Source organism: Macaca nemestrina, chromosome 4 (genome assembly GCF_043159975.1).
Source record: "Macaca nemestrina isolate mMacNem1 chromosome 4, mMacNem.hap1, whole genome shotgun sequence".
Lineage (NCBI taxonomy): Eukaryota > Metazoa > Chordata > Mammalia > Primates > Cercopithecidae > Macaca > Macaca nemestrina.
Window position 1 is genome coordinate 117,213,414 of NC_092128.1, and position 72,089 is coordinate 117,285,502.

General features: G+C 38.9%; 1 protein-coding gene across 2 annotated transcripts; it reads left to right on the forward strand.

The window, feature by feature from the left end:
- Positions 1–35,623: 35,623 nt before the first annotated feature.
- LOC105492342 (caspase-3-like) lies at positions 35,624–37,238 on the forward strand. Of its 2 annotated transcripts, XM_024796191.2 has the most exons (2): positions 35,787–36,364; positions 36,480–36,692. In XM_024796191.2, the coding sequence occupies exons 1-2, from the start codon at positions 35,882–35,884 to the stop codon at positions 36,549–36,551; spliced, it is 555 nt and encodes a 184-aa protein (XP_024651959.2). In that variant the 5' UTR covers positions 35,787–35,881; the 3' UTR covers positions 36,552–36,692. The 2 variants fall into 2 exon arrangements, with proteins under 2 accessions (XP_011757651.2, XP_024651959.2); XM_011759349.2 differs by having other exon boundaries at positions 35,624–37,238.
- The last annotated feature ends 34,851 nt before the right edge of the window (positions 37,239–72,089 follow it).

Below are 72,089 nucleotides of genomic sequence, written 5' to 3' on the forward strand. Positions count from 1 at the left end.
ACAACACTCAAGAGTTTCCTTGTCTCCATAATTTCACCAACACTCATTATCATTCCTCTATTTTATAAAAGCCATTCTAACATGTATGAGGTGATATCTCATTGTGATTTTATTTTGCATTTCTCTAAAGATTAATGATGTTGAATATTTTTTCATGCACCTGTTAGTCATTTAATGTCTTCTCTGAGAAATATCTGTTCAAGTCCTTTGCCCGTTTTTTAGTTGGATTGTTTGTTTTCTTGTTATTGAGTTGTTTCTTATACATTTTGGATTAACCCCTTATCCGATGTATGCTTTGCAAAAATTTTCTCCCACTATTGAGTTGTCTCTTTCCTTTGTTGTTTTCTTTGCTGTACAGAAACCTTTTAGTTTAATGTAATCCCATTTGTCCATTTTTGCTTTTCTTGCATGAGCTTTTGGGGTCACATCTAAAATGTTATTGAACAGACCAGTTTCATGAAGCTTTCCCCTATATTTGCTTCAGTAGTTTTACAGTTTCAGGTCTTACATTTAAGTTCTTAATTCATTTGAGTTGATTTTTGCATATGGTGTGAGATAAGGATTCAATATCATAACTCTGCATGCAGATAGCCAGTTTTCCTAACACAATTTATTGAAGAGATTGTTTTTTTTTTTCCCCACTGTGTGTTCTTGGCAACTTTATTGAAGACAAATTGACTATAAAAGCATAAGTTTTTTTCTGGGCTTTCTGTACAATCTTTTCCATTGATACAGAAAAAGTATCTGACAAAATTTAATACCATTTCCTGATAAAAATTCTCAACAGATTAGGTATAGAGTAAATGTACCTCAACACAATAAAGATTATATATGAAAACCTGTAGCTAACATGATATTCAACAGTGGAAAGTTGAAAGCTTTTCCTCTAAGATCAGGGACAAGATAAAGATTCCCACTCTCACTACTTCTTTTCTTTTTTTAATTTAATTATACTTTAAGTTCTGGGATACTTGTGCAGAATGTGCAGATTTGTTACATAGGTATACATATGCCATGGTGGTTTGCTGCAGCCATCACCCCTTCATCTACATTAGGTATTTCTCCTAATGCTATCCCTCCCTTTGTTCCCCCACCCCCGAAAGGCCCTGGTGATGTTCCACTCCCTGTGTCCATATGTTCTCATTGTTCGATTCCCACTTATGAGTGAGAACATATGGTATTTAGTTTTCTGTTCCTATGTTAGCTTGCTGAGAATGATGGTTTCCAGCTTCATCCATGTCCCGGCAAAGGACATGAACTCATTCTTTTTGATGGCTGCATAGTATTCCTTGGTGAATATGTGCCACATTTTCTTTATCCAGTCTATCATTGATGGGCATTTGGGTTGGTTCCAAGTCTCTGCTATTGTAAATAATGCTGCAATAAACATGTGTGTGCATGTATCTTTACAGTAGAATGATTTATAATCCTTTGGGTATATGCCAAGTAATGAGATTGCTGGGTCAAATGGTATTTCTGGTTCTAGATCCTTGAGGAATCACCATACTGTCTTCCACAATGATTGAACTAATTTACACTCCCACCAACAGTGTAAAAGCATTCCAATTTTTCCACATCCTTTCCGGCATCTGTTGTTTCCTGACTTTTTAATGATCACCATTCTAACTGGCATGAGATGGCATCTCATTGTGGTTTTGATTTGCATTTCTCTAATGACCAGTGATGATGAGCTTTTTTTCGTATGTCTGTTGGCCACATAAATGCCTTCTTTTGAGAAGTGTCGCTTCATATCCTTCACCCACTTTTTGATGGGGTTGTTTTTTTCCTGTAAATTTGTTTAAGTTCTTTATAGATTCTGGATATTAGCCCTTTGTCTGATCAATAGATTGCAAACATTTTCTCCCATTCTGTAGGTTGTCTGCTCACTCTGATGATAGTTTCTTTGGCTATGCAGAAGCTCTTTAGTTTAGTTACATCCCATTTGTCAATTTGGGCTTTTGTTGCCATTGCTTTTGGTGTTTTAGTCATGAAGTCTTTGCCCATGCCTATGTCCTGAACGGTATTGCCTAGGTTTTCTTTTAGGGTTTTTATGGTTTGAGGTCTTACATTTAAGTCTTTAACCCATCTTGAGTTAATTTTTGTGTAAGGTGTAAGGAAGGGATCCAGTTTCAGTTTTCTGCATATGGCTAGCCAGTTTTCCCAACACCATTTATTAAATAGGGAGCCCTTTCCCCATTGGTTGTTTTTGTCAGGTTAGTCAAAGAACAGTTTGTAGATGTGTGGTGTTATTTCTGAGGCCTCTGTTCTGTTCCGTTGTTCTATATATCTGTGTTGGTACCAGTAGCATGCTGTTTTGGTTACTGTAGCCTTGTAATATAGTTTGAAGTCAGGTAGCATGATGCCTCCAGCTTTGTTCTTTTTGCTTCGCACTGTCTTGGCTATACTAGCTCTTTTTTGGTTCCATAAGAAATTTAAAGTAACCTCCACTTCTTTTCAACATCATAAAAGAACTCTCACCTAGAGCAATTATCAAGAGAGGGAAATAAAAGACATCTTAATGAGAAAGAGAGAAGTACAATTGTTTCTGTTTGCTGATGACATACATGATACCTAGAAAGAAATCCTAGACTCCACCAAAGACTTGTCAGAACAGATAAAGTCAATAAAGTTGAAGGATACAAAATCAACATAAAATAACAGTAGTATTTCTATATACTAATAATGTACTATCCAAAAAGGAAATAAAGAAAACAATACCACTTACAATAGCAATAAATAAATTAAATAATGTAAATAAATGTAAATCTAACCACAGCGATTAAAGTTCTGTGTACTGAAAACTAATGAAATATTGATTACAGAAATTGTAGAAAACAAATTAATGAAACATAGCCCATGTTTATGGCTTGGAAGAATTAATATTGTTCAAATGTCCACACTGCCCAAAGGAAACCTACAGATTCAATGCAATTCCTGTCAAAATTCCAATGTAATTTTTCACAGAAATTTTTTTTAATCCTAAAATTTATATGCAACTACAAAAGACCCTGAATAGCCAAAACAATCGTGAGCAAAAGGAAGAAAGCTGGAGGCATCACATTCCTTCAAAATATATTATAAAGCTATAGTAATCAAAATGCTATGATACTGGCATAAAAACACACACATGGTTCAAACATATTTTAAATCTTTATCTCAAAAATCAAAATACTCAGTTTTATCACAAATGTAAAATTATAATCTAAAATGTAAAAATAATTCTACACATAGGGGAATAAAAGATAAAATGTAAAAAATAAAAATAATATTTGAAAACAGAGGGAGTTAGTTATCTTTCAATATTCTACTAATTAGTTTCATTATTATGCATTTTTCTCAATACGAAATGAAACTGTGCAACGGAAGGTGCCTAGGTAATATTTCTAATTGTGTAATAGAAACTTAAAGTGCTTTGTATTCATAGAAGAAAAGTACTATGACTGATAACAGCATTGAACACAAATGCTCTACAACATTAGAAAAATGGGACATGATTCAAACTATTGTCAGGCTAATCATTTAAATGTTATTCAAACTAATTTTTAAAGAACTATAAAGATCAGTATTATTATTTTAAATACATCTAAAATTGAGAAGTTAGTAAGCCAATTCAATATATACAGGCGCATCCCATATATTTAAGTTATGTGATTTGAAATCATGTGGTGAAAAATGTTTTCCGAGCCTCACTTCATGAAGAAAATTAGAAAAGAAAATGTAAATCCAAAGATACCTTATAGCAACAACCACATACTTTCAGGGAAGGGGCCATAAGTGACTTGTGAACTGTGTTTACACCATGGGCATGTGGCAGAACCAGTTAAGCTGGGAAAGAGATCTGTCTGTCATTCTTTGTACCTGAACCATGTTTAAGAGCTTCAGTGATGTGATGAACTATTATGCAATTATTTTAACGTATGCAGTACTTTGATTATAATATGAAGCCTAGGCCAAATGCAGCCTGACACTTGAATTTGCTTTTGTAAATAATTTTTATTTTTGGAGGACAGCTGTGCCCATATGTTTACAGATTGTCTATGGACACTTTTGTCCTACAATGTCAGAGTTCAGTATGATTGTATGGCTTGCATAACCTAAAATATTTACTATGTGACCCTGTACAGAAAAAGTTTGCCAACCCTTGTCCAATAGCAATGTATCCACTTGTTCTTAAACCTGCTAGACTATTGTTAACCCACTTATACTGGAGGTTGCAATATTTTTGTGTGAAAAATCAGACCGTGGCGATGACCTTGAGCAGTAGGGTATACATGACTCCCACAAGCTTAGTGTTCCAATAATGGAACACTAGGCATAAATGGGTTAATGCACAGCCCTAAGAAATCCATAACTTTGGAATGGAAGCTACATTAAGAAGGCCAACCATATCAAATAAAATATGTTGTTAACCTATAGACAACTATTCTGCATATATTAGAAATAATGCTGAGAAAATCTTAAAAAGAAAAATAGATTTTCTTGTCAAATTATACACGGCATACTGACATACATATAATTTGATTAAATGAATGGTTTTTAATAATCTAGGATTAAATTTCTTTGTTAAAGCTATTTCCTCTCCATGGAATTCATTCCCAACCTTCTCCACTTAGAGAGATCCATAAAGCATTCAGACTTAGCTCAGGTTTCCTGCCTGGAAGCCTTGTAACAGCCCATTATGGCCCAAACACAGATTCTAGTTTCCTCTTCTGACTCACTGCCCTATGAAGTGCTGCTTCCAACCCACTTCTGCCTGCTCCTCTGAGCCCTGGGAACCTCCACATGTGGATCCGGCATTTCTGTATAGGGTCATGATCTAGCTCAGTATCCAGTGTTTAGAGTATGCTAAGCATGAGTTGCCTAAATTAATTATTTTAATAATATTTCAAATTCCTAAGGGAACCATGTCCAAAAAGTGCCTTTTATTATTGCCGCATCAACAATGCAAATAATCTTAAAATATGAATCCTAACCATTGATTTGTCTTTTTTATGAGAATATTTAAATATTTTTACTTTTAAAAAAATCCACTTTGTAGTAAAACAGAATTTATTTCATTTTTTTTTTTTTGCAATTATTAAGAAAGTAATTGTGAGATATTTGGAAATGACAAAAAAATTTTAAAAATACATTATTTAAGTTTTACCATCCCAAATAAGTGGTGTTCACAGCTGACTATGCTATTAATAGGAATCTCCTATTCCCTCTTTAAAGTCTAATCATTTGCAGTCATGGACTTCAGAGTATTGCTAACAGAATATACCATGCTAGGAGTCACAATAGTAGCATTGCTATATTTATGTTAAACAGCAAATCTGCTTGATGTCTTTTTAATCAGACTAAGTGGTCATGTTGCATTTAGTCAAAAGCTGTCACTGATTGTCTTTCTCAAGATTTCTAAGCTTCAAGTTGCAGGTTTTCATTAGTCTGTTTTGATTTTCAGCGAAGTTGGTTAATGAGTTGCTATGATAGAGTAAGTCCTCAATGCCAATTTACCTAACGTGAACATTTTTGGGATGTGGGAGGGAACTGGAGTACACGAAGAAAACCCAGACATGAGGAGAACGTGCAATCTCCAAAGAGACAGTGGTCCTGGCCAGGAATCATTTATTTTTTCTTACCAATGTTATAACAAAACAACATTATTCAAGATCGTGCTGTATGCCATATACCCATAAAGGGAGCATTTACAGCTTTATTTTGTAATCTCGGATTATCTGATAACATTCTTTCTTGCATGTCACTCTTTTCTTCTGCCTAAAATGTCCCTCTTTAGAAAGTAATCCTTTAGAAGTTGATTTAGAGAGGGTTTGCTGGTGATAAGTATTGTTATTGTGTTTAAAATATTACTATTATTTTAAAAGGTTAATCTCCTGAAGAAGAGAGTTCCAGATGATCAGTTATAATCTCTTAGTTTCTTAAAAATATTTAAAGTAGAAAGTATACCAGAAATTGGAATTTATAAAAATGCATCCACTTTGCTGTTACTACTGATTTTGCAATTGGTATGCTTGTTTCTTTACAAGCAATGTTTATTTTATCTTCCATTGTTTTTGTGATCTTATCTTTGCCTGTGATATTCTGTGTGTTCAGCTGTGATTGTCTTTTCTTTTTTTTCTTTTTATTCATTCTCCTTGGAATTCACTATACTCTCTAAATCTGAAAATTTTTGTTCTTCATTAATGCTAGACAACTCTCAGCATTTAGCACTTTTACTATTGCCTCCTTTCATGCTCCTTACGTTTAAAGATCCAGTTAGATGAATATTTGCCCCCTTACTATTTTCTATATTTCTCCTTTATACTTCCATGTTTCCTCTTTTCTCTACATGTGTCCGATTCCTGGTAAATGTTTCAGGTCTATCTTCTAGTTACTGATTCTTTTTCATGTACCTCTTACCTGCCATTGAACACATCATTGGTGAAGTATTTAATTTTAATGATATTTTTTTTATTTTAGCTGTTACATTTGGTTATATTCTAGTCTTCCTAGCATATTTTGGAGCATATTTTTCTTTTTCATCTTGTATTTATTTGAAAAATCTAAATAATATTTTTTTGCACTCTATGATTCTATTACCTGAAGATCCTGGTTTCTGCTGCCTTTCTCGTGGTGGCTTGTTTCTTTATGTACTTGGTGATTTGGAAATGTGAGCTTATATTTCATGTTTTTCTGGGTTTTATTTGCTGGAATCCTGGAAAGCATGGGTTGAAGGAGCCAACCTTCAGAAAGTCAGAGCCAAATACAGTTTGTTTCTGCCAGGTACCCTAGGGCATTCTTACCCATGTGTGACTACATAATGTGAATTTCTAGGATTGGTATTCTCTGTGCCATGAAAGTAATGTAAATCTGAATTCCTGGGGACATCAGAAGCCTACGATTTAGAAGTTTTGAAGAGAGAGTATTATTTTTTCAATGAAAGCACAGATTAAGACAAACAAGGGCCGGTAGAGTCCAGGGCTGAGTCAATCCCAAAGCCCTCAGTGGAGTCAACTCCATCCAGCACTAATCCAGACGCTCTGCTGCACACAAGGAAGAGAGAGAGAGACACGAAGAAATCAGGCACAGACTCTAACCTTTAAGAACCCACTTAAAAATGAGGCTGATGGAAATGTATACCACTAGTAGTGACACAACGATTTAAGATTCACCCTCTGTGGAAGCATAAGCAAAAATCTACCCGTGGCTGATTAAGAAAGCAGTGAAGGAAAAATCTAAGCATGTAGTATTTGCACTGAACCCTGAAAAATGGCGACCGTATTCACAGGCCCCCCGGAAATGAAAAGGCGTTCTAGATATAGGAAAACATCAGCAAAGCGTGGACGGCGAGGTCATGCGGTGGATTTTAGAGGTGGAGCCTGAAGTAAAATGAGAGTTGCACAGGAATGTCATGAAAGCCAAGATCAGAGCAGTCTTGCGATTTACCCGCCATCTGAGGCATGTAGATTTCACTAAGTAAATAAAAGTGAGCCAACACAAATCTACAGCCAATGAACTTTCATGTCAAATCCTCCTACACATCCATAAACAGCACCATTCCACCCTGTTCCTTAACCTGAGCCTTAGTTGGTTTTAGATGATAACAAAACAAGTCGTTTGATAGAGGAATATTCAGAAAAGTAAACTTTTTAAAACATAAATATGATGTGAACAATTCAAATTGCATTGACATTTTTCCTGAGTTTCCATGTTTGGGGCAATCTTTAAGTAACCTACAAGTGTTTGATATTGTGACACATCCAGCCTATGTTTATATTAAATCAAAAGGGACAGGAGAGGAAAAAATGTAAGGATCCCAGTGTTTGATGAACCTGATGCAAATGATTTATGTCAATGTCATAACATTGTAAGTAGACCCTTCTATGAGCACTTTTCTACATTTCTGTGTATAGCCAGTCAGAATAGAGTGAGGGGTAGCTCTATCTACTAGGAGCATTTGCCCACTAATATCTTCAATAAGACATAAAAGACAGGTAAACAGAGGCCATAGAGCAAGGGCGTGTCAATAAAGGATTGTAAAGTCAGATTTTTAGAGATGTTAAGTGGATGAAAGAAAGGGCTGAAACTAGTGAGGCAGTGTTTCATGGGGTAAAAACATCTACCTTTGGTTCTCTCACTTCAACTAGACCCAAGCAGAAGGGAACTTATTTAAAAACCATCATAAGCTACATCATCAACTCAAAAATGGAATACCCATGAAAGCTCTGCCAAAACATCTAAACTCAATTTAGGCAGCTTTAATGTAAATGAATAGTAGAAGCCTAAGGATACGATGTTTCATTGCACTTGTCATTGGATTACTGTGCTTGACTTTGAGTCACTGCAAACTGCCATGTGTTTAGAGGTGATCTGGATGTTGCAGGGGTCCAGGACCCAGGAGATCCTGGGTATTTTACGTGGTAAGTAGCAGACTTCATGGGGACATTTATTGTAAGAAAGAGAAACTTACGTCCGACATGGTAGAATTTCAAATAGAAAAGTTTTAATGTGTCACAGCAAGAAGTAAAAAAGTATCACTTCAACTCAAGGAGGATTTCCTATCAATTTGAGCTCTTCTAGCTTAAACACAGATTTTGTAAAATAATGAGGTCTCCAGTGGAATTTAAGCAGGGACTATGCAACCACTTGATAGGATATTGGGAATATCTACATCGTCTGGACAAAAATATAAATGGTTCCTTGTGTGGCTTTGGAACCCGGATTCTCCTACATGATCATTCTATGGTACCATGAGGGCCAGACACTCACAACACTGCCCTTCTTGCTGAAAATATCAGTAATCTCCTTCAAACAGATAACTTGACTTCACCAGACTTTTTTCAGCACTTGGCAGCTCTATAAACTTTTTATTAGTCCCTTTATTGTTTATTTTGCACTGTTTTGTTTTAAGCACAAAGGGGTGAAGTCCTAAAATATGTTTAGGACCCATATCCCATTAAATCACAGATACTCAGTATGGTTGAGCAAATGTTTACTTCCCAGGGTCCGCCTAAACAAAACAAAAACAGCAGTTCCAAATATTTCCTTTGCAGAATAATCACAAAGGCTGTCTCTCCTGAAATCTTAATCCTAATCTTAAATATTTGCTGTCCTAAAATGAGGAAAGTCCTGTCAGTAATTGTATTATCTGTTCTTCTTCATGCTCATCATAAATGCCAAAGGGTAATTCTTCCTAAAAAAATCAATCTTCTGTGATAACACACAATGTGTTTTTAATTAATGAAGTTGCTTGGTGCTGGCAGACTGGAAGTATCTTATCATTACATGCTGGGGAATTCACACAGGGTCCTGTCTGTGCATGCCGATCCCTGGAGCCGAAGAAAAATCTCCTGTCATTAACTCCTCTGCTGAATTTAGCCTTCATACTAAATAGGCAGAGGACCACGCCAGCCATCATGCTGGATAAGCGTATCAAGATATAACGCATGCCAGAAGCTGATGAAATACTTTGGCTAGAACAGTGACCAGTTTTGTTATAATAAGTTGTGGTTTATCTCCAGTGTGGAGGGGAGAAAAGTCATTTATGATTGCTCAATATTCTTAAACAAAATATGACTGTCATCTGAATCCGCAGTAGAAGAGAGGATTTTTCTTTCTTTGTTTCTATGTTTATTTTGTTTTTAAGTGGAAAAACAGCTTCTCAGTTGATGGGCAGTGGGAACAACACTGGATTTGTGAAGACGGCTCACTGTGATTGAGCCACTTCAGTTTTTTCCTTGCTCCAATACTTGGTACAAGTCCCCTACCCTCCCCAAGACTCCCTTTCCTCCTTTCTAAAATGAGGACGAGAGCACCCACTTCAGGATGAACACACAAGTTAAAGCGTTGAAGCACATTGTTGGCTATACAGAAAAAGACATTGTTATTCTTTCTGGAAATCATAATTATTTGTTTCTTACAGACTCCACTAAAGTGAGAGTTGGAACTATATATTCTCCAACATTCCTTTTAAAATGTTATCAAATTATTATTATTTTTAATTCCAAAATTTTAGGTTTTAGTTTGTAGGCCTATTAACAAAAGCTACTTTTATTTACTTATTTATTTTTTTCCATGTGCAGCGAAAATTGAATGTAGGCATGAAATGCAGGGAATTTTTTGATAATGAGACAGAGAGGTATTGTTTCAGAAAGCACTTCCTAAAAACATTTATACCCAAAGAGCCAATAAAATGATCGGTTCAGAGATAAGTATACTGGAAGGAAATAATGACCATTGCAACACATGGCTAAACACCCTGGAATCATTCTTCCTTGTATTATTAAGCATAATTTTTACGTTAATACAAAGAGTCAAAATAAAAGTTCCCTGCTGTGCTTACACAATACTCTGCAGCTGAGCAATGAGAACTTCGAGTGAAGTAAGGAGCAATTAGAGCAAAAGACAACTCAAGCTAGTCATTTTTAATCATATACGTATAGCTTAGATTGATTCATCTGTAAAACGGGGTAATTTCCTAGGTATTGGATACTCTCTAAATGTTTGAAAGATTAAATTGACGCTTCTGTTATAAGCTATTATGAGTATTGGAACCAAACAAGCATGGAATACAATGGGGATAAATCAAATAATGTAACTACAGATAATAATATAATAGAAGTATAATATTATTATTACAATATTATGACAATTATATCTACAGATCAAGAAATTTTGCAAAGATAATTGAGACAAACCAGATGGAAAAAACTTATAAAGATGCTAAAAAAACAAACAAAAAATATATTGTCCTTGCTTACTTTCTTGGGCCCAGTATAGAAAAGACTAACTTCTGTATAATTTCCACCTTAGTTTCTAGGTGGAATGGTTGAACTACTGACCTCTGTGTAATTATTTCATAATCTGCTTCCTCTCATGAAATGTTTAGTACCAATCTTTGTATGACCAAGCTTTTCCCATCTTCCAAAGCCCAGATGAAACAGGTCATCCACAGAATCCCATGTTCCTCTACGCCACCATATTTCTCTCTCCTGCAAAGGAGCCCTCTCTAGCATTGACCTTACAGTGGTCTATTCCATGAGGGCCAAATCTAAAGCATACAGTCATGCACCACACAATGGTGTTTCCATCAATGACAGGCTGTGTATGTGCCCTTTTAAAATATATTTTATACTGTATTTTTACTTTATCTTGTTGATGTTTAGATATCTTTAGATACCAAAGTATGGAACCGTTGTGTATATTCGTCTACCGTATCAAGTTCAGTGATGTGTTGCACAGGTTTGCAGCCTAGGAGAAACAGGCTATACATGTAGCCTAGCTGTGTGGTAGGCGCTACCATCTGGGTTTGGCTAAGTACAGTCTATGATGTTCACACAAAGACAAAATTGCCTAATAATGCAATTTTAATTTCTCAGAATGTATCCCCATTGTCAAGCAATGCCTGACTGTATTCACACTCCTGGTATCTTCCAACAGTGCTTACTCATGTCTGGTGTGGCCCACATAAAATTGATCAAATGACAAAAGAGTGATACTCTTGAGATAATGTAAGTGGGTGTGCCTTGCAGGATGTGGAAGAGGAAATGTAAATGGTATTGACCATTCAATGTAGGAAAATTTGATTTGGGACACCGTCAAGATACTACTCTCCCTTAATAAGAGTTGGCAGACCAAACAAGAACAGATAGGAAAATGATCTTCAGGACTAACTGATATTTTGCAGTGTATTACATAAAAAATAACTTCCTTATACAGAATAAGAGACAAATCATATTTAGAAATTGAATTTATAATTCACAATAAACTGAAAGAGTAATTTACACTTTGCAAAAGGACACAGGCTTAAAAAAAGCATAGACACCCAGGACCATGTCAGAACCCAACAGGCACAGGCTCAAAAGAACCCCATCTGCTTTAGAACACAGACCTCTTCTTACTTAAGGCTTCTCACCAACATTCTGCTGAGAAGGGAAGGAGAATGTAACAGGAAAACTGTGCTATGTTATGTATGTAATTTTCTGTGAATTAAAATGAAAAACTCTAGTAAAAGGCAAGTAATTATCATTTCATTTTATGGGTTTGATAAATCTTTATTAAAAGTTGTAGTGAACCAAGTTAAAAAAAAAAAACTTCTTTAGATATTATCCATTTACTCTTACATTCATTCATTTATTCAGTGTAGGACTGTTGAGTGCACACCATTGGATGATGTCAGGGATACAGAAAGGAAAGAAAAACAAATATCCCTATCCACAGTTAAATGAATTCCATAAAGGTGAAGGATATTAATCAAATGTTCACATTACTCGTGTATGTTTTTGGAGGAGTAATCTTAATGAAGGAAGATAATATGGTTTGACTGTGTCCCCACCCAAATCTCATCTTGAATTGTAGCTCCCATAATTCCCACGTTATGGGGGCCACTCAGTGGGAGATAATTGAATTCTGGGGGTGGTTTCCCCCATACTGTTCTCATGGTTCTCATCTCTCATAAGATCTGATGATTTTATGAGAGGTTTCCCCTTTCACTTGGTTCTCTCATTCTCCCCTGCCTGCCGCCATGTAAGACATGCCTTTCACCTTCTGCCATGATTGTGAGGCCGCCCAGCCACGTGGAACTGTGAGTCCATTAAATCTATTTTCTTCATACGTTAACAAGTCTCAGGTATACCTTTATCAGCAGTGTGAAAACGAACTGATAGAGAAGATAACCTTATTCAGCTACACAGTGTAAGTGTATTAACCATTAGTAGGTCATGGAAACAGGAGTTGAGGATATGATGGAGTGTGGGATGGAGAAACAGGTGTTTTGCTTGGAGATGGTCCTGTCCCCCATTCCCACTACACTACCCACCACATTTAGAGAACATTAAGCCGTAGGTATGAAGTAGTATATTTTTGATACCAGATACAGCATAAAAGAGGAAACTGGAGCTTTTAACAGCCAGAAGCCATGTTACCCAAGAAATCAGAAACCAATGCTTGATGTTGTGCTCCACCCCACCACCCCCAAAATCATACCCTCCCCTTCCATCCCAGAAGCAGCAGAAAGTGTGCTCACTCACAGATGATCAGTGATTTCTCTTATGCTGTAGAATTTCACTCACATGGCCTCCTCAAACTAATTTCCTATATCCAAATAAAAAGAAAAAAAATCAAGAATCAACCTAAAAGCGTTAAATAAAGAAAATCAACTCAACCAGTAAAACTTTGTGAAATATTTAAGTAAATAATAGATTAATAAATGTATTCATAGAAGCCTAAAATACTTCAATAGACAGATTCAAGAGGGTATATTTATTCTATAATCTTTAATAAAAAGTATCAGTAATTATAAATATAAATATAATTAGTGAAATTGAAAAGGACAAAAATAAACAAGCAAAAACCTTCAACAAATGACCAAAATAGCCACATCAACTCCTTATAAATTGGTTAAGAAATATAAATTATGTGAAATGAGTAATAAAACGAGTAATTAAATAATAAAGCTAAATAAAGTGTCATGTGTGATGAATGTGACAGAGATTAAAACCATGTAAAAAACTTTAAGAGATAAGGAGTAGCTCCTCTTGGGACATGATCTTGGAGCCTGTAGCCACAATGTAAGTCCAGCTACACAGAGGCTGTGATGTGTAAAGATCACATGGAGAGAGACAAAGATAGAGCTGGGGAGAGGGGGCAGGAGACACAGAAAGAGGGACAGACCAGGAGAAAGCTCAAGCTCAAGGAAGCCCAGAGTTCCAGCTTCTAGATGCGTGATGTGCCCCAGTCCAGACACCAGACATGGGAATGAAGAAGCCTGAAAGATAGCCCTAGCCGCCATCTCACTACAAAAGCACGAGAGACCCCAAGTGAGAACCACCTGGCTGAGCCCCACTGATCTGCAGATTCTAAGCAAGATACACAATGATCATTGTTTGAAGCCCCTGCATGTGGGTTGCTTGTCACAGAGCTGAAGACAGCCAGAGCAGACTTGCACACCTGGGAGAGGAGTGCTAATTCACAAGGCCCAAGTCTTGTGAGTGAGATGGTGGCTCTGTGAGCAGGTGGCAGGTCAAGGTTGGAAGAACCCTGACAGTGACAGGGGGATAAGGGCTGGGAGGAAAGTGAGGGAAATGTTGGAAGGTGAAGGAAAGGAAAGGGCACCCTGTTAGGTAGTGGCAGAAACTCAAGCAATATGGCCCCACACAGTGACACAGAAAAGAGTAAATGTAATAAATAATCTGGGGAAAATCTGGGAGACTTGTCGAAAGTGACAATTGGTGTATTTTGGCTATGTATGATTAAATAAGGATAAAGAGAGGAGTTGAAAAAAAAAGGGGGGCCACTTAATTTTCATGCAAAATCTATAGGAAAGACAAATAAGCTGCCAGGTCTCAGAAGTTTGAAAATAAAGCTCAGGGCCAGGCGCGGTGGCTCAAAGCTACAATCCCAACACTTTGGGAGGCCAAGGCAGGCAGCTCACTTGAGGTCAGGCGTTCAGGACCAGCCTGGTCAACATGGTGAAACCCCGTCTCTACTAAAAATACAAAAATTAGCCAGGTGTGGTGGCGCAGGTCTGTAGTCCCGGCTACTTAGGAGGTTGGAGAATCGCTTGAATCCAGGAGGCAGAGATTATAGTGAGCCGAGATCACACCACTGCACCCAGCCTGGGTGACAGAGTGAGACTCCATCCCAAAATAAAAATAGAGAAAATAAAGCGCAGTGATTCTTAGCATGTCCAGATGGCAAACAATGCTAACATGAAGAAAGAACCTAAAATCCAGTGTCAGAGATGACCTGTTAAGACCTCAGGAGGATCTAAGGTGGGGCTCATAGATGCTTTCAGAGGGAGAGAAGAACTTCTGAGGCTTGAAAGTCCGGACCTCTCAGATTCTGTTAGAAATAGGGCTTCTCAGAAGCTTAAGATCACAATCTTACTGGGAGGCTCAAGTAGAGATGGGCTTATCTCAGAGATGTGTGGTTGCAGCCTTTGCATAGTGGAAGGCACCCTCATCTCACAGGAGCTCCCCAAAGTTCTCAAGAGAATTATTCTATGGAAACATGACCCACTTGGGCGAAAAGGAACAAAGATAGACACAATAAAATGATAACTATGGACCCCTAAACTGCCAGGAGTGGTGTGGTGGGCAGAATTTGAAGATGGATGCCAAATCTCTGGGGAAAACACACAAACCTCCAGTTATTCATCCAATGCTAATCTAGGGACCGCTGTGAAGGGATTATGTGAATGTAATTAAGGTCCTGAATCATCTGAACTTGAGATGGGTAGATGATCAGGTGAGCCTGATTTGATCACACGAGTCTCTTAAAAGCAGGAGGTTCTCTCCAGCTGATGGCAGAAGAGGAAGTTGGAGGGATGCGCTCTGGTGAGCCTGGCAGAACACCCACATCTGTGCTGCAAACTTCCCTCCAGGGCCGCTTGACAAGGAACCGTGGGCGTCCTCAAGGAGCTGAGAGCTAATGGAAGAATAGGCACTTGAAACAGTCCCACACCCACACGGAGATGAATTCTGCCAGCAACATTGCACTTGGAAGAGGACCCTGATTCCCCAGGAGAACCTGGCCCTGGCCCCATGAGTCCCTGTGCAGAGAACCTGTCAGCCTGGGCCTGGACTCAGGACCCAAGGAGACTGTGAGATAATAAATAGGTGCTGTTCTAAGTCACTAATGTGTAATTTGTTCCAAAGCAGAGATAGGGCTGAGGACACTATTCAGCTCCAGAAATGGGTCACTCCTTATGGAAAAAGAAGGGTTACTCAGAGCCCAGAGGGTGAAGCCAGAAGCCATGGAGACCTTGCCCGGGCCGTAGTCTGTGGACCGTGAGTGTCTGATGCATCTCCACGTGATATGGACCAGGAACTGCTGTGCCCACTCCCCCATTTCTCCCTTCTTCAGCTTGAGAGTTTATTGTGGCTGTCTTATATCTGCCCTGCAGTTGTAAGTCAAGTGAGTGAGGGACAGAGACACTGCCTCTTCTGTGGTTTTTGTTTCTCTCCAGATGGAGAGAAACTAGATCTGAAGAACCTCAAGCCAGAAACCTCACCTGTATTGCAAACTGATTCAGGCAATAATGAGGCTTTTGGGGAATTTGGCAGGGGTGGATACCGTTTTCATGTTGGAGGAACGTACATGATTTGTGGCCAGATGTCTGACTCTGTGGCTTAAAATCCTGTCTGCAGATTCTCTAACATCCCACCCATTATGAGGTGGTCTCCATCTCCTCCCTCAGCCCTAAAGGTTGGGGGGCCTCGTAACTGCTCCCCAGGTAGAAGAAATGGTGCTGTGTTTGAGGAGGCCACATCCCTGCTGGCTTCCCTTGTCACCCTCTCTCTCCTTTAGCCACGCAAGAAGCGTCCCCAGTCTGAGTTCATCAAATGGAGAGGTTACCTGGGGTCCCTGGAGAGTGAGAAAGAGACTAAGGAGGTCCCTCTACCTAAGCAGCCCTGAGCCTTCCTAAGCCAGGATGAGACTAGGGGGCTAGGGTGACATTGAGATAAGCCCGACCCCCGCCACCGTCTCATGCAACAGCGATCTGAGGGCTGCAGAATGAAAACAGCCTTGCTGAGCCTTGCTAGGCCTCACGCTCAAGAGCAAAATCAGTGATCTATATTTTTTAAATGAAAAATCAAAGTCAAGGAGTGACAATTAGACAATTGAACTGTCACCTAACAGGATTTCCAGCATAGCAGAGACATGGAAGGGGAGGATCTCATTGAACAGGAAAAAGACCTACTGCTTAAACTGAAATGACATTAAAAGTGTAAGCCAAAAAAAAAAAAAAATTGTTGTGGGGACATGTTGAACTATGTTTCAGTGAAAATTCTATCAGAGCTCTAAGGATAAAAGAAAACATGCTTTGCTTCCCGGCTCCATCAGGAACAAGGAGGCAGACAGCTGTGCCATTCCTTCTTCACTGGCACCTGTTCCCATGCCACACCTCTGTCCTGAGCAGGTTTTGTTTCCTGGGGGACCTCATCAACTATTTTGGATAGGATATCTTTGTGGAAATCTCCTTTCAGTCTTTGCATCTTCACTCACGCTTTAAAAACAAGACAGGCTGAATCACTGGTAGAAAAATCGAGCAATAAGAAAAGTGAAAATTGGATAAAATTAATTTCCCTTATTGGAGGCACCTGGGCATGGCCACCAGGTTTTCCCCAGAAACACTGGGAGAGGGTCTCTGCCCAGACCCCAGGCGAAGAGCAGAGTTAATTAAACCTTCTCTGCATTGCATTTGCCTCCTTATCTCTCAGCTCTTTCCCGATGGCTAAGCCTAGAGCCCCTCTGACTTCTCCCCCATTTGTGGGACCTCAAGGGCTGGGCTTTCCTCTCCCTTTACTCCATTTCCTAATTTTCGATCCTGGGTTATAGTAAAACTATGATAGGCATAAGCAGATTTTATCTTAAAATCCTATTAGAGCCAAGAAACTTAGAATACCTTTCTCTCTCATTCTCTCTCGCTCTCTGTGTGTGTGTGTGTGTGTGTGTGTGTGTGTGTGTGTGTGTGTGAGTGCACGTGCTGTGTGTGTACCAGTGCTTGATTTTTTTTTTTTTTTTTTCAAGATGGAGTGTTCTTTTCGTCCAGGCTGCAGTGCAGTGGCACAATCTCGGCTCACTGCAACTTCCACCTCCTGGGTTCAAGCAATTCTTCTGCCTCAGCCTCCCAAGTAGCTGGGATTACAGGCACCTGCCACCACCCCCAGCTAATTTTTTTGTATTTTTAGTAGAGACAGGGTTTCACCATGTTGGCCAGGTGGGTCTCAAACTCCTGACCTCAGGTGATCTACCAGCCTCGGCTTCCCAAAGTACTGAGATAACAGGCGTGAGCCACTGCATCCAGCCTGATTTTTGAACCTTTACTCATTAAAGTGGTGGAAATAAATTGTTGCAGTCTACAAATAAGAATACCTAACTGAAAATGTTTAATAAAATAATCAAAACATTTGCTATTTCTTATAACAGAAACTGTGGATGAACCTATGGCTTTTAGTTCAGATGCAGACACTGGCCGAATCCTTTTAAGAGATATTTCCTGCTTCAAAGACCCCTCTTTGTTGCAAGGTAGCCGCATAGATTTAGTCATGGTGTCCCCACCCAGTTACATTCAAAGGGAGTTTTTGTTTGTTTGTTTGTTTGTTTCTGTAGAGAAGTAAGAGACAACTTCCCAGACCACCTGGGACCCCTACAAGGACCTGGGACAGGGCTCCTGTGCTAGTTGCAAGGAGCCAGCTCTTCCAGGAAAGGCCTCGGTGGACGAGAATAGCTATGAGTTGACCGACAACAGCGTCATTCAGAGATACAGAAATTCTCAGGATTGCTCACTGTCTCCTTCCCTGGAGTGCCAGACAGCATGGTTCAGCCACAGAAGAGAGAAATCAAAATATGTGGATTCTAGAATTTTAAATCACTATCCCCGTGAGCTCTGCAATGGATAGTGTGCTACCCTGGGACCTGCTGGCCTGTGAGGGTCTGACCACAGCCTGCATCCACCTAGGGGAGCTTAGGGGAGCAGGCTCCAGATCCGCACAGTTGGGAGAGAAGGCAAGTGGCAAACCATGAAGCAGAGAGACACAGTTTGGGAGGAGTGGATGCTGGAAGAGGACCTCAGACACAGGCTCCTCAGAGCCATGCTGAAACGGGTATCCAGCAAGCTGTCTCTTTTTAGGGCACTTTGCAGCCAGTGGAAAACCATAGCATTTTTCACAAAATTAAAAAAAAAAAAAATTAAGCCTGGCATGGTGGCTCACACCTGTAATCCCAGCACTTTGGGAGGCTGAGGCGGGCAGATCACTTCAGGCCAGGAGTTCGAGACCAGCCTAGCCAACATGAAAAAACCTGTCTCTACTAAAAATACAAAAGAGTAGCCAGGCCTGGTGGCAGACACCTGTAATCCCAGCTACTGGGAGGCTGAGGCAAGAGAGTTGCTTGAAACTGAGAGGCAGAGGTTGCAACGAGCCAAGATTGCACCCCTGCACTCCAGCCTGGGCAACAGAGGGAGACCCCGTCTCAAAAAATAAAAAAATAAAATAAATAGGGCCTAGAACAATAATGTTTAGATGGACATTTTGAGAACGGATAGTCTTTGTGAAGTTGTCTCAAAACTAACAGTCCCTCCATATATGTAAGAAATTAAAACAAATGACCACAAAATTCTGTACAACCTCGAAGCTTGGATGAATTGGAGGCAGTTGGGAAATGCCCCAAAGTAGAAAACATACAAATATTTGTGTTTTTGCTGAACGCATAAGTAACCTAAAGGAGCTCTATTCACTTATAAAGCAATGTTCGTGCCTCGTCTGGTCTTCTTTTCTGGAAACTGCCCGCCATGCACACGGGTCTTTCCCATCCTCAGTTCGTGGCCTGTAACATGAGGGCGTTGGTCTGTTTTCTGTCTGCTAAGTGAATTTGGTAATCACCAAGCCACAGGGGTTGTTTAATGAAGTGTAGGTGAAAGAGCTTTGTACATTCGACAGTAATTACAAAAATATAAGTGCCTGTCACCAACCAAACCACACTCAGCATGCGATCGGAGCTCTGTGTGCCGAATTCCATCTGGCTTTGTCCCTTCTCTCAGCAATTTTTTCAAAGTACGATCCCTCCTTGTAGCTGAATTGATACTTAAATTTGATTCCCCTTCTTTCTTTTCCTACTTAATCTGCCATTCATGAAGCCCTTCCCACTGGGTTTCATAGCTGCCCTCTACCCCAGCCTACCTGGAGCTCTGTACGAGGTGCTGGGAATGGATCCAGATTACTCTCTGGTTCCAAAAGGATCTTTGCTTGTCTTGTCACAGCAGGGTCCAGGCCTCAGGATTTGGACTTCTGGCTCTCTGTTCCTCTCTTCAACTGCCTATAAAACTACTTGTTCCCAGAGAGAAGGCTAACCACGAACTTCTGCCACCCATCGACACTGCACATGATAAACAGCCAGCATCACATTGTTAAGGACACAGTGGCATAAGATGCTGGATGAGCTCCCCACCAAAGCAGCTGAATCTCTACCGCCTCCCAACTGGCAGCACGGGCGGCTCACACAGGCCTGCTCACTTCCGCTTCCACTGCTGTGAAATGGATGAGCTGAATGAAATATTTCACGAAATCTCTAATGTAACACTGACATGGCAAACAAAAATATCATTTCACTAGTTCCTGAGGGATCATAAGAGACCACATTTCAAGGTATAGGAAAGAAACATATTAGAAACACAGAAATGTACAAAATAATAAAACTGCTAGAATCTTTGACTTTTTTTTTTTTTTAAACAGTCTCACTCTGTAGCCCATGCTGGAGTGCAGTGGGGCAATGTCGGCTCACTGCAACCTCTGCCTCGCCGGTTCAAGCAATTTTCTCCCTCAGCCTCCCAGGTAGCTGGGATTACAGGTGCCTGCCACCACGCCCGGCCAATATTTTTGTGTTTTTAGTAGAGACGGGGTTTCACCATCATGGCCAGGCTGGTCATGAACTCCTGACCTCAAGTGATCCACCCACCTCAGCCTCCCAAAGTGCAGGGATTACAGGCATGAGCCACCGCGCCCGGCCGAATCTTTGACTTTTATAAGCAACTGCATTCGTTTACTAGGATTATTATAACAAAACACCACACACTGAGTAGCTTAAACAACAGAAATGTATTTCCTCCCATTCCTGGAGGCTGGAAATGCGAGATCCAGGTTTGGGCAGGGCTAGTTTCTGCTGAGGCCTCTCTCCTTAGCTTGTAGGTGGCCTTCCTCTCCGTGTGTCCTTACATAGTCTTCCTCTATGTGTGTGTGTATGTGTGTGTCTGTTCTAATCTCCTCTTTTTATAAAGACACCAATTACGCTGGATTAGGGCCCACCCTAACAGCCTCATTTTAACTTAATTATCTCTTTGAAGATACTGTCTCCAAATACAGCCACATCCTGAGGTCCTGAGAGTTGGGGCTTCAACACACAAATTCTGGAGGGACACAATTCGTCCCCTTACAGTGACAATCTTTTGTTTTAGCGGAGTGTACAGCAAAAACCAAGAGCAACTTATGATTCAGGAAAAATATTTTTTTCTCTATATATAAAAAGTAAAAGCAAGCATTTATCCCTAGCAACAAACTATGAGACATTCCAGTGGCCTTGATGCAATCAACCGGGAAAAGCTTTATTAATTCCAGCCCCATAGATCAGAGGGAGAACATAATTCCCTTAAGCCTCAATCCTTAGCAATCATCTGCTTGCTCAGACGAGGCCCTGGTCACACCCTGGAGAGGGGAGCAATGCACCCAGGGTATAGATGGGAAGCACCGGCTGGAGGCTGGCCCTTCCCAGCACTGTCTAGGCACTGGAAACACAGCAGGCATGAGAGCGAGGTGAAGTCCCCCTGCTCCTGAGACCTATACTCCAGGGTGGGGGCAGGAATACAAACAAGAAAGGAGTAGATAAGTAACTTAACAACATAGCCCCAGGGAACATCAATGGGATGGATGTGACTGAGGACGTCACAGGAGGACAGGAAAGGACTCAGTGACAGAGTTGCCAGGCAGGGGGAGGGGGAGGGTCAGACTCCAGATCTCGGGAGCATGGAGTGCTCTCCAATGGGACAGCAAGGAAGATGGAGACCACTCAGGAGCTCAGGGGATTCCATGGGAAACCACACCATGGAGGGCTTCAAGAAAGGGGACAGTGTGATCTGGAAACAAACAGCAAGGGAGCAAGAGCTTACGGAGAGGGCAGGGGGAGCTGGGGCAGAGGCCCAGAGAGGCCACAGGGAAGGGGCAGGGAGGGATCGAGGCTGTGCCTGCAGAGTCCACTCTGTACCTCTTACCACTGTCCAGGGTGTAAGAAAGATTCTGTGAGAAGACAATACAGATGAGTATGAAACACTCATGTCACTATGAACTCATTCATGGCAACATCTGCACTTTTACCCTTGGCACTTCCTAAGAAAAGAGCGTGCTCTCTTATCAGAGGCTGACAGAGAGTAAGAAAAATGTTCGTTCAGGCCCATGCATTCATTGTGTTGGCCTACACAGATATTCTTATTTAAATTTGTTTCCCAAATTTACAAAAAAACATGTAACGCCATCCCCAAATCTGCATCTCATGTTTCCCTTAAGGAATTGCAAGACTGCACAAGGCTGAGCATCAGGTGGGCCTTGCAGAGTGCGTCCCTATTTTCCAGGCTGCTGTAGGCATCACTGGGCTCCACACAGGCTGTAGACCATCCTGAGCAGCCAAGCAGGCCTCCGGGCTGCATCCCTGCTCTGCAGGATGCCCTGGGTCATGCTGAGCATTCATGTGGCCCTGCAGACTCTCCCCCTCTTTGGAAGGTCCTCTCAGTCACAGACAGCAGTACACGGTTCTTAGAGAGCGCAACCTTGGCCTCCAGGCTGCTATGGACCCTTCTCACCAGCACCTGCCTCCTGGCCTCCTTTGCTCTTTCAGCTGCCATTGACCTTGTCCAGCAGCAGACCTTTGCTACCCACACCTGCTTGTGGGCTCCCACAGAGCCTTCCAAGCTACTCTTGCCCTGCCGGCCATATCTTGTTCCCCCTGTTGTGCTAAGCATGGGCATCTCCTGCCCACAGCACTCCCTCTCTCCAGGCTCCTACCTTTCCTGCCAAGTCCCACAAGCCTTACACAAGGTGCACGGGTGCTTTGCAGGTGCTGCAAGCCATGCTCAGTAGTGTGTGGCTCATGTAGAGGAGGTTCGCGTTCTTGGGCTGCTGCATTCCCTGCTGAGCAGCACGCACGTCCTCAAGCATTATCTGTGTTCTCCACATCACTGAACCAGTCAGGTCTTTGGGCTCCATCAGTGAGGCCAATTTTCAATGCCACTTCCAATGTTAGAGTTATGTGACGTCCTACATTGTTCTACTTCTCTGTCCCTTTTAACCATTTATTATACATACTTCATGTACGTATTTTCATGAAGCTAATATAAAATTAAAAACAGTGGCTGGGAGCAGTGGTTCACACCTGCAATCTCAGCACTTTGGGAGGCCGAGGCAGGTGGATCACTTGAGGTCAGGAGTTCAAGACCAGCCTGGCCATTATGGTGAAACCTTGTCTCTATTAAAAATACAAAAATTAGCTGGGCATGGTGGTGCACACCTGTAAGGAGGCTGAGGCAGGAGAATCGCTTGAACTCAGGAGGCGGAGGTTGCTGTGAGCCAAGATCGTGCCACTGCATTCTAGCCTGGGCAACACAGGGAGACTCGTCTCAAAAAAAAAAAAAAAAAAAATTGAAACTAATATTATATAAGTCATCCTAATAATTAATACAATTGCTTCAATACACATATACTAAGGCAGCACATCAGTAATAAGAAAATTTTTAAAATGGGGAAATGATACGCAGTTAAATGAAGGTTACAACAGGAAGTGCCTGCAATTAGGTTAGCACAATGGGTAGAGGGGTCACCTGTTTGTCTCAGCATTTTGGAAAAGAAAACAAAGAGTAAGCAAACAATTGTATCTTCCATCAAAAGAAGAAGATAGAGAAAGATTGTTCAGCCTAAGCACAGACCCAGAAGGAGATGTTTCCAATGTGACAAAAGGGGGAGCGTACATGATACATTTCACTTCAAAACACCTTGGCCTTAAACTGACATCCTTAGAAGAATGTAAATGACTCATCAGAGCGCACATGATACTGGCCTTTAATCTGAAAACAGCATCACCATCTACAGACATTAACAAATGTTCATCTCTCCCTTGAGAAAATAATTCTAAGTTGAAAATGAATCACAGTTTTGGGTTTCAGTAAAGATATTATTGATCACTAACTACTACTAAGCTCTCTGCTAAACCTTTTACATAGGTTATTTCAAGAGAGGCAGATACTATTGTTGTCCTAAATGAACAGGTATTAGAATCCAGTAAGTTTGGGAACGGTTCCATAATCCCAATCACAGAAGTATAAAGAAAGAAGCTTTTGTTTTAATTTAATCTGTTAACCATCATGTCCATCTGCTTCACTACATAACAGATAATCTGTGGTGCTCCATCAGACATTCAAAATATTGTAAATATTTTTGGCAATATGATTATTATAAACATTTCTGGTAGAATATATAGAAAATATAGTTCTATAGGTTATGCTTGGGGAAAATAAATTCCTTCTCTGTCCATTTTGGTCCTTATTGAACTGAAACTGGGGGACAGATGACATTGCAAGGTCATTTTCTGACCTGATCCCTTCCTTGCAATAAGTCAGGTTTGAGCACAACTGTACATGTGACATTGCCTGGGAAGAAAGGACTTCCTAGAATAACACACATCTCAGTCAGCCTCTGTTTCCTAGAAATGAAGTAGCAGACATCAAATTCCTCCATGGAGAGGCTGTTTGATTCAGGTGGAACTCCATCCACCACGTCCTGCCAATGCACTACGCTGGATTTCACCACATTACCAACTAATGTGAATAGACCACCTGTCCACTGTGTCACTTTGAAATCGTCTCTGGTTTAGTTCCCACCCTCATCCCTCCACTCCCAGCTGGACTGTGATGGTGAGCTTTCTGAAGACCACCATGCATCTTTTCTTCTTTGTCTTCCATGCTTGACTCAGGCCCAGCATGTGAGAGCTACACTATAAATATCTGTAGAGCTTTACCAAACAAAGAATTATATACCAGGTCCTAAGCTAGCTCATTACATAACATCAGCTCACTTTATTTCTCTCCAAGCATTCGGAAGAGGGCATTGTTAGCCACCGTGTACAGATTTTAAACACGAGCACAAGTGATATGTCTCATTGCTAATCAAATCGCAAAACATAGATTCCAACTTAGGCCCTTCTAAACACAACACTTTGGTTTTCTCTGGAAGAGGAGAAATTAATTTTTACTCAGTGGCCACTGGCTTAATACAAATTTAGCAAATCTCACCATGTTTATGTTTTTCTCCTCATAGTGTTAAAGATGCATGAGCTTCCAGGACCCCAAATATGAGGTGACACTAGTTTCTACCCACCTGCAGTCAAGAATCTGTATTCCTGCTGCTTGGGGTGCAAACCAGAGTAGTGTGTTCACTGAAATTCTCACTGTGCTTAACCCAACCTCACCTTCAAGCAGAGGGAGGGAGACTGCCTCTCTGCCTGCCTGTGGCACACTCTGCCCCTTGACATCAGCCTAGTGAGTCTTCTGCCTCTTCCTCTCATAGGTTTGCTTCTGAAATGAGTTCTTCTGCCCCTGCAGCTTTCAGCAGCAGCCCCTTTCTTCAGCGGGATGAGAACAGTGAGATATCATCATGTTCGGCCCATCCCAGGATTCTACTGGGGACACAGGTGCACGGAATTCCATCTACCTTTCTCATTTCTTCTCTATGAATTGAGTTCAATAAAGTACAAATGCCTCACCTCCGTGTCCGTGGAACAGTTCAATAGCTGCACTCAGAGGCAGCCTATTCTCAGCAGAGCTTCAAGTGGGGCCCTATCTGCCTTCTTGGAATGAAGTGGCCCTGAGTTTTGATTCAGGAATCAGAGTATTATTTACATGCACATGTGTAGGTTTATATGAATACATAAGCACATAGAACTTGAAAACAGTAGTCCATTTATTTGAGCATTATGTTATTCTTCAGTGATTTTCTAACACTGATAAACACTTTTATTTGACATATTTAGAAGAGAATGTCCTTTATTTCCAGAGAAGAATGGATGGGTGTGGCTGGAAGATAGAAGAGGCACCTGCTGGAATTTAAAGCATTTGCCGTCCCGAGTTTACTATGTGACACTCCGTTTTTCTTTGGACATTTTAAGGTTACACATGCAAAAAGTAATGGCAGGATACATCCATGTAATCAGTGCCAAAGGACACCCAGGAACGGGAGAAACTGACGTGTCTTTGTTCTATTTTCTTTTTTCACACATTGACAAAATTTTAACACCCATATGAAATAATGTGGAACTTGACTATACAGTGACTGCATAAATACCAAAGCTATACCACCAACATCCCAGCTCCTAACACCAAGAAAATTGTGCCTCTCCATTTTGACCAGTGTGTGATTACAAGGAAAAAATGTTCTCATTGAAATCAGAATATACTAGAGAAGATACTGAGGGTATACAAGGATATGACTAATAGTCACTATTGCTTAAGTATTATCCTCAGTGTAGGAACGAAGTCAAAACCAGGTGTCTAGGTGCATGTGTGTGTGCAGAGAGAAGAGACAGAGATTACACACTGGGAACACACATCTGTACTATACTATTTCCCTCAGAGCATCTAAACACATTAATAGTTCTATTATAATTGATTTATTTGGTGGAAACACCGAGTTCACCTGCTAGTGGTGACTAAACAGAGGGAAAGACTTGAAGGAAGAGCAGAGGGTGAGACTGCAGGTGCAACATCGAAGGGGCATCTATGCTGGAGCCAGCAGACCTGGCTCAGGACCCGGAACTTTCACTCATTGCCCAGATCACGCACCTCTCTAAAATCAAAAGGATAAGAGTCAGCATTTTGCTCATTCACATGTTCATTCACGTGCTGGCACGCAGTAAGCACACCGGAAATGGTAGCTATTATTTTGTAAAGAGGATAAGTTATGTGGAAAAGCTATGTGAAAAATAAGGCATCGTATAAGCCAAATAGCAGGGTATGACCAACATCAATGCAGGAGGTGAGGCTGCAGATTGTTAGAAAGAAAAGACCTCCCAGGAAACTGCAAGTGCCATCTGGGTATCAGGGAGAAATCAAGAAATGTAAAGATGTTCCATTATGCATCATCGTATTTTGGCCCCCTTCTATTGCCTTCCCCGGTCACTTTTGATTAAACTTAGTTCAGATTTTCTCGCTAAAGTATCTAAGGTCTTCAAGCATCGCTTGGCTCAGGACCCACACTTGGGCTAGTTAGTGCCCAGGTACTGGAAACCTTCTGCTAACCAGCTTTTCCACTCTGCTTTGGCAAGATTGAGGCTTTGTGGGCCATCTCCCTACATCCATTACAAACTACAAATGGAGGTTTTAATTTTTAGTTTCTGCCAATCACACACAAAACATTTAACACGTATCGTGTAAAGGATGATGCAGTGAATGACAAGGGTTTACTACATCATAAATACAAAATCAATTACTTTTTCCTTGAATCACCGTAGCATATATAGAAACTCATAGGCTGGGCGTGGTGGCTCATGCCTGTAATCCCAGCACTTTGAGAGGCCGAGGTGGGCAGATCACCTGAGGTCAGGAGTTCGAGACCTGTATGGCCAACATGGTGAAACCTCACCTCTACTAAAGATACAATAATTAGCCGGGCATCCCAGCTACCTGGGAGGCTGAGGCAGGAGAATTGCTTGAACCTGGGAGGGGGAGATTGCAGTGAGCCGAGATCGTGCCATTTCATTCCAGCCTGGACGACACAGCAAGACTCCATCAAAAAAAAAAAAAAGAGAGAGAGAGGAAGGAAGGAAGGAAGGAAGGAAGGAAGGAAGGAAGGAAGGAAGGAAGGAAGGAAGGAAGGAAGGAAGGAAGACATGAGCGTGTTCGTGTTTTTGGCACACCCAGGTTCATACAAATGAATTTTTTTTTTTTTTTTTTTTTCTAACAGAGTCTCACTCTGTCGCCCAGGCTGGAGTACAGTGGCGCAATCTCAGTTCGCTGCAACCTTCACCTCCCAAGCTCAAGCAATTCTCCTGCCTCAGCCTCTGGAGTAGCTGGTATTACAGGCATCCCCCACCATGCCCAGCTAATTTTTGTATTTTTTAGTAGAGATGCGGTTTCACCATGTTGGCCAGGCTGATCTCAATCTCCTGACCTTGGGTGATCTACCCACCTCAGCCTCCCAAAGTGCTGGGATTATGCGCGTAAGCCACCAGGCCCAGCCTACAGATGACTTGTTTTTATTGTCTTCAGATTTTATGCTAAGAACTTTGCTGAGGAAACAAGACATTAGGTTTTAAATTCTGAGGAAACATGATATTAGGTTTTAAATTCTATCTGGGCATACAAGAGTACTTAAATTTTTTAGAGATATGGATGTTTTGTAGTAAAAATCTATTCACTCCCTCTGCTTAGTTAGACCCTCAATCATCACTGCTTACCCAAAACTGCAACCACACTTGTGGTTTCTTCTGGGTCTTTTTCATGTTTCTTGAAGTAAGCAAGAGTTCAGTCATGATGTTCCTGTGTTTAATCGGAGCCACATGCATTCTCTGCATCATCTCAGCTACCTTCTCTTTATGCCATTCTTGCACAAAGTTCCAACTTGTACTTGAGCACAGCTTCTCCACAGCTGATCCTATTCATAAATGATTATTCTAAGAGTCTGAAGACCTGGGCTCATTCCCAGCTCTACTCTCCGTGGAGAACAAAGTGTGAACAAAGATGGCAGCTTCTGCCCCACCAGGCCTTACCTGCCACTGCAGGGTCTGAGACAGAAGGAATCAGCACATATAGACCATCTCAGTACACTCATTTTACACTCATTGTACGTAAGTTCATCTCCCTGCACATAATAAGAGTGTGGACATGATTTACTGGCCTGTGCTCAGCACTGAAGAATGGCCCCGGGTGTGGTGTGAAATAGACCTGCATCTCTCCAACCTGGCTACTCTTTTCTGGCCATGACTGACATTTCCCTAGGTCCCTGGAGGAAAAAAGGGACAATGAAATCATCAGCATATGAACATAATGTCCTCATTATTTCTCCTATGTCTTGACCCTCTAAGCCACATGCTCTTCTTTTTTTTTTTTTTCCTTTAAGCACATGTTAATAACATTATGCCAAGATTTGCTAATATTGTCTTCAGGAATTGATACTGAAAAATGTTTAGGAAAAATTAGAAAGCTAATGTTAGAAGGATAAAGGAGCTATTTGTCCATTTAAGATACATCCTTTCATTGAGTTGCCTTTATGAACAAACCTAGACTCATAAAGTAGAAAACAATCTTAAAACATTGGAGCATGACAACTTAGAGTTAAAAATTTGATTCCAGCAATATTCACAACTTGCTTGAATGAAGGTTACCTGAGGCAAAGCCTGGAGAAAACACAGTTAGGTATCACTATTAGCCTTCATGATCTACTCAGGTCACATTTTTAGTCCCCTCCTCCACGTGTATGGCACAGAATACCACATGGCACCGTCTTTTAAAAGATATGATCTGGAAGGAGGCTATCTCGTTCCAGAAGCAATGGGAACCATTCTGCGTCTCTCAGACAGATAGCAAACTTACATGCACAGCATTCTGTACATACCAGAACACATCAAAAGGAACATATCAAAAGGAACACATCTAGTTTGCCCTTTAATTGTCACCATATCCTAATGTAAGAAGACCCAGAAGAATATAAACACATTTAACACAAGCTGGGTCTATCACAGATTATTAAAAGTTAGAAATCTGTTTGACGTTATATGCATATAGACAGATAGAGCTTGGTGTCAAGTCACTATCACAGCTCCTTTTAAAATTCTCTGCATGACAATCAGTATATCTTAATAGCATGTATGAGTGTGTGTGTTAGTATGTTTATTATTAATCTCTTTAATAAGTCTGTATTTCATGAGAATACAGATCAACTGAGAAACAAGTTGATCGTCAAGTTCATTTGAGGTATAAATGATTATGAATCTAAGGAGGAATTTTGTGCTCTGATCTATACCTCCCAGTTGCATCTGCAGACCCAGATCGATGCAGCACCCAGGGCAATCCCTGGTGTAGAGCAGGCATCAGTGGATAAGTGTTTCACAAACAAAGGCCTGTTGATGCAGCCAGTAGGTTACCAGAGTTTGCAAACCCTTCCTTGGGCTTCATAATAATTTATGTCTCAAATTAACTTGAGGGTTGACTTGTTGCTTTATCCCAGAAAGTTCACATTAGCTTTTTTGCTCAGTTTTTCTGGGAGGAAGTCAAATTTGAAACTTCAAAGACGGAACTCCCTTGACCCTGTCGAGACAGAGAGAGAAAAATCATTCAAGCATCGGTGTGCCACATGACAGCATTGTCCAAAGCAAAGAGATAGAAATTAGGCTGAGGAATTTTATCTACACTTGTTATAAATGGGCTTATAAATGTAGAGAAAATTGTAGCGCAGGAGCACTCAGCTATGACAAGAAGTAAAGAGGGACAGGAAAGAGCGCATATTCACTTCAATTTTTAGGCGTCAAAATGAGTCCCAATATCTAGGGCTATCTCGAGGCCAAGTCTAAATTCTGTGTTTCCTTCAGTTGAACTAATTTCCTCACCACTAATTAAAATAGTTGTCTGCCAGCTTCCAGGTTGTCCATAAAACTCCCAGTTTTCTGTGTTTGTTGTTCAGCCATGCCTCAACTAACCTCCATTTACAAAACACTGAGGCAAGCTTCCAAGGAACACAGGACAAAGTGCCCACTACCTTTTCCTCTGTTATCACTAGGACACTGTAATAGTCAAGCCCTAGTGCAGTGGTGGAGTGAGATTTGAAGCTAGAGATAACATTACCACCTTTTTCTTTGCTTCTTTTGTTCTTAAGAAAACAAAAACAAAACAAAAACAGAACAAAAACAAAAAAAAACAAGGTTTTAATGGAGGGAGAGAGTAATGGTCCTGATTCTTCTGATCTATTCCTAATTCTCATTGCTATTATCTCTGATGGTAAAGACAGTTTCTTTCTCAGCATCATTTCTGACATCTTACTCAATACCTAGTGAGGCCAAAACCTGGTGCATGCAAATTAAGATTGGGAGAAGGGCCACATGCGGGGCTGGAATCCAGGCCTTTTTAGTCAAATGCTACATTATTTTCCAAATTGTTGCATCTTACCAGAAGTTCCAGTGATCCACTTCGGCAATGCTGCCCATATTAACTTTTGCCAATCAAGTCAGCATAAAACTATCTCATAGTGGTTTGATTCACATATCTGCGATCACTAGAAAGTGGACCAACTTTTCATTTTTATATTGGCCATTCATGTTTTTGTCTTCAGTGAAATGTTATTTGTGGTTTTTGTCCGTTTTTCTGAGTGGTTTGTCTTTTTCTCATTTATTTTTACAGACAGATGATAGATAGATAGATAGATAGATAGATAGATAGATAGATAGATAGATACATACATACATACATACATACATACATACTGATCACATTGCACATATTTATTATGTGTTACAAATATTTTTTCCACATTTTTAGCTGGTTTTTTTTTTTTTTTTTACTTTTTCTAAGATAGTCTGTGATAACCAGATGTTTTTAATCTCAACATAGTGGGCTCATCAATCACGTCTTTTGTGATTAGCGCTTTTTGTGTCTTGCTTATGAAATCCTTCTTAACCCTAAGGTCAGAATGATTTTTCATCTACATTGCTTCTACCAATTTTAAAGTTTTGCTTCTGACATTTAAATTCCTAATCCATCTGGACTTAATTTTTCTACAGTGAGAGGTAGAAACTGATTTAATTAATTCCATGTAGAAACACATTTTCTTAGCTGTGTACATTATATAGTTCTTACTTTAGACAATGACCTGCCATAGCATGTCATCATTCATCAACATTCCAAATAGTTTTCAGTCTCTTTCTATATTCTACACTGTTCTATTAATTAATTCACTGTTTCTGTTGCAAAAATAAAATAATCGCTAGAGTAACATAACTTGATCAACCTGAGTAGTGTCTGCCTTTGTTTCTTTATAACTGAGAGTTCTTTGAAGATAGGAGCCTGTGGTTCACCAGGTAGTACTTCTCCTGATTGACTCCACATCTCACTTCACTGCTCTCGGTTTTCCCCTGCAAAACAGTTGCATTGTACTCAATAACTTACAAGTTTTCTTCTTAGCTCAATTGTCTCTTATTACAAATGAATTTAATCTAATAATCCTGTAATTGAAAGCCAAATTAGACTTATTAATTTAACTCAGAACTTCTATTCCCAGGATTTGCAAAGTGGTTGGATGTTAATGGTTACTATCATTATATATTGTTTACTGGATGTGTAACATTCACAACCTAAATTTTTTGATAAAAATGATTCATTATTCATAATATATACTCTGACTACATTTAAAAGGATTGGAGACCATGCATACATTTACTAGAATTTAAAACACAAAAAAGGTAACATACACCAAAATTCCTGTTGATATGGCTACCATTATAGCTACCATATGGTAACAAATTGACAATGCCCATAATAATCATTAAATTCAGTTTGACTATTCTAGAAGCAAAGACAAAACATTATGGATTCTCCAACTCCATTGTTTGATAAAATTTAGCAGGTAAACTTCTGAGCAAAGATCAAAGATGTACGGATAAAGTGCTGAAGTGAGGTTTGTCATGAAAAAAAATAAAACTTACAAAATCTAAAAACATACTCTTATTAATACAACACACTTTCAATTAGACACCAAAGTATTGTCATTTTACAGATGAAACAACTGAGGATCAGAGAGACCAATTACAATTACTTAAAAGTACTCACCTTCCAAATGCCAGAGCAAGGTCTCAAACATAGATTCATTGAGATCTTAAAATTTCAATCTCTTTCCACTATGCATGTAATACATTCAAAATTCAGTTTAATATTAGGACCTTATCCCAGGACATCGGCCAGCCTGTGAGCAATGCCGGTGATAGTAATTATTCAAAAACGTAGTGACTTTTCCTTGTATTCACTTTATGTAAAACACTCATAGGAATGATGCAAGTACATTGCTTATGTTACGGGAATGAGGGAGACTAAGCAAATGAAACTCAAAGATTATAAAAGTGTGCCTCAGAGAAGATAGGAGAATAGATGGCTGACCTGTTCCTGCCTTTATCTCTCTCAAATATCAGTCTCCTCAACTAGGTCTCTGATAGGAATTGGAAAGCAACCCACCCATAATTGGTCTGCCTTGGCAAGCTGAAGTAATAAACACCATTAAATAAATTTATTGTGCACTGTTGCAACATGCTGTAACCTGTGTGGTCCAGTAATTTTGGTTACTGTTTTCATCAGAAAAGGGCAGGTACCTTCTAGTTTGATCTCATGAGTTATTGTTAATAAGTTTTAACTTTAGTAAACATTAAGCTTTGAATAGTAAAAAATCTCCACTAAATACTGTGATTATAGTCGGTCTTTACCTAACACCCTGTAGAAGACCCATTGCTGAGGCTCATTATGGTCCCAATGAAGCCCGAGTGACCCTGCTCTCTTCTTCATCTTCCTCATCGATGAGGTACTAAAACACTCTTCCAACCCTGGACTTTGTTTCCATGGGTGGATTTCCCGTACATGTCAAATTGTTTTGACCTCAGGTGTTTACTGGCAATTTTATGTGGCACATCTTCCCAATTCTTTTAGGTCTTTTAATGTATGTGACCTTGTGTAAATGCTCACTGGTGGCACAACATTCCTATAAATCAAAATTATCCACAAGCTGTACAAAAAACTTTTCCCTCTTAAAAATTAGAAATAAAGATGCTAAGAAAGATTTAGAAATGGCCTTGTATCTAAATTTGGAATGGACTTTCTTTTCAAAAACGTGTCTTGATTTAGAATTTTTATTTTCAATCTATCAGTGAGTAATTTATATGCATCCCTTTGTTCTAGGCATTTTAACAGGTTTTATAGGAATCATAGGAATAATAACTGGGCTCTTTCCTGTATCCTTTCAATTTTTAAAACATTTCTTTCCTTTGCCTGGAATATTCTTTCCTTCTCCTGCCCTCTGAAATCAGGAGCTTTAGACAGCTCTATTTTTACCTTCTTTTAGAAATCTTCTCCAATTTCCTCAGACAGAACTGGGGATCTTATAAGTTTTTAAGACAGCTGTGGTCTTATAGTAGCAATCTGGACTTTTCATTTATTCAACGAAAGTCACCATTATTAAAAAATTACATATTGCTTGCCTGCCATGTACCAGGCACTGCTCCAAGCCTAAGGGGGGATTAATTAAGAAGACAGAGCAACTCCTCAGTCTGATGGAGGTTACATTGGAGTTCCAACAAACAAACAATAAACACATTTATAACATCACACCTTATACCTACAAGAAGTAAAGCAGGGGTAGGCTGTAGACTCAGAAAGATCAGGGATGGGGCTTCATGAAGTAAAGTTTTTTGTTTATTTGTTTGTTGTTTGTTTTTGAGACAGAATTTCACTTTTGTTGCCCAGGCTGGAGTGCAATGGCAGGATCTCAGCTCACTACAACCTCCACCTCTCAGGTTCAAGCAATTCTCCTGCCTCAACCTCCCTAGTTGGTGGGATTACTGGCACCCGCCACCACACCTGGCTAATTTTTTGTATTTCTAGCAGAGACCAGGATTTCACCATGTTGGCTAGGCTGGTCTCGAACTCCTGATCTCAGATGATACACCCACTTCCGTCTCCCAAAGTGCTGGGATTACAGGTATGAACCACCGTGCCTGGCCAAAGTAAAGTTTAAACAGACACCTCTGTCACCCTCTAGGAAAGATTGTCCCAGGAAGAGGAAAGAACAAATTCGGAGTGTCTAAGGTGAACTGTACATGGCTTGTTCAAGGAACAGCAAGAGGCCAGCAAGGCTGGAGCTTAAGGAGTGAAGGGAAATGTGGAAGGAGAGTGTCTGGGGAGTGAATCTGGGGTCAGTCATGCAGGATCCTGTAGAACACGGTTAGCACTTTGGATTTTCTCGTCAACCATCAGATGGTATCAAGCAGGGGAGTGACATGATCTAACTTACATGGTAAAAGCATCCATATGGCCGTTCTGGCTGCTACATTTAGCATTGCTGCCTCTCCTTCAACTTTACTTACTCTCTTATATTATTTTTGTAAAATTTTTTCTCCCTGTGTATAATATAAAACAATGATGCTATATGAAGTAGAAATCTATAGGAATTTTTTTTTTTTTTTTTGGTTTTTTGGGTTTTTTTTGGTTTTGTTTTTGCAGATGGAATGTCTCTATGTTTCTCAGGCTGGTCTCAAACTCTTGGCTCAAGTGATCCTCACACCTCAGCTTCTCAAGTAGCTGGGATTACAGACAAGCACCACCAAATGAAGTAGAAATCTAAAAACATAAGCAGAAACCCTCTAAGAGGCAGAGAAGAGTTAGAAGAGTTTCTTTTGGCAGTAGGCAACATAAACATTATAATTCAAAAGGGCCCAGAGTAATGGCCCAAAGGAATTCACAGATTCTTCATTAAAAACCCTGAATGCCAATGGTGATGAGGCCTTTGGAAATGCAACTCCATTTGTACTAAGCATAATCTCTAACTGGATTAAAATAATCATTTACCACCTGACCAATGAAGGGAAGAGTAAATCTTCTTTAGAGGACTGTATTATCTGAAGACTTTACAATTTTAAAATATATATTAGTGGCATTCAAAAAAATGCTATTTAGTCTGAAAGATAGGATTACATAACCTTTAGCTGAGGACAAAAACAGATAATACAAACAGACCCATGGACCAACCAAATGTGGAGGTTAGCTGGCCAAAACATTAAAATACTTGTGCTTAATGTGCTCATAAAAATGATAAACAAAATTAGTAAAAAAAAAAAAAAAAAAAGGAAAATTAATCAAATGAGAATTGTAATCTTTAAAAATAACCAGGCGGGCGCGGGCGCGGGCGCGGGCTGCAGCGGGCGCGGGCTACAACGGGCTGGCGGCTCCTGGGGCCCAGCCCGGCCCTGGGTTCTCGGGCGGGCAGGAGCTGGGGGACTGGCCCCAGGAAGGGGGCGCGCGGGGCCGACAGGGGCGGGCCGGGGGCGGGGCTAGCGCTGGAGCACGTCCCCCGGCGGCGGGCCGCTGAAGCGGTGCAGAAGCGGATCGTAACGGGTGGCTGCTGCTGTGAGGCGGTTGTGGAAGGTGTGAGAAGGCTGTGCGAGTTTCGTGAGTGCTCACAGCTCATCCCTGTGGCTGTGTCTCCGTGGCCACAGCTGATTGGCGTCGCCTTGAAATCCCAGGCCGTGAGGAGTGAGCGAGCCCTGCTCACGCTCGGCGCTGTTGTTTTCAGTGGGTGTGCCCTGCACCTGCGTCTTTCCCCCATTCTCATTAATAAAGGTATCCATGGAGAACACTGAAAACTCAGTGGATTCAAAATCCATTAAAAGTTTGGAACCAAAAATCATACATGGAAGCAAATCAGTGGACTCTGGAATATCCCTGGACAACAGTTATAAAATGGATTATCCTGAGATGGGTTTATGTATAATAATTAATAATAAGAATTTTCGTAAAAGCACTGGAATGGCATCTCGGTCTGGTACAGATGTTGATGCAGCAAACCTCAGGGAAACATTCATAAACTTGAAATATGAAGTCAGGAATAAAAACGATCTTACACGTGAAGAAATTGTGGAATTGATGCGTAATGTTTCTAAAGAAGATCACAGCAAAAGGAGCAGTTTTGTTTGTGTGCTTCTGAGCCATGGTGAAGAAGGAATAATTTTTGGAACAAATGGACCTCTTGACCTGAAAAAAATTACAAGCTTTTTCAGAGGGGATTGTTGTAGAAGTCTAACTGGAAAACCCAAACTTTTCATTATTCAGGCCTGCCATGGCACAGAACTGGACTGTGGCATTGAGACAGACAGTGGTGTTGAGGATGACATGGCGTGTCATAAAATCCCAGTGGAGGCCGACTTCTTGTATGCATACTCCACAGCACCTGGTTATTATTCTTGGCGAAATTCAAAGGATGGCTCCTGGTTCATCCAGTCGCTTTGTGCCATGCTGAAACAGTACGCCGACAAGCTTGAATTTATGCACATTCTTACCCGGGTTAACCGAAAGGTGGCAACAGAATTTGAGTCCTTTTCCCTTGATGCTACTTTTCATGCAAAGAAACAGATTCCATGTATTGTTTCCATGCTCACAAAAGAACTGTATTTTTATCACTAAAGAAATGGTTGGTTGGTGGTTTTTTTCAGTTTGTATGCCAAGTGAGAAGACGGTATATTTGGTACTTATTTCCCTCTCATTTTGACCTAGTCTCATACTGCAGAGGGTACTTTAAGTCATACTCCTTCCATCAGGTGGAACCACTGTGAAGCTACCTCAAACTTAGAGCCAGGTAGTTGCAATTGAATTAAATTAGGAATAAATAAAAATGGATACTGGTGCAGTCATTATGAGAGGCAGTGATTGTTAATTTACAGCTTTCATGATTAGCAAGTTGCAGTGATGCTGTGCTATGAATTTTCAAGTAATCGTGAAAAAGTTAAACATTGAAGTAATGAGTTTTTATGATATTCCCCCCACTTAAGACTGTGTATTCTAGTTTTGTCAAACTATAGAAATGATGATGTGGAAGAACTTAGGCGTCTATGGGCATGGTCAAAGGCTCAAACCTTTTGTTTAGTATTGATATACAAAGGTGACCTAACTGCATTTTTAGACCATTTATCTGGGATTATGGTTTTGCGATGTCTGTCCTGAACACTTTTGTTGTAAAAAAATAATAATAATAATGTTTAATATTAAGAAAGAAACTAAGTATTTTATGTGAGAGGAAGTGTGAACAAACTTGACTCTTTTAAGACTAAAACATAACACTCCTAGAGGATGGAGTTTTAACTGTAAGGTGCTACAGTGCAGCTGATCTACCAGCAAAAATACCTTCTGATTTGTCCCTATGCAGATCAGGTGAGCTCCACATACCAGCAGTCTATCTGAAGAGCTGTGATATAAAAAGCCCAAACTGTTGATTATTAGCCAGGTAATGTGAGTAAATTATATAGGGACATATGAAAATACAACTTAAATAATAAAAAATGGAATATAAGGAAAGCAATAAATGGATGGGCTGAGCTGCCTCTAACTTGCGAGCAGATGGTTTGATCTTGAGCAGAGACAGGACTCGGCCTGTTCCGTGAAGGCAGAGCCATGGAGCATGGTTTCAGGAAGGGCCTGCAGCCCGCTTCTCCATACACACTGGTGTGTGTGGACGATGCCGTCAGGGCACCATTGCCAAGTAAGAAAGTGAAGCAAATCAGAAACTTGTGAAGTGGAAATGTTCTAAATGTGGTGAGTTACAATAAAAAATCATAGTACTCTTTGTAGCACAATTCTTAAGCATGTTATTTTCTGTTGAAGTTTACAATCAAAGGAAAATAGTATATTTTATACTGTTTACTGAAAGAAAAAGACCACATAGGACTCTAGATGGTATCCAGCCGCAGGCCAGAGCTGAGCACCCAGCCTGGGAGGCAAGCTCCAGGCCTCACATGTGCTGAGCCGTCACTCACCAAGTCTCACTGGCTTCCAGTCTGACATTTCACGGGAGATTTCTTGTTGCTCAAAAAATGAACTCGCATTTGTCAATGACTGTTTTTCTTACTAGATCTGTAACTTTTCTAAATACACATAGCATGTAATGGTATCTCATTAAAGTGTGTTCCTGTGTGACAATTTTGTACAAATTTGTTATTTTCCATTTTTATTTCAAAATACACATTCAAACTTAAAATTTAAAAAAAAAATAACCAAATAATTTTAGGGAAAAAAATAAACAAAGAAAACATGATATCTGAAATAAGAATTTACAGATTTAACAGCAGATGAACAAAATAGAAATAGGGTTATATATGAATGGAAGACAATCAGAAATTATCCAATATCCAGTAGAAAATATCTAATCTAAAGCAGAGAGAGAAAAAGTGTAAATATGAAGGAGAATGTTAAAGAAATATGAAACTTCATGAAAAAATGTAACCTAGTGTGGGAGGCAGTCTTTAAAATGGATCTCAATTATCTATACCTCCTGCTACACACACCCTTTTGTGATCCCATCCCTTTGATGTGGGCTGCACCTAGTTACAATTTCTATTAAGTAGAATAGTTGAAAAGAAATGATATTTTTTAAGATAAAGCAATTGAGGCACAAAGAATTTATGTAACTTTCCACAGGTCATCCATATAACAGGGAGAGAGTCAAAATTTAAGCCAGGTTTGACTTAAGAGTCCATTTTCATAGCACCTCTCCTAAGATGTTTTTCATGATTAGAAACAGTCATAAACTGGGTGTGGAAGAGAGCATTATTGACTTGATACAAAGTCTTCAGTTACACTTACAGCACACATCAAAACTGAGTGTGACATTCCAGAAGAATAACCATTCAATCACAATTATCACAGCCAATTTTTTTGATGGTGCTCAGTTGCTAGCAACTGCAGTAAAACAATACATAAAAGCAAAGAACACCTCATTTTATTATAAGATGATAGGAGTATTTATCTAGAAGTTCAAGGGATTTTCTAGGTGATGGCAGTGAAAATAGCATAGTAAGAAACTGAAAAAAATGGCTTTCAAAAAAGCAACAGAAATACTGGCAAGAGTGTCAGTCAAATTTTAGGAACTTTGGAAACTAATCAAAACTTCAGAAACCAGAAGAACCCTTATTTAAGAAACATGGATCTTATTTCAGTAAAAACGTTGAGCTTTGTGGTAATTTAACTTACCCTATTCTCAGCCTCCACTCCCCAGCTTAGCAGTAGCTTTGAAAATTACAGTCTGCATTCACAATACCAGTACTAAAGAGGCCAGAATTAATTTCAGTCACAAATGGTTGTAATTGTTGGCCAAGCACGGTGGCTCAGGCCTGTAATCCTAGCACTCTGGAGGACTAGGTGGGAGGATCTCTTGTGCCTGGAAAGTTGAGGCTGCAACAAGCTATGATTGTGTCTCTGCACTCTAGCCTGGATGACCAGAGTGAAACAATGTCTCAAAATAAAATAAGATAAAATAAATTGTAATTGTCTTGACTTGTCTGGTAGCTTCCTAGAAAACTAGCACAAAAGGCTCAACTTTATCTTGCCTAACTCAGAGCTCACCCAGTGCTGTAATTGTTACTTAAGGAATATTTTTTCAAAATTTTACCAAAAAAAAACTTACTTTTTGGTTGTTTTTCCTAAGGCAATGGATAAAAATTGAGAAAAAAAAAAACCCAGTATTTTAAAAATTTGGAAATAAGGGCTGGGGAATAAAATGGTTTGAAAAATAAGGGCTTCGAAAAGGTAGAGATATATATATATCTAGAAGGCCACATACATGCCTAGAGCTGTGCACTTGCCCAGGAGAGACCTGAGAAGACTCTAATCTCTCATCTCTGCTGACCTTAGGGCTGTAAAAGCAGGAAGTTAAGGCTAAAACAGGGTTGTAGTCTTCTTGAGTACAGGCTGAGGGCATGACCACTGTACACAAAAAGCCCCTCTGCAAATAATATGAGAAGTTTTTGGTTTTGTTTTTGTTTTGGCATTAAGATAACTTTTGCTCAATAATTAGTTGACCACTAAGCTACTGTAACAGAGACTTTAGTGGTCACACACAACAAAGAATATAATCTATACAAAATTACTTCAGAAAAGTCATGAAACAAACAAACAGAAAAATAATAATTACAATAAGCAGCGACAACAAACTCTTGGAAAAAAAGAAGGCACCTGATTGTCAGTTTCCTCCTTATAATACATAAAATGTGCTAAGTTTTTTTGTTTTGTTTTTGTTTTCGTTTTTGTTTTGAGATGGAGTCTCGTTCTGTCGCCCAGGCTGGAGTGCAGTGGCCAGATCTCAGCTCACTGCAACCTCTGCCTCCCGGGTTTACGCCATTCTCCTGCCTCAGCCTCCCAAGTAGCTGGTACTGCAGGTGCCTGCCACCACGCCTGGCTAATTTTTTGTATTTTTAGTAGAGATGGGGTTTCACCGTGTTAGCCAGGATGGTCTCAATCTCCTGACCTCATGATCCGCCCACCTCGGCATCCCAAAGTGCTGGGATTATAGGCGTGAGCCACCGCGCCCAGCCAGTGTACTGGTTTTTAACAAAATATTATAAGACATGCAAGAAAATAAGAAACATAAACAGAAAAACATCTATTAATACACATTGCCCCTCAAAGGACATGAATAACCACTTTTCAAAAAAAGATATACAAGCAGTCAGCAAGTATGAAAAAATGCTCAACATTACCAATCATCAGAGAGATGAAAATCAAAACCACAATGAGGTATCACCTGACACCAATCAGAATGGCTATTATTAAAAAGTCAAAAAATAACAGATATTAACAAGGTTTGGGGAAAAAAAGAGAATGCTTATTAGTTGAAAAGAGAATGCTACACTGCTTGCAGGAATGCAAATTAGTTCAGCCCCTGTAGAGTTTTCAAAAATCTCTGAGGAGATTTCTCAAAGAACTAAAAATGGAATTACCATTCACCAATTCCATTACTGGGTATATATCCGAAGGAAAGTAAATTGTTCTACCAAAGAGACACCTGCACTTGTATGTTAATCACAGCACTGTTCACAGTAGCAGAAACTCAGGATCAACCCAGGTGCCCATCAATGGTGGATTGGATAAAGAAAGTGTACATATGTATCATGGAATGCTAGGCAGCCACAAAAATAATGAAATCATGTCCTTTGTAGCAAGGTGGATGCAGCTGGAAGCCATTATCCTAAGTAAATTAATGCAGAAACAGAAAACCAAATAATACATGTTCTCACTTATAAAAGGGAACTAAACCTTGAGTACAAAAGTACACAACGATGAGAACAAAAAACACTGGGGATTCCAAAAATGGGGAGGGAAGGGAGAAGGTGGCAAGGATTGAAAAGTTACCTATCAGGTACTATGTTCACTACTTGGATGACAGGATCACTAAAAGCCCAAGCCTCAGAGTCATGCAATTTATGCATCACAAACCTGCACATGTACCTCCTTAGTCTAGAAAAAAATTAGTAGAAATTGTCTCTGGGGAAGACCAGAGAGTGAATTTACTAGACAAAGACTTCAAGTCAGCTAATTTAAATATGTTCAATGTACTAAAAAGAAAACATTTCTAAAAACCTGCACTATAAAATCCTTTCTCACCAAAAAGGAATTATATCAATAAGGAGATATAAGTATTATAAAATTTTCTGTATTTTTACAAATAGAAGAAGATAGCAATTATAAAAAGGACCAGACTACAAATACTGAGTTAAGAATAATTGAAGTGGCCGGGCGTGGTGGCTCATGCCTGTAATGCCAGCACTTTGATAGGCCAAGGCAGCTGGATCATGAGGTCAGGAGATCAAGACCATCCTGGTTAACATGGTGAAACCCCGTCTCTACTAAAAATACAAAAAATTAGCCAGGTATGGTGGCAGGTGCCTGTAATCCCAGCTACTCGGGAGGCTGAGGCAGGAGAATGGTGTGAACCCAGGAGGCAGAGCTTGCAGTGAGCTGAGATCATGCCACTGCACTCCAGCCTGGGCAACAGAGCGAGATTCTGTCTCAAAAAAAAAAAAAAAGAATAACTGAAGTGGAAATTCACTAGAGTGGTTCAACAACAGTTAAGAGAAGACAAAAAGAATCAGTAAATTTGGAGATAGAGCAAAAAAAAGTTTCTAGTCTGGAGAACAGAAAAAAAAAAATTGAACAGAGCCTAAAGGACCTGTAGAAAACCACCAAGCATGCCAACATATACATAGTGGAAGTTCCAGAATCAGAGAAGAGAACAAAAGGTGCAACAAGATTTTAAAAAATTGGCAAAAAAATTCCTAAATTTGATGAAATGCACTAATCTACACATCCAAGGAGCTTAAAAACTATAGGTAGGATCAAATCAAGAAGATCCACACATCATAAACTGACAAAAAACAAAGACAGAAATGACACAGCACATACAAGGGATCTTCCAAAAAAATTAACAGCTGATTTCTCATTTGAAAACTATGAAGACCAGAAGATAATACGATGACATATTCATAGTGCTGTGGAAAAAAAACCTGTCAAGTAAGCTTGTTATATTCAGAAAAAAACTTTCCTTCAAAAATTAAGGATAAATAAAGACATTTCCAGAATAATAAAATTGATAAAGTTCATTGCTAGCAGAACTGCATGACAAGAAACACTAATGTGAGAGAGAAAGAAATGGCATACTGTGGGAGGCATGAGGCTGTGGACATTTTTGGAATGTCGTGGTTCTGTTTTCTTTTAAGACTGGGCAATATTATGTTCAGTTAAAGCTGAGAAGAAAAATATATATCAAGGCTTTTCAATAAAATACAGTGACTACCTGTAAAAAAAAAAAAAAAAAAAAAAAAAAAAAAAAAAAGGACAAAGAAACATTAAAGGACATTCTTTAGGATGAAATGAAAGGATACCAGACATTAACTTAAAGTCATACAAAGAAATGATAAACATTGGCAAAGATCACTATGAAAAATCAAACTATGTCCTATTTAAAACAAACTTATTTTAGACACAATAGGTTAAAAGTACAATGATAGAGAAAGTTATTTCATACAATTACCAAAAGAGGTAAAATGGACATTAGACATAATTTTCCAGAGTGACAAAGAAAAATATTTTATAATGGAAAAACTGATTCATCAAGAAGATATAATGATTTTAAATATATATAAACCAAACAGCAATACCCTACTATGCGTGAAGCAAAACTAATAGAATTGAAGGGTGAAATAAATAGTTGTATAGTAATAGTTGGAAACTTCAATACACAACTCTCAATAATAGATAAAACAACCAGACAGAAGATCAATAAGGAAACAGAGCATTTAACAACACTACAAATCAACTAAACCTAACAGACATCTATGGAACACTCCACCAAGCAAAATCACATATGCATGCAATGGAACATTCTCTGGGATAGACTATATATTATGCCACAACACAAGTCTCACTAAATTTTGAAAGACTGAAATCATACAAAGTATCTTTTCTGACCAAAATAAAATGAAATTGGAAATCAGTAACAGAAGGCAATATGGGATATTTTGAAATATTTGAAAATAAGATAATCCACCCTTAAATAATCAATGAACCAAAGAAAAAAATCACAAGAAACTCATGGGATATAATGAAGGCAGTACACAAAGGAAAATTTACATCTGTAAATGCCTACATTAAACAAGTAAGATCTCAGATCACTAACCTAACCATTCACCTTAAAAAAGTAGAAAAAATGCAGTAAACTAAGCCCAAAGGAAACAAAAGCAATAAAATAATAAAGATGAGAGCAGAAATAAGCAAACTAAATTGTCTGAAATCAATAAAGAAAATCAGTGAAAACAAAAGCTAGTTCTCTGAAAAAAATCTACAAAATTGACAAAGCTTTAACAAGACTGATAAAAAAAGAGAGACAGAAGAATCAAATTACTAAACCAGAAATGGAAATGGAGATTTTATTATAGACCTTATTAGAATAAAAGAGATTATAAGAGAATTCTATGAACAACTGAATGCCAAAAAATTCAATAACTTACATAAAATAAACAAATTTTTAAAACCATGCAAGTTACCAAAACTGACTGAAGAAGAAACAGAAAACTTGTTATTACAGCAGGATGTTCAATTAGCAATAAAAAGAAAAGAAGAGAAAAGAAAAGAAATGCAGAAAAAGAAAACAATCCAACAAAATAACAAAATAAATCTTAGGACCAGGTGACTTCACTAATGAATTCTACCAAATGTGTCAAGGACAAAATTAGCATCAATCCTTGTTAAACAATTCCATAAAATAAAAAAAGATGGGACCATTTTTAGCTCACTTTATAAGGACTTTATTACCCTGACACCAAAGTCAGACAAAGATATTATAAGAAAATCACAGAACAATATTTCCTATGAATATGATGCCTAAATCCTCAACAAAATACTAGCCAATTGAATCCAGCATCTTATTAAAAAACTGTAGATTATGAAATGTATTATTCAAGGTCTTTTAGAGGACTAGAACCAATAGGATGTGGGTATTTGTAGAAACATATATTTATTTTTAAGGAATTTACTCACATAATTGTGAATCTAGCAAGTTCAAAATCTGCCCAATAGGCCCACCAGCTGGAGACTCGAGGTTAATGTGATTTTGCAGCTCTAGTCCAAAGACATTCTGGAAGAAAAATTTCTTCTTTCTCATAAAATCTCAACCTGTCTTCTCTTATGGCCTTTACCGTATTAGGTAAGGCCCACACCATTATGGAAGGTAATCTTTACTCAAGTTTCTGATTTAAATATTATCTCAAGTAAAAAATACCTTCACATTAGCATCTATACCAGTGTTTGATCAAACATCTGGATACCATGCTCTAGCCAAATTGACACCAAAAATTATTCACCATGATGACTAAGTGGGATTCAGCCTAGGAATGCAAGGATAGTTCAATACACAAAATAATCAGTCATTATAATATGCGATATTAATAGAATGAAAAAAAAGCATTCCATCATCTCAACTGATGCAAAAGTCATTTGACAAAATCTCACACCCTTGCATGATAAAAAAAAAAAATCCTTTTTTTTTTTTTTGAGAAAGAATCTCGCTCTGTTGCCCAGGTTGGAGTGCAGTGGCTGGAGCTCACTGCAAGCTCCGCCTCCCGGGTTTATGCCATTCTCCTGCCTCAGCCTCCCGAGTACCTGGGACTACAGGCAAAAAAAAATACTTTAAAAATAAGAATAGAAAGAATCTTTCTCAACCTAATGAAGGGCATCTACCCAAAAATGTACAGCTAACATTATAATTAAGGGTGAAAGACTAAAAGCCTTCCCTCATATCAGCAACTAGAGAATTTCTCCTCTTGCTCTTTCTATTGAACATTGCACTGAAATAATTCTAAGCAGGCAAGAAAAAGAAATAGAAGACATCCAAATTAGAAAGAAAGAAGTAAAACTATCTCGTTTCACAGACGATGAATTATATATAAGAACAACTAATTTATACACAATAAAAAACTATTAGAGGTAAGAAATGAGTTCAGCACACTTAAGAGAAACAAGGGTGACATGTAAAAGTTGTATTTCTAATCACTAGCAATGAACATTTTAAAAATAAAATTATAAGAACAATTCCATTTAAAATACTGTCAAAACGAAAAAAATATTTTAAAATGAATTTTTAGGCAGCTAAAATACTATTACACTGAAGGCTATGAAACATTAATGAAAGAAATTAAGTAAAACCTAAGTAAATGGAAAGTTATCCATGTTCATAGATTGAAAGATGGCAATATTCCCCACATTTATCTACTATCAAAATTCCATCAATTTATTGATGAAGAAAATGACTAACTGTTCCTAAAATTCACATGGAATTTCAAGGGACCCAAAATAACCAAATGATCTAGAAAAAACACTTTGGAGGACTCAAACCCATAGGTATAAATCTTTGTGACCTTGGGTTAGGCAATGGTTTCTTAAATAAGACAGCAAACATGGAAGCAAGTAAAGAAAAAAAAGAGATAAATTGAACTTCATCAAAATTAAAAATTTGTACATCAAAAGACACAGGCAAGTGAAAAGGCAACTCACAGAATGGAAAAACTGTTGGCAAATAATATGTCTTATAAGAGTCTAGTATCCAGAATATAAAAAGAACTGTTACAACTTAACAACAAAAAGACAAACACCTCAATTTTTAAATGACAAAGGACTTGAATATAAATGTTTCCAAAGAAGATGTACAAATGGATGATTAAACTCCTGAAAGGATGCTAATCATCACTAGCCATTAGTAAGATGCAAATTAAAATTACAATGAGATATTGCCTAACAGTCACTAGAGTAACTGCAAAAAAAAAGAAAATAATAAATGTTGGCAAGAATGTAATGAAATTGGAACACTCATATGTTTCTAGTGGGAAAGTAAAATAGTGCAGCTTCTGTGGACAAGAGTTTGGTAGTTCCTCAAAAAATACAGAATTATCATGTGACACAGCAGATTCACTTCTAAGAGAATTGAAAACAAATGTTCAAACAAAAACCTGTGCATGAACATTTATAGCGTCATTATTCCTAGTAGTCAAAAAGTAGAAGGAACCCCAATGTCCGTTAGCTGATAAAACAATAAATAAGATGTAGTATAGCCATACAATGGCTACATCATAAATGAATGAAGTCCTGACACATGCTAAATGAACCATGAAAATCTTTTGCTAAGAACCTAGACACAAAATAGCACATATTATATAATTTAATTTATACGTGATGTTCAGAATAGGCAAATCCATAAAAATAGAAAACATATTGGTGGTTTACATGTACTGGGAGAGAGGAAAATAAGGAGGAATAGCTCAGTGGGTAGAGTGTTTCTTTTGGGGGTGATGAAAATATTCTACAATTAGGTAATGGTGGTGATTATACAACATAGTGCATGTGCCAAAAGCACTAACCTGTACATTTCAAAATGGTTAGAATGGTGAAATTTTGTGAATTTACCTGAACTTAAAAATTAATACATTGGTTGAAATGCATTGACAGGAAGAGCCAATTAATATATAGAGATGATTTACAAATAAGATGCCTTGACTTAGTGAATATGAAGGTTTACTTATATGCTATATTAAATTTATTAATTATATAAATGATACTAATTTAGACAATATGAAGATGGTATAGAAATAGACAAATATATCAATAAAACACAAATAGACCCATGAAATAATGGGTTCTTGGTGACCCATAGCAAAGGCATTACAAATCATGCAAAGAATTCCTTTATTAAACAGTGCTTTGGACAATTGGCTTTCCGTAATGAAAACAATAAATTTGCAGCAATAATAGTGTACCTCAAAATTAGTTCCAGGTGTGTTATAGAAGACTAAATATCAAGAGAAAACTCTTTTAAAGCCTTTGAAGAATATCTTCATAAAGTAAGAGCAAAAATTCTTAAATGAGACCCTAAAAGCAATAATAAGGGGAAAAGTCTCATTAAAATATTAAAACAGCACAACAAATTATACTATAAATAGTTTAAAACTAAGCTTCAGACTTATAGACCGAAGCTTAAGCTCTTAAGGGTTTAAAGCTCTTTTTAAAAAGAGCTTATCTCATGTAACAGAAAAGTGTTACAGTTGTCCCTCAGTATAATTGAGAGATTGGTTTCAGGACTCCAAGTAAACCAAAATCTCTGCATACTCAAGTCCCACATTTGGCCCTATAAGACCCGTGGATACGAAAAGACAGCCGTCAGTACATGAGGGTTTCACATTGCATGAATACAGTATTTTCAATCCGAGTTTGATTGAAAAATTGCATGTATAAGTGGACCCTCACAGTTCAAACCATTGTTGTTCAACAATCAGCTGTATAGGCCAGAAGACATACATATACATGTACACACACATCAATAAGAATCCATAAAATAGACAACACTCTCAAATAGGAACATTGTCAGCATAAAGCAGCAACAACAAAAAATTTACTAAAGACCACAAAAAATGAGCAATGTGGAGAGTCTAGTCTCACTAATTTAGCAGAGAAATGCTAATTAAATCATAGGAACTTTAATTTCTTAACTGTGAGATTGAAAATACTAACAAATGTGACATAAGTCAGAATTCTTTCAACTTAATAGAAAATTAAAAGAAAATTGACTTAACAACTGGAAAGGAAATGTATTATAGAATTGGAAGTTTCAAGAGAGTCGAAGCTTCGGCTTCTTAATCTACTGGTTGTGGCTCCATTTTTCTCTGGTTTCCTCATTTGTATGTCGCTTTCATCTTAAGGCTGTCTCTCATTCATTAGCCTGAACTACACAGTGTTTTCTTTAAATCATTCCTCCTACTAACTTATTCATCTCACAACATCACAAGATCATTACTATTACTGTGCTTATTTCCCAGATGGGAGCCTGATGCACCAAGAGGTTAACTGTGCCTCAGGCTACTCAGCAGGTAAGAGGCGGTTAGTTGTATTGCAGAACTCACACCCTTAAATGCATTTATAATTGATTAAAACTTAATAGAGCATTTTTCACATGACAAACACTGCCAGGAATCTGGGAGTCAATGCTTACTTAACCACAAGCCCTGCCCTTGTGGAACTTCACAAAATGGGGAGGAGGCCAAAAAGTGAAATCGTAATTAAAATACACTGTGATATGTGCTAAAGTCATAGAACATCAGAAAATGTAACAGCTTCCTGGTAGAGAAACTAACTCACCCCGATGACTGGCAATGCTTCCTGAATGAAAGAACATCTAGTTCCTCAGAGTCTCCCTTTCTCTAGTGCAAGCTCGACTAGACAGTTTTGACAATGGTGATATTAAGGCTCTGCTTGGTGCCATGCAATCTGCATTTGGGGTGCCAGCTAACCACAGGACTCATCTGGAAAAAAGCAACTGCCCACCCCTGAGAACTTTGGGATTCATGGGAAATTACAGTTCCCCTGATGATGCAGGACCGGTAAGGCCCCAAAGTTCTTGACTTCGCCCAGGAAACAATTCAAGGACTAGTGAGTAGTGTTAAACAGAAACTTTTATTGAAGCGGCAGTGTACGGTAGCAGCAGCGGTACTGCTCTTTACAAAGCAAGGCTACCTGCTAGGCAGGGTGCCCAGAATAGCAGCTCACAGCTAGTAGAGCAGTCATATTTGTACCCACTTTTAATTACATGCAAATTAAGGGGTGGTTTATGTAGAAATTTCTAGGGAAAGGGTGGTAACTTCTGGGTGTTGCTGTGGTAATGGTAAACTGACAGGGCACACTTGTGCGCATGTCTTATGGAAAAGTGCTTCTGCCCCAGCCTTGTTTTAACTAGTCCTCAATTTGGTCTGGTGTCCAGGGCCCTCATCTGGAGTTGTCTCCCACCCCCTACCTCCCTATCACAAGAAGGAAAAAAGCCTAGTTCCAGGGAAGCTGAGCTTTATTGCAGCCCTCCATGTAAGACACCCACTCCTGCTGAAACAGCTCCTCCTTCTAGCTAATTATCGAAACAACTAAATTTAGTCTAATTGAACACTTCTAGGCAATTCTTCTTAATGTATCACAGTGAATGGTATTTTGTGAGGTTTCACTTCAAACGTTACTTATTCTTGTGTCAAATTTTAATCTACAAAAGTAGGAATATAGACTTTAATATGGTAACTCTACTACATCTCTCCGATAGCACTCACAAGAAATTGCTCTTCTGAATAATTCAAGAGGCTCTACACTGGGAAATGTCCCATGCACTGCCCACTTTGTGGTTTTCCTGCTGTATATTATTTGCTCAGTGTCTTCCAGGGTCTACTGAAGGAAGTTAGTGGCCGTGAATATTCAGACAAGCAATACATATTTAACCAGCAAACTAAGAAGTAAAAATTCTCAGCAAGAGGAAATATTAATAATAACTTCCAGAAAAATACCAGAAACCAGCAACCAGAAACAGTGCAATTGATATATGGATGGAATATAAAATTCCTCAAGGGAAGGGATAGGTGTTATTCATCTTTGGGATGTCAGAAGTTGACCAGGTGCCTGAGATAAAATAGATTTCTAATAAATTTTGGAGACATAAATTAAATTAATTGGATAATTTTTTATTTATGCTATGAATTCAGAATTGGAAACATTTGCATAATATAGATAACATGTCCTAGGAATCTACATTAATCCTGTAAACAAATAGCCTAAACAAGATCGCTGAAATATTACACTGGGGAAAGAGAAGGAGGTGGTATGCAGCTGGAATCCATCATTCTTAGCAAACTATCACAAGAACAGAAAACCAAACACCGCATGTTCTCACTCATAGGTGGGAACTGAACAATGAGATCACTCGGACTCAGGAAGAGGAACATCACACACCGGGGCCTATCATGGGGAGGGGGGAGGGGGGAGGGGGGAGGGGGGAGGGATTGCATTGGGAGTTATACCTGATGTAAATGACGCGTTGATGGGTGCAGCACAGCAACATGGCACAAGTATACATATGTAACAAACCTGCATGTTATGCACATGTACCCTACAACTTAAAGTATAATAATAATAAATAAATTTAAAAAAAAAAAAAAAAAAAAAAAAAGGGCACAGATTTAAAACTGGGTAACAGTGTGATACCCTAGGTCCACTCCTTCTTGTTATGTTCAAGCCCAGGAGAGGGAGGATTGGCAGAGCCATCCAAGCCAGGTTCTCCACGTGGACATTCTAAGTGTGATTATACCGTGTGACCCAAGGCCAAAACCAATGCTTAGCCAAAAAAAGTGGAGCCAGGGAAATTCTAGGTAAACTTGCAGTAAAAAAAAAAAAAATATATTTTCGAGGAACTGTCCTATGATGGGAGCAAATGAACATCATTTTAGTATTAAGTTGAACTGAAAAAGACTACAGCCTTTTTATCATATCATGCTGTATCTATTTTGGAATCACAGACATAATGGATGATGTTTGAGCACACATGACTTCAGGCAAGTTGTCCCATTTCCTCAGTTTCTACCATGTGCAAAACGGGGCTGATTACAGTCATTCTTTTATAGGTGGTTGGGAAGATTAAATGCACTGAGATGCATGACATATGTAAAAAATGCTTGGCTGACCATAAATTATTATAAAATATAATTCATTAATTAAGGCCTGTGGCATTTCAGACTACTTTCTGCTACTACCAGTGGATATGACTTACTCCTTTGTTAGAGAGATTTTTGAGTGTGAGTTTTCTTTCATTCCCAAATCCCATTTTCTGTAATTATGAGATATTTTTGTTTTTACCACTGTTTTCAATTATAGTGTGGATACCTGTTGTCATCTTTTCATAATGAAATTTTACTGGTCTACTTATGCAATAAAGTCTATTTGATATTTTCCATTCACAGATCTTGTTCTAAGTTTGGGATATTTTTATATACTGAGGTTTACACTATGCTTTCATAGGATGTTTGAAGTCATATTAATATTACCTGCAGTCATTTATGATTGCTTTTTAAAAGGAAGGCAATTTGGCAGTTAACAAGGGACATTGACGAAGAAAACTTTCCACACTGCTCAAAGAGGCTGAGTCAGTATCTGTTGCCCTTTTTCACCACAGATGTTCCTGTTTGTTCAAAAAAGTAGTTTGTATTAGCACAGCCCTCAGAAAAACCTACAGTTTGTGGCAGACACTGCTATTGACTACAATGCTCTCTTCTTTACCAATAGGACCAGGATTTCACTCATCAACTGGCCTAGATTAAGGAGAAAGAAATCTACATTTCTGAACCTGGTAATGTCTGAGCATAATCATGGAAGAAAGAGCTGGCCTATGAGCTTGAGTCATTCAACAAATATTTCTGAGTTCTTACAATGTGCTAGATACTCTTTACATGCTGAATGAGATAGCAAAACTAAGTCTGCTCGGGATAATTGGGAAATTATCATTTTATTCCTGTAGGCACCCCCTGCTTTTCACTATCACTTTTTTCTTTTTGTTGGAAGGGTGGATATTATGGCTGGAGCTGCAGCAGCCATCATGCCAACATGACGGAAACACTAATGGAATTGCAGAGACTTTGGCCTTGGCCTTGTGATTCAGCCCCGGATGAGTTGTCTCCACATTGCTTATCATACAAGAGAAAAACCAACCTATATCTTTTATTGAAAGCCATGATTATATAGGTTATTTTTTTTTTATTTTTATTTTTTATTTTTAGGGGCTTTCCAGCAAAAAAAAAAAAAAAAAGACAGAAAGACCACTAACCAAATTCTAAAAGAGCTGTAACACTAATGTAGGTATTATTTTTAATAAGCAGAACAAAATATTCTTAAACTGATTTCTGTTTCTTTCACATACTTTTAGGAGCCTTTTATTTACATTGAATAAACATTGTGCCCTGCCTTATGATAATAACTGGGATTCACGAAATTGGAAAAAGCCCATGTCTTTGAAAAGCAGGATAAAGTATACATTATGGAATAACAAAACAGAGATTTAGAAAAGAATTCCAGAGTATTTTATAATACGCTTGTTTTATCAGTGAGTACATTGAGACTCATAGGGATTGGATGACTTAAAATCAAACTGCTTCTTAGCAGCAGAATATAATGTAATTCAGTCTTGGTGATACCTACTTCAGTGTTATTTTCAAAAACCCACACAAACAACCTGAATGACAAAGAAAACGGCAAAAAGAAATTCAACTTATACGTCTATGCCTTTTAGAATAAGTTTCGAGGATGCTATTTCTGCATAGTTATTCTGCTATTATTACATGTTTCATTGTCCAAATAATTTGGAAAACACTGTAATAGACTTAATAGGTTGGCTTCCTTAAGACTCTTCAGAGCCCCCAGTTTATGAAAGTGCACAATAAATCTTGAAAAGAGAAATAGTGTACAGAATTTCTCAACTTATTTAGATCATGGAACCTGTTTTACTTTGAGCATTTTAAGGAACTGGTGTTCTGAAGAATACACTCTAAAAAAACATAAAAAGTTATTAATTAACTCAAACTATTTGTGAAATAATTTAATATTTATATATGGCAAGTAATACTAGAAGTATCATTCCATGAATCCTCTAAAAGTTATAACAAAGTTCTTTATGATATTCAAGAAAATTTAAGTACTACGATTTTTTTTTAAATCTAAATATTCTGGCCTGGTGCAGTAGCTCACGCCTGTAATCTCAGCAATTTGGGAGGCTGAGGTGGGTGGATCACTTGAGGCCAGAAGTTCTAGACCAACCTGGCTAACATGGTGGAATCCCGACTCTACCAAAAACACTTATTTGTACTTAAATATATATATAATATGTATATATACACTTAAATATATATAATATGTATATATACTTAAATATATATATATTTGTACTTAAATATATACATTTTTAAGTATAAAACCTACTTGAACAAAAAAGTTATGATAATTTGAAATTCTCAAAAGAGGAAATGTGACTATTTCATTTTATATATGCTATATTACTATTTCCTATTACATAACATGGCCAAATACTTAAAAATGTTTAACCCACATGTAATATAAAATACATAAATTTATACTACATTATATTAATGTTAAAATTTGAAAAGCTAGATAGATTTTTAAAAACTCAAATTTTTACCAATTAATAATTTGGTTTCAGGACAAGGCAAAATATTCACAGAAGCATATTTTAACTGTGATGATTTTTATTTAACTCTCTACAACATTTTGTTATTTACTATGCAGTAGCCAATATATGATGATGTTAGTTCTCTATTTCTCAGTGTGACATTAGAAGAATGTGTCTTATTTTAAGAATATTTAACATGGTGGCAAAGTATTTTATGACTTCGCCACCGTCATGTGGAATTTAGTTTTATTAAATGTCAGAAAAGCACAAGCCTTTAAAAAAAAAAAAAAAAGTGTGTTGAGTGTTTCGGTTTAAGGACTTCTTGTTCTGGGGCCCATAGACTCCTTAACATGTCTCCATATGATTCAAGAGTCTCCTGAAAGTGTATTTGTGTATTTAAGGTTTTCTGTGGGTATGGCATGGTTCTGGGAAGCTTGCATTATTGCCTGAAAAGGTAGAGACCAAGCAAGGGTTAGAAACCATTTACATGATTTACACAATCAAAAATGTACATTCTGGCCAGGCACGCTGGCTCACGCCTGTAATTCCAGCACTTGGGAGGACGAGATGGGTGGATCGCTTGAGGTCAGGAGTTCAAAACCAGCCTGGGCAACACAGTGAAACCCCATCTCTACTAAAAATACAAAAATTACGCAGCCTTGGTGGTGTCCACCTGTAGTCCCAGCTACTTGGGAGGCTGAGGCACAAGAATCACTGGAACCCCAGGAGGCAGAGGTTGCAGTGAGCCAAGATTGCGCCGCTGTACTCCAGCCTGGGCAATAGAGCAAGATTCTGTCTAAAAACAAAAAAAGTAAATTCTAAATACATAAATGAACTTTCCTTTCGGTAGAAATGCCCTACTCCCAAGAGAACATACCACATAACAATAAGAAAAAATAGATATGTATATGTGTAGATATGTAAACAAACACAAGTTGCATAACAGAAATAACTTCCTTGATATGGCCTAGCACTGATATTGAGGCCAACACACTAATACATATTTTTATTTCTGCAATCTTCACCAAAACTTTTTCTTTTAGACGTTGATGTCTAACATCTTTTAGATGTTGTAAAGTTTTCCCAAGATTTTGTACAAAAGAAAGAGACATTTAAATGTTAATTTGCAAAATGAATACTCAGTTGGCAATAAGACTTGGTCTTCAAAAATAGTGACCTCTTGGGCATTAAAGAAAAAGAGTTCTATCATATCTAATATTTCTTAAAATCAAAAGTAATATTTTTTTCAGTGTTCTGCAACAACCAAATTCAATAGGGTTTCTTTCACTTACTACTGAAACTAAAAATTCAAATAACTAGTGAACTACTTCCTTTCAATAAAATTCTAATTCTTTTTTTTTTATTATTATACTTTAAGTTCTAGGGTACATGTGCACTACATGCAGGTTTGTTACATGTATATACATATGCCATATTGGTGTGCTGCACCCATTAACTCATCATTTACATTAGGTATATCTCCTAATGCTATCCCTCCCCGCTACCCCCTCCCCACAATAGGCCCCGGTGTATGATGTTCCCCTTCCTGTGTCCAAGTGTTCTCATTGTTCAATTCCCACCTATGAGTGAGAACATGCGGTATTTGGTTTTCTGTTCTTGCGATAGTTTGCTGAGAATGATTTCCAGCTGCATCCATGTCCCTACAAAGGACACGAACTCATCCTTTTTTATGGCTACATAGTATTCCATGGTGTATATGTGCCACGTTTTCTTAATCCAGTCTGTCACTGAACATTTGGGTTGATTCCAAGTCTTTGCTATTGTGAATAGTGCCACAATAAACATACGTGTGCATGTGTCTTTATAGCAGCATGACTTATAATCCTTTGGGTATATCTCCAGTAATTGGATGGCTGGGTCAAATGGTATTTCTAGTTCTAGATCCTTGAGGAATAGCCACACTGTTTTCCACAATGGTTGAACTAGTTTACAGTCCCACCAACAGTTTATCAGCTTAAGGAGATTTTGGGCTGAGACAATGGGGTTTTCAAAATATACAATCATGTCATCTGCAAACAGAGACAATTTGATTTCTTCTTTTCCTAACTGAATACCCTTTATTTCTTTCTCTTGCCTAATGGCCCTAGGCAGAACTTCCAACACTATGTTGAATAGGAGTGGTGAGAGAGGGCATCCCTGTCTTGTGCCAGTGTTCAAAGGGAATGCTTCCAGTTTTTGCCCATTCAGTATGATATTGGCTATGGGTTTGTCATAAATAGCTCTTATTATTTTGAGATACGGTCCATCAATACCAAATTTATCGAGAGTTTTTAGCATGAAGGGCTGCTAAATTTTGTCAAAGGCCTTTTCTGCGTCTATTGAGATAATCATGTGCTTTTTGTCTTTGGTTCTATTTATATGCTGGATTATGTTTATTGATTTGGGTATGTTCAACCAATCTTGCATCCCAGGGATGAAGCCCACTTGATCATGGTGGATAAACTTTTTGATCTGCTGCTGGATTCGGTTTGCCAGTATTTTGTTGAGGATTTTTGCATCGATGTTCATCAGGGATATTGGTCTAAAATTCTCTTTTTTGGTTGTATCTCTGTCAGGCTTTGGTATCAGGATGATGCTGGCCTCGTAAAGTGAGTTAGGGAGGATTCCCTCTTTTTCTATTGTTTGGAATACTTTCAGAAGGAATGGTACCAGCTTTGTACCTCTGGTAGAATTCAGCTGTGAATCCGTTTGGTCCTGAACTTTTTTTGGTTGGTAGACTATTAATTATTGCCTCAATTTCAGTGCCTGCTATTGGTCTATTCAGGGATTCAACTTCTTCCTGGTTTAATCTTGGGAGAGTGTATGTGTCCAGGAAATTATCCATTTCTTCTAGGTTTTCTAGTTTATTTGTGTAGAGGTGTTTATAGTATTCTCTGATGGTAGTCTGTATTTCTGTGGGGTCAGTGGTGATATCCCCTTTATCATTTTTTATTGCATCTATTTGATTCTTCTCTCTTTTCTTCTTTATTAGTCTTACTAGCTGTCTATCAATTTTGTTGATCATTTCAAAAAATCAGCTCCTGGATTCATTGATTTTTTGAAGGGTTTTTTGTGTCTCTATCTCCTTCAGTTCTGCTCTGATATTAGTTATTTCTTGCCTTCTGCTAGCTTTTGAATGCATTTGCTCTTGCTTCTCTAGTTCTTTTAATCGTGATGTTAGGGTGTCAATTTTAGATCTTTCCTGCTTTCTCTTGTGGGCATTTAGTGCTATAAATTTCCCTCTACACACTGCTTTAAATGTGTCCCAGAGATTCTGGTATGTTGTGTCTTTGTTCTCATTGGTTTCAAAGAACGTCTTTATTTCTGCCTTCATTTCGTTATGTACCCAGTAGTCATTCAGGAGCAGGTTGTTCAGTTTCCATGTAGTTGAGTGGTTTTGATTGAGTTTCTTAGTCCTGAGTTCTAGTTTGATTGCACTGTGGTCTGAGAGACAGTTTGTTATAATTTCTGTTCTTGTACATTTGCTGAGGACTCCTTTACTTCCAACTATGTGGTCAATTTTGGAATAAGGGCGATGTGGTGCTGAGAAGAATGTATATTCTGTTGATTTGGGGTGGAGACTTCTGTAGATGTCTATTAGGTCCACTTGGTGCAGAGTTGAGTTCAATTCCTGGATATCCTTGTTAACTTTCTGTCTCGTTGATCTGTCTAATGTTGACAGTGGGGTGTTAAAGTCTCCCATTATTGTTGTATGGGAGTCTAAGTCTCTTTGTAAGTCTCTAAGGACTTGCTTTATGAATCTGGGTGCTCCTGCATTGGGTGCATATATATTTAGGATAGTTAGCTCTTCCTGATGAATTGATCCCTTTACCATTATGTAATGGCCTTCTTTGTCTCTTTTGATCTTTGATGTTTTAAAGTCTGTTTTATCAGAGACTAGGATTGCAACCCCTGCTTTTATTTTGTTCTCCATTTGCTTGGTAGATCTTCCTCCATCCCTTTATTTTGAGCCTATGTGTGTCTCTGCATGTGACATGGGTCTCCTGAATACAGCGAACTGATGGGTCTTGACTATCCAATTTGCCATTCTGTGTCTTTTAATTGAACCATTTAGTCCATTTACATTTAAGGGTAATGTTGTTATGTGTGAACTTGATCCTGTCATTATGATATTAGCTGGTTATTTTGCTGGCTAGTTGATGCTGTTTCTTCCTAGCATCAATGGACTTTACGTTTTAACATGTTTTTGCAATGGCTGGTACCTATTTTTCCTTTCCATGTTTAGTGCTTCCTTCAGGGTCTCTTGTAGGGCAGGCCTGGTGGTGACAAAATCTGTAAGCATTTGCTTGTCTGTAAAGGATTTTATTTCTCCTTTACTTATGAAACTTAGTTTGGCTGAATATGAAATTCTGGGTTGAAAATTCTTTTCTTTAAGAATGTTGAATATTGGCCCCCACTCTCTTCCAGCTTGGAGAGTTTCTGCAGAGAGATCTGCTGTTAGTCTGATGGGCTTCCCTTTGTGTGTAACCTGACCTTTTTCTGTGGCTGCCCTTAACATTTTTTCCTTCATTTCAACTTGGTGAATCTGACAATTATGTGTCTTGGAGTTGCTCTTCTCAAGGAGTATCTGTGTGGCATTCTCTGTATTTCCTGAATTTGAATGTTGGCCTGCCTTGCTAGGTTGGGGAAATTCTCCTAGTTGATATCCTGCAGAGTGTTTCCCAACTTGGTTCCATTTTCCCCGTCACTTTCAGGCACACCAATCAGATGTAGATTTGGTCTTTTCACATAATCCCATACTTCTTGGAGGCTTTGTTCATTTCTTTTTACTCTTTTTTCTCCACACTTCTCTTCTCGCTTCATTTCATTCATTTGATCTTCAATTTCTGATACTCTTTCTTCCAGCTGATCGAGTCAGTTACTGAAGCTTGTGTATTTGTCACGTAGTTCTCATGTCATGATTTTCATCTCTATCAGTTCTTTTAAGGTCTTCTCTGCATTGATAATTCTAGTTATCCATTCATCCATTCTTTTTTCAAGGTTTTTAGTTTCTTTGCGCTGGGTACGTAGTTCCTCCTTTAGCTCTGAAAAGTTTGATCAACTGAAGCCTTCTTCTCTCAACTCGTCAAAGTCATTCTCCGTCCAGCTTTGTTCCTTTGCTGGCAATGAGCTGCATTCCTTTGGAGGGGGAGATGCGCTCTTATTTTTTGAATTTCCAGCTTTTCTGCCCTGCTTTTTCCCCATCTTTGTGGTTTTATCTGCCTTTGGTCTTTGATGATGGTGACATACTGATGGGGTTTTGGTGTGGGTGTCCTTTCTGTTTGTTAGTTTTCCTTCTAACAGTCAGGACCCTCAGCTGTAGGTCTGTTGGAGTTTGCTTGAGGTCCACTCCAGACCCTGTTTGTCTCGGTATCAGCAGCAGAGGCTGCAGAAGATAGAATATTGCTGAACAGCGATATTGTTGCTGTCTGATTCTCGCTCTGGAAGCTTCATCACAGGGGTGTACCCCACCATGTGAGGTGTGCAGTGTCGGTCTGCACCTAGTGGGGGATGTCTCCCAGTTAGGCTACTCAGGGGTCAGGGACCCACTTGAGCAGGGAGTCTGTCTGTTCTCAGATCTCAACCTCCGTGCTGGGAGATCCACTGCACTGCTCTCTTCAAAGCTATCAGACAGGGGCATTTACCTCTGCTGAGGTTTCTGCTGCTTTTTGTTTAGCTATGCCCTGTCCCCAGAGGAGGAGTCTACAGAGGCAGGCCAGCCTCCTTGAGCTGCAGTGTGCTCCACCCAATTTGAGCTTCCTGGTGGCTTTGTTTACCCACTTAAGCCTCAGCAATGGTGGGTGCCCCTCCCCCAGCTTTGCTGCCGCCTTGCAGTTAGATCTCAGACTGCTGTCCTAGCAATGAGGGAGGTTCCATGGGCATGGGACCCTCCAGGCCAGGTGTGGGATATAATTTCCTGGTGTGCCATTTGCTAAGACCCTTGGTAAAGCACAGTATTAGAGTGGGAATTACCCAATTTTCCAGGTGTTGTCTGTCTCAGTTTCCCTTGGCTAGGAAAAGGGATTCCCTTCCCCCTTGTGCTTCCCAGGTGAGGTGATGCTTCACCCTGCTTCAACTCTCGCTGGTCGGGCTGCTCCAGCTGACCAGCACTGATTGTCCCAGCACTCCCCAGTGAGATGAACCCGGTACCTCAGTTGAAAATGCAGAAATCACCCATCTTCTGTGTCACTCACGCTGGGAGCTAGAGCCTGGAGCTGTTCCTATTCGGCCATCTTGGGCGTACCCCCAAAATTCTAATTCTTTATAGTAGAGATTCTAATGCTAAATAGTTAAGATTGTCTACAAACTCATAGGAAGTTTTTTTTTTTGTTTTTTGTTTTTTGTTTTTTCCTCGCTCTTTTTTTTTTTTTTTTTTTTTTTAATTTATTTATTATTATTATACTTTAAGTTGTAGGGTACATGTGCATAACGTGCAGGTTTGTTACATATGTATACTTGTGCCTTGTTGGTGTGCTGCACCCATCAACTCGTCATTTACATCAGGTATAACTCCCAATGCAATCCCTCCCCCCTCCCCCCTCCCCCTCCCCCCTCCCCATGATAGGCCCCGGTGTGTGATGTTCCCCTTCCTGAGTCCGAGTGATCTCATTGTTCAGTTCCCACCTATGAGTGAGAACATGCGGTGTTTGGTTTTCTGTTCTTGTGATAGTTTGCTAAGAATGATGGTTTCCAGCTGCATCCATGTCCCTACAAAGGACACAAACTCATCCTTTTTGATGGCTGCATAGTATTCCATGGTGTATATGTGCCACATTTTCTTAATCCAATCTGTCACTGATGGACATTTGGGTTGATTCCAAGTCTTTGCTATTGTGAATAGTGCCGCAATAAACATACGTGTGCATGTGTCTTTATAGCAGCATAATTTATAATCCTTTGGGTATATACCCAGTAATGGGATGGCTGGGTCATATGGTACATCTAGTTCTAGATCCTTGAGGAATCGCCATACTGTTTTCCATAATGGTTGAACTAGTTTACAATCCCACCAACAGTGTAAAAGTGTTCCTATTTCTCCACATCCTCTCCAGCACCTGTTGTTTCCTGACTTTTTAATGATCGCCATTCTAACTGGTGTGAGATGGTATCTCATTGTGGTTTTGATTTGCATTTCTCTGATGGCCAGTGATGATGAGCATTTTTTCATGTGTCTGTTGGCTGTCTGAATGTCTTCTTTTGAGAAATGTCTGTTCATATCCTTTGCCCACTTTTGGATGGGGTTGTTTGTTTTTTTCTTGTAAATTTGTTTGAGTTCTTTGTAGGTTCTGGATATTAGCCCTTTGTCAGATGAGTAGATTGCAAAAATTTTCTCCCATTCTGTAGGTTGCCTGTTCACTCTGATGGTAGTTTCTTTTGCTGTGCAGAAGCTCTTTAGTTTAATGAGATCCCATTTGTCAATTTTGGCTTTTGCTGCCGTTGCTTTTGGTGTTTTAGACATGAAGTCTTTGCCCATGCCTATGTCCTGAATGGTACTACCTAGGTTTTCCTCTAGGATTTTTATGGTATTAGGTCTAACATTTAAGTCTCTAATCCATCTTGAATTAATTTTCATATAAGGAGTAAGGAAAGGATCCAGTTTCAGCTTTCTACTTACGGCTAGCCAATTTTCCCAGCACCATTTATGAAATAGGGAATCCTTTCCCCATTTCTTGTTTCTCTCAGGTTTGTCAAAGATCAGATGGTTGTAGATGTGTGGTATTATTTCTGAGGACTCTGTTCTGTTCCATTGGTCTATATCTCTGTTTTGGTACCAGTACCATGCTGTTTTGGTTACTGTAGCTTTGTAGTATAGTTTGAAGTCAGGTAGCGTGATGCCTCCAGCTTTGTTCTTTTGACTTAGGATTGTCTTGGAGATGCGGGCTCTTTTTTGGTTCCATATGAACTTTAAAGCAGTTTTTTCCAATTCTGTGAAGAAACTCGTTGGTAGCTTGATGGGGATGGCATTGAATCTATAAATAACCTTGGGCAGTATGGCCATTTTCACGATATTGATTCTTCCTATCCATGAGCATGGTATGTTCTTCCATTTGTTTGTGTCCTCTTTGATTTCACTGAGCAGTGGTTTGTAGTTCTCCTTGAAGAGGTCCTTTACATCCCTTGTAAGTTGGATTCCTAGGTATTTTATTCTCTTTGAAGCAATTGTGAATGGAAGTTCATTCCTGATTTGGCTCTCTGTTTGTCTGTTACTGGTGTATAAGAATGCTTGTGATTTTTGCACATTAATTTTGTATCCTGAGACTTTGCTGAAATTGCTTATCAGCTTAAGGAGATTTTGGGCTGAGACAATGGGGTTTTCTAAATATACAATCATGTCATCCGCAAACAGGGACAATTTGACTTCTTCTTTTCCTAACTGAATACCCTTGATTTCTTTCTCTTGCCTAATTGCCCTAGCCAGAACTTCCAACACTATGTTGAATAGGAGTGGTGAGAGAGGGCATCCCTGTCTTGTGCCAGTTTTCAAAGGGAATTTTTCCAGTTTTTGCCCATTCAGTATGATATTGGCTGTGGGTTTGTCATAGATAGCTCTTATTATTTTGAGGTACGTTCCATCAATACCGAATTTATTGAGCGTTTTTAGCATGAAGGGCTGTTGAATTTTGTCAAAAGCCTTTTCTGCATCTATTGAGATAATCGTGTGGTTCTTGTCTTTGGTTCTGTTTATATGCTGGATTATGTTTATTGATTTGCGAATGTTGAACCAGCCTTGCATCCCAGGGATGAAGCCCACTTGATCATGGTGGATAAGCTTTTTGATGTGTTGCTGAACCCGGTTTGCCAGTATTTTATTGAGGATTTTTGCATCGATGTTCATCAGGGATATTGGTCTAAAATTCTCTTTTTTTGTTGTGTCTCTGCCAGGCTTTGGTATCAGAATGATGTTGGCCTCATAAAATGAGTTAGGGAGGATTCCCTCTTTTTCTATTGATTGGAATAGTTTCAGAAGGAATGGTACCAACTCCTCCTTGTACCTCTGGTAGAATTCAGCTGTGAATCCATCTGGTCCTGGACTTTTTTTGGTTGGTAGGCTATTAATTATTGCCTCAATTTCAGAGCCTGCTATTGGTCTATTCAGGGATTCAACTTCTTCCTGGTTTAGTCTTGGAAGAGTGTAAGTGTCCAGGAAATTATCCATTTCTTTTAGATTTTCCAGTTTGTTTGTGTAGAGGTGTTTATAGTATTCTCTGATGGTAGTTTGTATTTCTGTGGGGTCGGTGGTGATATCCCCTTTATCATTTTTAATTGCGTTGATTTGATTCTTCTCTCTTTTCTTCTTTATTAGTCTGGCTAGTGGTCTGTCAATTTTGTTGATCTTTTCAAAAAACCAACTCCTAGATTCATTGATTTTTTGGAGAGTTTTTTGTGTCTCTATCTCCTTCAGTTCTGCTCTGATCTTAGTTATTTCTTGCCTTCTGCTAGCTTTCGAATGTGTTTGCTCTTGCTTCTCTAACTCTTTTAATTGTGATGTTAGAGTGTCAATTTTAGATCTTTCCTGCTTTCTCTTGTGGGCATTTAGTGCTATAAATTTCCCTCTACACACTGCTTTAAATGTGTCCCAGAGATTCTGGTATGTTGTATCTTTGTTCTCATTGGTTTCAAAGAACATCTTTATTTCTGCCTTCATTTCGTTATGTACCCAGTAGTCATTCAGGAGCAGGTTGTTCAGTTTCCATGTAGTTGAGCAGTTTTGATTGAGTTTCTTAGTCCTGAGTTCTAGTTTGATTGCACTGTGGTCTGAGAGACAGTTTGTTATAATTTCTGTTCTTGTACATTTGCTGAGGAGTGCTTTACTTCCAATTACGTGGTCAATTTTGGAGTAAGTACGATGTGGTGCTGAGAAGAATGTATATTCTGTTGATTTGGGGTGGAGAGTTCTGTAGATGTCTATTAGGTCTGCTTGCTGCAGAGATGAGTTCAATTCCTGGATATCCTTGTTAACTTTCTGTCTCGTTGATCTGTCTAATATTGACAGTGGAGTGTTGAAGTCTCCCATTATTATTGTATGGGAGTCTAAGTCTCTTTGTAAGTCTCTAAGGACTTGCTTTATGAATCTGGGTGCTCCTGTATTGGGTGCATATATATTTAGGATAGTTAGCTCTTCCTGTTGAATTGATCCCTTTACCATTATGTAATGGCCTTCTTTGTCTCTTTTGATCTTTGATGGTTTAAAGTCTGTTTTATCAGAGACTAGGATTGCAACCCCCGCTTTTTTTTGTTCTCCATTTGCTTGGTAAATCTTCCTCCATCCCTTTATTTTGAGCCTATGTATGTCTCTGCATGTGAGATGGGTCTCCTGAATACAGCAGACTGATGGGTCTTGACTCTTTATCCAGTTTGCCAGTCTGTGTCTTTTAATTGGAGCATTTAGTCCATTTACATTTAAGGTTAAGATTGTTATGTGTGAACTTGATCCTGCCATTATGATATTAACTGGTTATTTTGCTCGTTAGTTGATGCAGTTTCTTCCTAGCCTCGATGGTCTTTACATTTTGGCATGTTTTTGCAATGGCTGGTACCGGTTGTTCCTTTCCATGTTTAGTGCTTCCTTCAGGATCTCTTGTAAGGCAGGCCTAGTGGTGACAAAATCTCTAAGCATTTGCTTATCTGTAAAGGATTTTATTTCTCCTTCATTTATGAAACTTAGTTTGGCTGGATATGAAATTCTGGGTTTAAAATTCTTTTCTTTAAGAATGTTGAATATTGGCCCCCACTCTCTTCTGGCTTGTAGAGTTTCTGCCGAGAGATCTGCTGTTAGTCTGATGGGCTTCCCTTTGTGGGTAACCCGACCTTTCTCTCTGGCTGCCCTTAAGATTTTTTCCTTCATTTCAACTTTGGTGAATCTGGCAATTATGTGTCTTGGAGTTGCTCTTCTCGAGGAGTATCTTTGTGGCGTTCTCTGTATTTCCTGGATTTGAATGTTGGCCTGCCCTACTAGGTTGGGGAAGTTCTCCTGGATGATATCCTGAAGAGTGTTTTCCAACTTGGTTCCATTTTCCCCCTCACTTTCAGGCACCCCAATCAGACGTAGATTTGGTCTTTTTACATAATCCCATACTTCTTGCAGGCTTTGTTCATTTCTTTTTCTTTTTTTTTCTTTTGGTTTCTCTTCTCGCTTCATTTCATTCATTTGATCCTCAATCGCTGATACTCTTTCTTCCAGTTGATCGAGTCGGTTACTGAAGCTTGTGCATTTGTCACGTATTTCTCGTGTCATGGTTTTCATCTCTTTCATTTCGTTTAGGACCTTCTCTGCATTAATTACTCTAGCCATCAATTCTTCCACTTTTTTTTCAAGATTTTTAGTTTCTTTGCGCTGGGTACGTAATTCCTCCTTTAGCTCTGAGAAGTTTGATGGACTGAAGCCTTCTTCTCTCATCTCGTCAAAGTCATTCTCCATCCAGCTTTGATCCGTTGCTGGCGATGAGCTGCGCTCCTTTGCCGGGGGAGATGCGCTCTTATTTTTTGAATTTCCAGCTTTTCTGCCCTGCTTTTTCCCCATCTTTGTGGTTTTATCTGCCTCTGGTCTTTGATGATGGTGATGTACTGATGGGGTTTTGGTGTAGGTGTCCTTCCTGTTTGATAGTTTTCCTTCTAACAGTCAGGACCCTCAGCTGTAGGTCTGTTGGAGATTGCTTGAGGTCCACTCCAGACCCTGTTTGCCTGGGTATCAGCAGCAGAGGCTGCAGAAGATAGAATATTTCTGAACAGCGAGTGTACCTGTCTGATTCTTGCTTTGGAAGCTTCCTCTTAGGGGTGTACTCCACCCTGTGAGGTGTGGGGTATCAGACTGCCCCTAGTGGGGGATGTCTCCCAGTTAGGCTGCTCAGGGGTCAGGGACCCACTTGAGCAGGGAGTCTGTCCCTTCTCAGATCTCAACCTCCGTGTTGGGAGATCCACTGCTCTCTTCAAAGCTGTCAGACAGAGTCGTTTGCGTCTGCAGAGTTTTCTGCTGCTTTTGTTGTTGTATAGTTGTGCCCTGTCCCCAGAGGTGGAGTCTACAGAGACAGGCAGGTTTCCTTGAGCTGCTGTGAGCTCCACCCAGTTCGAGCTTCCCAGCGGCTATGTTTACCTACTTAAGCCTCAGCAATGGCGGGCGCCCCTCCCCCAGCCTCGCTGCTGCCTTGCCGGTAGATCACAGACTGCTGTGCTAGCAATGAGGGAGGCTCCGTGGGTGTGGGACCCTCCCGGCCAGGCGTGGGATATGATCTCCTGGTGTGCCTGTTTGCTTAAAGCGCAGTATTGGGGTGGGAGTTACCCGATTTTCCAGGTGTTGTGTGTCTCAGTTCCCCTGGCTAGGAAAAGGGATTCCCTTCCCCCTTGCGCTTCCCAGGTGAGGCAATGCCTCGCCCTGCTTCAGCTCTCGCTGGTCGGGCTGCAGCAGCTGACCAGCACCGATCGTCCGGCACTCCCCAGTGAGATGAACCCAGTACCTCAGTTGAAAATGCAGAAATCACCGGTCTTCTGTGTCGCTCGCGCTGGGAGTTGGAGACTGGAGCTGTTCCTATTCGGCCATCTTGCTCCGCCCGCAAGTAACTCCATAGGAAGTTTTTTAATTGGAGTTTGCTCAAATTTAATGCTGGCAGGATTCTTCACTTATTGTCTTTACGCTAAAATTCAGATATTGGATCTACAAGATGAACTAATCTACAAGCATGCTAATTATTTGAGACAGCTTGGCTTTGGCTGTTGTCCCCACAAGTCACTGCTCATGGCCTTACGTGACAATATGAATATGGCCACTGGCCACCAAAAACAGGCTAGATAGGAGAAAAATTGGGCACAGATCATGTCTCATCTAGAACAAAGAGATTCCAAAATACCCTTAGGAAGCCTTCACAGTGTTCCCAGTCTGTTCGATTTTGATTTTCACTTAGTAAATCACATACAGATTAAATCTCAGATTAAACTTGACTAATTTCGGTCTCCACTGATATTACAATGTCAGGAGCAGATTCAGAAAATATTGTCTATGCAAATTTCTATTTGGGAGATTTTCTAAGGAGCTCCATTGAGAAAGCAAATTAAGTTGTAAGTAAGACATGTTAGAATAGGTCTGTACATAAAATATGTATTTTAAATTATCAGCTGCATGATTCTTTTTTTTGCCCCATCTTTTAACTTTATTTATTTTATTTATTTTTTCTTTATTATTTTACTTTAAGTTCCAGGATACAGGTGCAGAACGTGCAGGTTTGTTACATAGGTATACATGTTCCATGGTGGTTTGCTGCACCTATCAACCCATCATCTAGTTTTTAAGCCCCGCATGCATTAGGTATTTGTCCTAATGCTCTCCCTCCCCTTGCCCCCCACCCCCCAACAGGCCCTGGTGTGTGATATTTCCCTCCCTGTGTCCATGTGTTCTCATTGTTCAACTCCCACTTATGAGTGAGAACATGAGGTGTTTAGTTTTCTCTTCCTTTGTTAGGGTGCTGAGAATGATGGTTTCCAGCTTCATCCATGTCCCTGCAAATGACATGATTTCATTCTTTTTTATGGCTGCAACTGCATGATTCTTCTTACATAAGTGAATCTTGTTACACCTAAACAACTCTAGAGAATACTAAGATATCTTTGTATAATAATGAAAAGGCTCCATCCCCGCCTTGCCTAATCCTGGCCACCTGGGGCTATTGAGCACTGGAATGTGGTTAGAGTAACTGAAAAATTGGACTTTAGTTTGATTTACTTTAAATTAACTCAATTTAAATAGGCACATGTGGTCAGTGATTACCGTATTGAACATCTTGGCTCTAAAGAATCAGGTATAAAAGTACAACATTGTATGTAGTCCAGTCATTTACTTATTAAGATCACCCTGATTTATTAAGTGCAATAACATGGAAAGGCGGTTAGGGGCTGAGGTCTTTTTCCCTTCTCTGAATCCTATAGTGATGTCTGGAAATAGATTGACCTGAGCTCCATTGTCTGGTTGCCTGTATAGTGTAGAGCCTGGGCTAAATCTACATTTCAACAGACAGCAGGTTTTGACATGAAAACCATTCCACAGATACTTTATTCTGTGGAAAACGGTTAAATTGTCATTTGGAAGTCACCCTCAAAAAGCTGCAAGCTAATATAAAGACACCTGATAGAATAAATAAGACAAACATCTCAGCTAGCCTGGCACACCGAGAAAGGGGAGGGAGGTGTGTGCCCAGTGTCAGGGACAAGCTCATGGTCTCCAGTGCTTGGCTGACCAGCTCGAGACCACCAGTTACAGCCTGGCAGGAAATGAGGGGCTATGATCCCAGTCTGATTCAGGCAATTCACACCAAATGTGTGGAAATACTGAATGCAAATTTTGAATATCAATGGCAAATAAACTTTGATGTGGCCAAAAGCTATCAAGTATAGTACTCAACTGATTTTAATTCAGAAATTCTAACAAGTGAAATGAAGAGAAAACATATGTTCATCGTAGATACCATGACGAGGTGTCAAAGCACCAAGACCTAACTTTGCAGCCATTATGTATGGATCCTCATCAGCTGGACTCAATGGCAAATGATACACATCCGAAAACTTTTTCTGTCTTCTTCCTGCTTTTAAAATCCTTATTTTCTCTTCCATTAACAGACTCATCATGTTTTCCTTAACTCTAAGACAACAAGATAAGTTTTCAAAGCTCAGTTTATTCTAAAGTACTCATGAAAAAAAGGATGCTGTTGTTTCTTTTTTTCTCTTTTCTTTCTTTTTTCTTTATTTTTCTTTTCTTTCCTTTTCTTTCTTCCTTTTTCTCTTTTTCTTTCTTTCTTTTCTTCCATCCTTCCTTTCTTTTTTATATATTTCTTTCTGTCTTTCTTTTCTTCACAAAGAATTACAGCTGAGGAGATTTGAGCTATATTGACTTAGATAAAAACAGCTAACAGTTCTTTTAACAGTTACGTCAATCCTTTTTCTTCAACAATTTTAAGGTTTTTGTTCATTTCTTAGTTTTATTCTGAAAAAAAGATTTATTTTTAAAATATTTTATATTTTTATTTAAATTATATCTTTTATTTAAATTTTATACATATATGTGAAAATATCTGTAACTGCACATGAATAGATAAACATTCAGAAATCCATCAGCACACCCTTAATGAGTAGCTCATATGCTTCAGTTTAAAATATTCAGTTGCAGAGACAAGAATCAAAGAATCACATTACTATTACTGCTTTTAATTCTATATGTATGAAAAATCATGGTAGTTTTCCATCAGAAACATATTTTGCTTTAAATCATCAAGGTTATTCGAGGCAAATTTTAAAATATATGCGTATATATATATATTAGCCTGAGTCTAAAGATCTAAAAAATGAAACAGTTTTATAATAAAAAGTGAGTATTTTCAACATTTAAAACTCTTGACATATCATTTCAGTCTTTTTAGTGGCATGCTTGCTGCATAAATAAACATTCATTTAATTAGATTCAGGCCTTGTAATTATACTCGAAATTATTAAATAGATCATTAGATAGTTTTAGGATTTGACTTTGAAAGCAGCATCCAAAACTTGGAGATCAGAAAATGGTAGCTGGCCATAACTTTGCTATTTCCTGTTTGATTGGAACTCAGACACTGTGAAGTTAGTCAGTTTGTAGATTTCTACCTAGGACGGAAAATAATTTTTTTTTTTTTTTCTGAGTCAGGGTTCCACTCTGTTGCCAATGCTGGAGTGTAGTGGCACAATCTTGGCTCACTGTAGCCCTCACCTCCTGGGCTCAAGTGGTCCTCCTACCTCAGCCTCCCAAGTAGCTGGGTCTACAGGCGTGCACCATCACACCAAGCTAATTTTTGTATTTTTGTAGAGACAGGGTTTCACCATGATACCCAGGCTGGTCTCAAACTCCTGGTCTCAAAGAATGTAATTTAACATTAAAGGTTTTTCTGTCTGGTAGGACATCAATAAGTTCGTATCTAACCTATCAATCTTACTCTAATTTTTTCCAAATGACAAATATTCAGTTCTTGAAAATGCTCATTAAATCCTCTTTTTTTCAATTAGTGACTCTCTTATTTATTATTTGAATGGAATCTTGACACCTTTTCACTCTTCTCACTCTAAAACTTTTTTAACTTTTGAAAATTATACTTTTATACTTTGATGCAATGTTTGACCATACTGTAACATATAAATCATATGTTGACCAAACAGAAATAAGGGACTGAACTGTAATCAAACTAAAGACAGTGTTCTTGAATATAGACCATTATGTGTTCTCTCCCTTCCTCCAGATACTTAGTAGATACCATGATTTTCTATATTGTTCCTATAAAAATGCCATTAATGCTTTCCTGAGTTATGAGTTTAAAAGTCTGTGCTTTCTTATGACTAAAAGCTTCATGTGTTTCAAGAATTTAGTTAGCTGTTGATAGTACTTACAAGCAGTGAAGTTGATAGGGTTTACATAATATTTTTATTAAGTTATAAGCCCATTGCTGCACTGTCAAAAATAGTTCTAACAAGAGGCCACCTCTGCTTAACAAAGTTAATCCACCTTCCAAGTACAGTTCAAGTATAAGCTCCTCAAGTACAAGCACAGTGCACTATCTGCTGTCTGGAAACAGTCAAAGTGGTGGAGCTCAAAGAGCCAACGATTAGAATTCTCGTTCCAAGCCAGAATCCTGGCTCTGGCACTAAATGTGTTAGACCACACACTTGATCCATCATCTGCAAAGCGAGAACAATTTGTGAGCCTTGTCATCAAGGTCACGGTGTGATGTGATGGAAAGAAAATGAAGTTCTGGAGTTAGACCTAAGTTGCAATCCTGGCACTTCCATTTAGTGATTGTTTCCTGCTTATAAAATAGAAACAAATACCATCAACCTTTTATGTTATGAAAATTTAATCAGATGACTCAATTAAAGCATCATTTTCAAATAAGTATATTTATTAACCTACAAATGTAACTTCAAGCCAGATTCACAGGTAGCAAAATGAATTAGCACACCTACTTTTATTGACTATTAAACATAAATTGAATCTTTGACATTACTTTAGTGGGTAACTACTTAAAGCTATTTTAAAGATTTTCATATGTGATACAAATGTTCTAAATTTTAGTGAGAGAAGTTTTTAAAACAGTACATTAAGGGGCAATTATTATTATTTCTTAATCAAAATTATCCGATGCACATGACTGCATTCGTTTGGCAAGATTTAGAAGCATTATATTGCTTTACCTTTAGTGTAACAAGATCACATGATGAAATATGAACATTCAGGTTAATTATATAGATTTTTGTCCACATGCCATGATCCATCCAGACATTTGAAACATCAGGAAAAAGATGTGAATTATCATTTATCCAGATGCCTGTCATCTCAAGGAGAAAGCCTGTGAAAGAACAACTGAGAGGGTTACATTGTAGTATGCATTAATCTTTTGAAGTAGTGGTGTAACATTGCAATGGAAAGCATCATTTTTAGTGGCTAGTACCTAGTAGGTTTTCACTGGGTATTCATGATCTGCTCACAAAACGTCTTCCAGGCTCTCTGACCATGGTCACACCAACCAGAGTAAATCCAAAATCACAGGAAACAAATAGAGTCCTGAGAATCCTACCTCACAAACGTTATGTGGAAAGATTGGTATAATGGAAACTGACATAGAGTTGACTACACTCACCACTCCGTCTCCAACTTGCCTCACCCAGCACCCAAGTCCAGTTTCTGTTCCTATTCCCCCACTGAGCATGGAATCCCTGAGGCTGCAAATAACCCTACAGCCTCCCCCGTCCCGTCAGCAGTTATCCAACCACATCGCAGTGCATCTCTCTTTGGCAGCTCTTCTGACATCTCCTTCCTTGTTGAAACTCTTAACTGTAACTCTTGATTCTATGAGTTACTTTTCTTTCTTCCTCTGTCATTCAAATGTTCCTGCCCCTTGGCCCATTGTTTCTCCTGTTCTTTACACTTTCCTAGACAATTGCATCAATCAACTCTATCTCACCTCCTTTCTGTATGACTGATAAATCCCTAATACACATCTTTCTCACGGACCTCTCTCCTGACCTTTGGAGCCCTACAAACAAACTGCTACTGAATAATTGCAAGTAAGTGCTCTGAAGTTCCCAGAAATTCAACGGGTTAAAAGAGAAACTTTTCATTTAATCTTTAACATGAACTTTCTCAGACATTCTTTATTTTGGTTGTTACAACCAATAGTTCCCTCATCTCCAAAGTTAAAAACCTGGTCACCAAAGGTTCAAATGAGGAGAATTTATTAAAGGATCTACTTGTTAGAGGTATGGGCAAGGTTAAGATAAGATGAAACTTTCAGAGACTTGCAAAAGTGAAAAGTTGTTTTACCAAGCCTAGGGATGAAGAGAAGAAACAGGTGTCAGTGGATCTGCATTCCTTATGGGTTAGTGTCCCTTCAGGGACCAATAAGAACTGGGAAATCAAAATAGAGTTGACTTCACTCATCAGTCCAATGAGAACTGGGCCTGGAAAGGACACTTCCCACAGAGAACGCA

Bases quoted from the DNA above. Each gene is read 5' to 3' on its own strand.
- LOC105492342 (XM_011759349.2), top strand. From the start codon at position 35,882: ATGGAGAACACTGAAAACTCAGTGGATTCAAAATCCATTAAAAGTTTG.